Below are 72,089 nucleotides of genomic sequence, written 5' to 3'. Positions count from 1 at the left end.
AGTTGTTCTAAATTTAATATCAAATGGAGGCTTAAAATGGAAATTAATGCACTTACTCCCACAAGATGAAGAAATTAAAAAAAATATCATAATTTCAATCAAAATAGTGGTAAGTTACAGAAGTATTTTAGTTATTTCTGACTAAGAAACAGCTAAGTTTAACACGTATATTAGAACTATTCCTTAATCAGGAATCTGAAAAGATAACATATGTTTGATTAAAAAAAAAAAAAACCCATTTAAACACTTCTATAACACTGTTAGAAAAATACACATAAAATAGTGCTATTTGATTGTTTTGGAAATCTAATCAGCCTTCATGTAATACTGAACTAATGGGAAAACATTTTATTTTCTAAAAAGTAGAACTTAGAGCAAATTACTGCATATGGCCCATTTTTAAGTTCAGTGCTATACCTATCAGAGAATAGAGGTATCTTATAAGTCCACAGAAATGATTTACTCAGGATCTTAAAAACTTCCCTATCCTGCATAATTCCTTAGGTCACCAATCCCATACTTCCCTGTCCACCTACAGGCACACCAGTCACAACACAAAACACAAGAGCTTGGACTTTTGTTTTGTTCACTGTTTTAGTTCTACATCACTCTCTCAACCCCCTTTTTATTTCGCAGCTGATTTCATACTGCCTCCCACACTCTGTCTACTAAAGTTGCTGCCCATTATCATCCTTACCTTACTTGCTACATCTGTCACTTACCACCACTTTCCTAGCTTCAACCTTGGTTTTTCTCAACAACACAGTTCTCTTTATATGATTCCTCTGGCCACCTTGAATGAGCATCCTTGAGAAGTCCACTTGACCCCAAGACCTTCTGCTCCAGTGTACTCCACAGACAGGACCACCATGAACTCTGCCCAATCCATCAGAGGAAAACAAGACCAATATTTTTGTCCCCCCCAAGTGAATTATCCCAAGGAGTGAAAGTTGCTCAGTCATGTTTGACTCTTTGTGACCCCGTGGACCATACAGTCCATGGAATTCTCCAGGCCAGGATACTGGAGTGGGTAATATTTCCCTTCTCCAGGGAATCTTCTCAACCCAGGGATTGAATCCAGGTCTCCCACATTGCAGGCGGATTCTTTACCAGCTGAGCCACAAGGGAAGCCCAAGAATACTGGAGCAGTAGCCTATCCTTTCTCCAGCAGACCTTCCCGACCCAGGAATTGAACCGGGGTCTCCTGTATTGCAGGCGAATTCTTTACCAACTGAGCTATCAGGGAAGCCCTGATAAAAATTCTATAAAATTCTTGATAGGTGACTGAGCATATAGAAATAAGAGTGTCATCATTTGGCAGAATGAGAAATGACTACTCACTTGATCAATTAATAATATCAAGCACCTGTGACATATGAAACATCATGCCAGGGGGTAAAGTCCACCATATTCCATGACCATGGATACTTTAAAATCTAATGGGTATAAACTTTTGACAGGTAATTATATGAGAGATGAAAGTAATAAAGTAGCGATGCAAATATACCGAAGTGTATTTAAAAAAAAAAAAATAGGAGGACTATGTTATTGAGATATCAAAGAAATCTGGGTGGAAGTCAGAGAAAGGTCCTTATAACATATTCCATCCAAACACTCAACTTACAAATAAAGGCATTTTGAACTGGAAAGACAAAGTGACCAGTTTGCCCCATGAATGAAAGAGTAAAAGGGTAGTGGCTAACTTTATACACTTAGCTCTCTATCTCCTCACCTACTCTCTAAACAGCTTTCCAAAACAAGAAACAGGTTAAAAATACTGCACTACACAGAGAGATGAGCAGTAGGCAAGCAATTAAAATTGGCATTGTAAATGAATTGTGTGTGTATGTGTGTGTGTATGTGTGTGTGTGTGCACGTGTGCACGCGCGCGTGCGCTCGGGCTTCCCTGGTGGCTCAAATGGTAAAGAATCTGCCTTTAATGTGTGAAACCTTGGTTCAACCCCTGGGTTGGGAAGATCCCCTGGAGGAGGGCATGGCAAGTTGCTCAGTCATGTCCGACTCTGAAAACCCATAGACCGCAGCCCTCCAGGTTCCTCTGTCCATGGGATTCTCCAGGCAAGAATACTGGGGTGGGTTGTCACACCCTACTCCAAGGGATCGTCCCAACCCAGGGATCAAACCTGCATCTCTTATGTCTCCTGCATTGATTGACAGGCAGGTTCTTTACCACTAGCGCCACCTGGATTAAAAAAAAAAAGAAGTGTCTTGTCAATGTTTTCACATGGCCTGAGGCTAGAGAGAGAATGAGATTGCATCAGCTCTGGTGTTTCTTCCTCTTCTTACAAGGAAACCAGTCCTATCAGATTAGAGTCCCAATTTTATGACTTCATCCAATTTTAATTACCCCTTTAGAAGCTTTATCTCCAAATATAGTCATGTGGAGAGTGGTTCAGTTCAGTTCAGTTCAATCACTCAGTCGTGTCCGAACTTTTGTGACCTCATGAACCGCAGCACACGAGGCCTGCCTGTCCATCAGCAACTCCTGGAGTTTACCCAAACCCATGTCCATCAAGTCGGTGATGCCATTCACCCATCTCATCCTCTGTCATCCTCTTCTCCTCATGCCCTCTATCTTTCCCAGCATCAGGGTCTTCTCAAATGAGTCAGTTCTTTACATCAGGTGGCCAAAGGATTGGAGTTTCAGCTTCAACATCAGTCCCACCAGTGAACACCCAGGACTGATCTCCTTTAGGATGGACTGGTTGGATCTCCTTGCAGTCCAAGGGACTCTGAACAGTCTTCTCCAACACCACAGCTCAAAAGCATCAATTCTTCGGTGCTCAGCTTTCTTTATAGTCCAACTCTCACATCCATACATGACTACTGGACTAGCCTTGACTAGACAGAACTTTGTTGGCAAAGTAATGTCTCTGCTTTTTAATATGCTGTCTAAGTTGGTCATAACTTCCCTTCCAAGGAGTAAGCGTCTTTTAATTTCATGGCTGCAATCACCATCTGCAGTGATTCTGGAGACCAGAAAAATAAAGTCAGCTACTGTTTCCACTGTTTCCCCATCTATTTGCCAAGAAGTGATGGGACCAGATGCCAAGATCTTAGTTTTCTGAATGTTGAGCTTCAAGTCAACTTTTTCACTCTCCTCTTTCACTTTCATCAAGAGGCTCTTTAGTTCTTCTTCACTTTCTGCCATAAGGGTGGTGTCATCTGCATATCTGAGGTTATTGATATTTCTCCTGGCAATCTTGATTCCAGCTTGTGCTTCCTCCAGCCCCGCGTTTCTCATGATGTACTCTGCATATAAGTTAAATAAGCAGGGTGACAATATACAGCCTTGATATACTCTTTTTCCTATTTGGAACCAGTCTGTTGCTCCATGTCCAGTTCTAACTGTTGCTTCCTGACCTGCATGCAGGTTTCTTAAGAGACAGGTCAGGTGGTCTGGTATTCCCCTATCTTTCAGAATTTTCCACAGTTTATTGTAATCCACACAGTCAAAGGCTTTGGCATAGTCAAGAAAGCAGAAATAGATGTTTTTCTGGAACTCTCTTACTTTTTCGATGATCCAGCAGATGTTGGCAATTTGATCTCTGGTTCCTCTGCTTTTTCTAAAACCAGCTTGAACACCTGGAAGTTCACAGTTCACATACTGCTGAAGCCTGGCTTGGAGAATTTTGAGCATTAATTTACTAGCGTGTGAGAGGAGTACAATTGTGTGGTATTTTGAGCATTCTTTGCCATTGCCTTTCTTTGGGATTGGAATGAAAACTGTCCTTTTTTAGTCCTGTGGCCACTGCTGAGTTTTTCAAATTTGCTGGCATATTGAGTGCAGCACTTTCATAGCGCAATCTTTCAAGATTTGAAATAGCTCAACTGGTATTCCATCACCTCCACCAGCTTTCTTCTTAGTGATGCTTCCTGGGTGTGGTTAGGGCTTCAATATATTAATTTTGGGACAACACAATTCAATCCATAACAAATAGGTAATTACAGCAGATAGCAGAGGTATGAATGGGTGACAGTGGAAAAAGAGGAAAGAGGACAAAGCCCAGAAAAAACTATGAAGGAATAATCACTATGACCTGTAGCTTACTTGGATACTGAGAAGGACAGAACAATCCAAACTGAAGCCAAGTTTTAAGGAATGTAATTGACAAAAAAAAACCACAACAACAAAAGCCTGATGTTTGAATGGCATCATCAACTCAATGAACATGAGTTTGAGCAAGGTCTGGGAGATGGTGAGGGACAGGGATGCCTGGTGTGCTGCAGTCCATGGGGTCGCAAAGACTCAGATATGACTGAGTGACTGAACAACAACAAATTGACAAAAAAGAAATCATCCTTCCTTAGAAGACCACTGTCTTTTTGTTTTGGAGAGAAGCATCAGGAAAGGAGGGATGGAAATAATGCAAGGAATTTGGTTGCAATTAAGGAATTAGCAAGTCATACAAACGGTTGTGTCTACTAGACAACAAGAAATAGAGGCTAAAAAAGTAAATAAGAGGTTCACATTTTAGCCAAAAGAATCATTGAGATGTAAACAGTTAAAGAATTGTTACAATTAAGATTGAAATTAGTAAAAAATTATGGATTTTTTCTGTTTTTTAAACATGAGTATATTTTTATTTCCTAATAATCAATCCATATTATTTTATTTGATAAAACTGAGTGTGGAAAATGATCAAATGTAACTCTATTGTAACTTAAAATATTTCATGCAGCACTTCTAAAGCAAGTTTATCAGATACAAATCTCATGAGACAATCTGTGATTACAGATTTTGCGGAAGTAAAAATGGGTATAAATTCTTAAGTCTCTACTAGAGATCTGTAACCTTCAATGAATGACTCCAATATCAATAAGGATAGTCTAGAACAGTGGCTCCCAGCTTTGCACAGCAGTATCACCAAAGAGGTATTTATGAAAATGAAGGTTAACAGGGTTCACCCTAGGCTTCCTGAGTCAGATCTTAGAACTGGGCCTGGATAATTCTAAATTTAAATCGTCCTCAGACAAATCTGATGCATGACTAGAATCTTGATCTACAATAGAATAGGAAGATACTTCTCATGGTAACATGGTGCTTTATCTTTCTGTCATCATGAGCCATTAATATTTCCAATGTGCCCTTTCCATGAGATTAGGCTTCCTTCCAGTGTCTGAGAAATCTAACATTTCATTCAGAAATTTCTGAATGTATTCAATGAATATTTTCTTAGTATCAGCATACTCAAATATTTTTATGCCCTACATAAAAAGATGAGACAGCACAGCAACCCTAGCAAACTAATACAGTGAAATAGAGGCTGAAGGAGGGGCCACCACTTGCTAGTAGGATGGCATACTAAATCAGACAGCTTCCAAGACCACAAGGGTGAGGGAAGAATGGGTCATCCTGAGAGTCAAGAGTCTGCAGAATGCTGTGCCCTGAGGCGTCCTCTCTGGAGAACTGGGTCAGTTCCCTGTGAGCAGCTCCCAGAGTCAGCTCCTTGTCCTCTGTCTTGCACTTTTTTGTCTTGCATTCCAATCTGTTGCAAATTCCTTGTAACCATCCCTCCTGCTGCCTTTTCAGATCTCATTCTTGGTTGGAGTAACCGCTGACTACAGGCGGTGGCTGTTTTCTGACTGTGCCACCTACGGATCTCTTCTCTGTAAATTCATGCTTAATCACCTGCTACTCAGTGAAATGTTGAATTGTTCAAATAAACACTGCAGGGAGAGCTAAGATCAACAATTTAGGCCTGTGTGTTAGCAGTCACCTCTAAAAGGATGTGGGGAAGTCCAGGCTTCTGTCCCGAGCCCTACGATTACCATACCTGACAATCCACTGCTTTCCCACATCTGATACCCTCATGGATTAGGTACTTCCTGTTTAGAAATTCATTTTCTCACAGTTCTGGAAGCTGATGGTCCAAGGTCAAGGTGTTGGCAGTTTTGGCTCCTTCTGAGGTTTCTCTCCTTGGTTTGTAGGTGATCATCTTCTCCCTTTGCCCTCACACTGTTTTCCGTCTGTGTCTGTCTATGTTCTAATCTCTGGTCCTTGTAAAGACACCAGTCATGCTGAGTTAGGGCCCAGCCATACAATGTTGTTTTACATTAATTTGAGCCTCCTTCGTGGCTCAGATGGTAAAGAATCTGCTGTAATGAGGGAGACCCAGGTTTGATCCCCGGATCGGGAAGATCTACTGGAGAAGGAAATGGCAACCCACTCCAGTATTCTTGTCTGGGAAATCCCATGGACAGAGGAGCCTGGCAGGCTACAGTCCATGGGGTCACAAAGAGCTGGACATGACTCAGCGACTAACATTTTACATTAATTATCTCTTTAAAGGCCCTATCTCCAGATACAGGCCCTATTTCACATTCTGAGGTGCTGGAGGTTAGGACTTGAACTTATGAATGGAGCAGAGAATATAATTTAGCTTAGCACCCCTTGATATGAGCACTTTTCTTCTGTTAGACTATGTTTTTCTGTTCACGAGGAACCTCAAAATTATAAGTGGGGAGGATAATCTCCCTGAGGCATGTTTTCATCCTTTTGGGAGAGGTAAATGCCCTCTCAGATAACTAATAGGGCATAGAAGGACAGGCTCTGAAGCAGGCAGAGATAAACTGATGACGCTTTTAAAGCTTACATATCGGGGCCTGCTCTTATGAGTTCTAGAAGCCACAGAGTGTTCTGGAAGGAAAGGAAAGTAAGGCTACAACCAGGAAGGATTTCTAGATAGCAAGCACTTCTGATAAACTGGCAAAGAGATTTCAAAAACAGAAATCTGAATCACCAAACTACCAGTAATTTGTTGTGATTTTCTTTCATTGTCTTAATAAAGTTTTATTTTGACACCTAATATTATATTAAAACTTCTGTATTTTTTTTTTCTCTTAAGCTTCAGACTCTCCCAAAACCGAGAGCTGCCCAATGGAAGATTTGAAACACATGAAATTCTTTCTCACAGATCAGATATTAAAATGTCTAGAAATCTAGGACAAAGCTCCGAAGTTGAGGTGTTAAATCATCGACTAAAGAAAAGCAGAAGAGATTTGGGAAGTGAACAAGTGAAATGTATTCTGTCTCTGGAGTTCCACAAGATTGAGACAGAGCTGACAGAACCTGCACATGGCTGCTGTTCACTCTTCATGAAACCTAGCTACCTTTTAATATTCAGTCCTGGACTATTACCCGTGCTAAAAAATGCTAAGGTACAGAGAAGGGAAAAAATATATTTCACTGGAAAATAGTTTAAAAGTCTATATTCTAATTGCAAAAATCATCTTTAACAGGAACTGAGAGGTTCCTTTTCTCAGCAACCTAATTTCCAGTCTCACCCAAAGCCCTGTCTTTATAATCAGATCACGGTGACACATTGAGGACCATGCAGCTCATGTTTACCAGTTTTGATGACCCATGAGAACTAATAAGCCCAGCCACAGAGCTACAACATGTAGCATACTAACTGCCAGGCTTGAAGGCCCCAAACAGTAAGAAAAATGCAAAAAAAAAAAAAAAAAAAAAAAAAAGCTGTAACACCCCATGCCAGTGCTTAGTGGTATGCAAAACCTTATCCCTCTCTGTTATCTTCAGCTCTGAATTCTAGCCCCTCTAATTATGGCTCAATTATTTTTGGTCAAGGAGCTTATATTTGGAGTTTTGTGATACTAACACCTTTCTCCACAGTTTGAGTTTGAGACTAGTTGAGAATCAGACATGGCTGTCAGAGACACCGAACATCAGATGTATTACTTAAAATAACTAGAAAAAATAAATAAATAAATAAAATAACTAGATGAGAGGATATGAATTAAATGAAATGTCACAGTGAACTTTCTAAAATTTCTTCCAAACTTTACCCAAAAGTGGAGTGGACAACTGGAGGCCTGTCCAGCCGGCCAGCGTTCCCTGGTAATATGTCCTCATGGCAAAGAGGAGACCCAGAGGTACCCTCTATGAGAGCAGCCACATCTGAAAGAAATTGAATTTAGGAGCTAAACCAAACCATCTGCTTCCAAACCCACCCATTAGATGAGTCATGCCTATCCCTGTGGAAAGGAGTATGGAGAGGCAGGAAGGCACAAAAACTCCAGGAGTTGCTTCTCCCGCCAGAACACTGAAACATAAAGCACAGAGAGTGTGGGTCTCCACCTAACAGCACCAACAACACACAGCTCAAGTCTTACAAATGTTTTGAACTAAAGATCAGAGTAAAGGTATTTCCATAAATATATCCAAAGAAAATAATCAGCGATACTAATAAGCAGTGATGTACCAGTATCTTCATTTTAACATTAGAGCAGGAAAAGAAATCAAAACAATAAGGAAAAAGAATTTATGTCTCTCTTAAAATACTTTCTAAATGCTTTTAATGAAATAAAAAGACATTCATGATGTAATGGTGAATTTTAAAAAAGGCAAAAAATTGTATTACAACAAAATCATAAGAATATATATGAAACATTACAGGCATATTTTTATTATGTATTTTATAAACATTCTACAAGGAACATATATAAATAAAATCAGAATAAGATCCTCTGTTTATATCTTCCCAGCATATCCAATCCATGATTCACTATGTATACTAATTTTATATTTAGGCATCATCTTCATGAGTTAAACAAAAAGAAACTCAAACCTGTATAGCATATTATCATATTGAGGACAAATGAAAATTCATATTTGTGGGGGTATTCCCATTATTTCCACAACATAAAGCAGAAAACATGTATTTTATCCTATTGCTGTAATTTGCCTAAATAATGGGGAAATATATCTAATATATCCATTGATTTTAGTGAAATTATCCTTGATCAAATAAATTATTTCTGTGAACAACACCAATATTATCTTTAATTATCCATGACTAGGGTTGCCAGATAAAATTCAGTGCTCAGTCACCCAGTCATGTCCATCAGACTGTAGCCAGCCAGACTCCTCTGTCTATGGGATTCTCCAGGCAAGAATACTGGAGTGCATTGCCAATGTCTTCCTCCAGGGGATCTTCCTGACCCAGGGATTGAACCCATGTCTCTGGTGTCTCCTGCATTGGCAGGCAGATTCTTTACCACTAGTGCCACCTGGGAAGCCCCTAAAATACAGTATGCTCAATCAAATTTGAATTTATAATAAACAGCTTTTTATTCTAAGTATGTTCTATGCAATATTTGAGAAGTTTCATGAAATATTTTCAGACTTCCCTGGTGACCCAGACAGTAAAGAATTTGCCTGCAATGCAAGACACCTGAGTTTGATCCCTAGATTGGGAAGATCCCCTAGAGGACAGCATGGCAACCCACTCCAGTATTCTTGCCTGGAGAGTTCCCATGGACAGAGGAGCCTGGCAGACTAGAGTTCCTGGGGTCACAAAGAGTCAGGCACGAATGAGTGACTAAGGACATGCAATATTTGGAACATACTTACAGTAAGAAATCATTTATTGTTTATCTGAAATACCAGTTGGATTGGCCACCCTGAATTTTTATTTGTTCAATCTGGCAATCACATTTATGATATCATTTCAGAAAGCCACAGTCTCTACTCTGCATATTCATTATTCTAGCTCCAGCAGGGGCTAAACAATTGAATTAACTGGAAAACAGTTTATCAAGGTAAAACTAGAGCTTTCTAATTCAGAGGAGCACACTCCCAGGGAGCGTGCAGAGATCCCAAGCTTGTACACCTCTCTGCGGATGCACCACTATCACTGCCTTTGCAGACCCCTCTCTCCCCACCCCTGTAGAACAGCCCCAGATAAAACAAGAGCAGCAGAGAATCCAAGTGTTCCCAAATTAATTCTAAATGAAATATGTGGGAGCCCAGCCATCCTTCCCTATCTCTAAAGGCCACCCAGCCACACCGTTGCACCCCATGACAGCTGTAGGAGGACGGGGTTGCATCAACTGTGCATCATTCCCTGAAACACAGAAAGCAGGAAGCCGGAGTCACCCCTGGAATACCTGTCACCATTGGAAGAAACCAGGAAGAATCTGTCTGACTTCTTTCTTCTTATCCCAAAGATGCCTATCTCACACTGTGACCGCAGTAAGATAGGGCTGGGCGCGGACAAGGGGGTCACACGGCAACTGACGTTTTATTGGCCTGCGGCTGTCATTCCATTGATGTATGAACAATAAAGGTATAGAGCAAAAGAGGCAGGGTTCAAACACCCTGCCTCACGTTTAGGCGAGACTTCATCCTCCAGAAGATTTTGGTAGCCAGGTGGCTCTCTGGATCCTTCATTAAGTACTGACCTGAAACTTCAAAAGATATCCCTCGTTGTTTGATACTGTTGTTTAAAAGAAAGATCAGCAATATGAAGTCTGACAACCAGATCAGCAGGGAAAGGAAAGAATCCAGTAGAGGACCTTAAAGGGGACATGGTCACTGTCTGACCTTATAACCAGATGACCCACCACGCCAAAACGGATTCACAATGGCAGGTCCAGGTTCCTCCTTGAATAACCTCCCCTCCCCCCAATTCACTAAAATGCTCCATTTCAGCAAAAAAGTTTTATAATCTAGTAGAGAAAGTGACAAGTAAGACAGCATCATGGTTAACTCCTGTTACTCAATCACATAAATGGCCCTGAGACCCCAGCTGATGAATGATACGTTCATCACCCTGCAACTGTACCCTTCACCTGTCATGGTCCCAAACACACAGACTGAGGATAAGCACCATCGTCCAACAGTTTGAAATCTATACTCTTAGCCCAACATTGATTGGATGCAAACCAAGAAACAAAAATGACAGCTTCTGTATTCTAGTTTTTGCAACTTAAATATCATTTGCTTTCAAAATTATTCCAGTATTTTGTTTTGCATTTTGCTAAAAAGCCAATGCTTCCCTGGTGTGCAGTTAGCATATTTTCTTTTAGCCCTGTCCTTTGTAACACTATACACTTTAGTTACAGATTATTTGCCTTAACAGCTTATAGAACCCTGCTTCTAGTCCTCTTCAACCAGTTTAGCTTTTCAGTTGAGTTTTTCTTAACTATCTCAGCTGATTGTCTCCACATGTCCTATGACTGGAAGCTTCCATTCAGCCAGCCCTAGAGTATACACAAAGAAGTAGAAAACTGAAAGAAAAGACTCCTAGCCATTAGGAATAAAGCTCTAGTCCCATTCTTCCAATCTTTATTTTAAGCTGATTCTGGCAATGAAAGGCATCTGAAAATCTTCCAAAAATTAAAATATATTGTCTCTATCAATAAAATACTTCTGATAACTGTTTGCAAAGCAAGCCCGCTGTTAGAGAACCTAAAGGTCTGAGCTCTTTGACACAGGGGTCCACAGGTTTGCTCGTTTCTCACTGAGTTCACAGGAGGGTGAGGTGGGAAAGAATTATTAACTCATCTTGGCTACCACTCAGTCTAGTGAGAGGACAGCATATAAACTAAGATGACGGTACCAGACTACTTTCCCCTCACAGAAACAAAAGCTGGGTTTACCCCCTAGGTATCTTCATCAGAATGGTAAATCTCTACTGCTGTTCATCAAAAAAGACCATCTCCCCATTCTGATGCAGGGTTGAGATGGGGAGTAGTCAAAAAGCAGAAAGTCTGGTTGAGTCTCAAGGCTTCTACTTGCTAGAAGTGCTATAATGAAAGTGCATAAGACCTGGTGTGAGCACCAGCTTTCTCATTTGTAACATAGGAATGAAACCCTGCCTCCTAGGCCAATATAGGCAATGAATGAGAAAATTTGAGCAAAAATATTCTACAACATGGATGGATACAGAGATTGTCATACTTTGTAAAGTAAGTCAGAGAGAAAGATAAATACCATATGGCATCACTTATAGTGAAAGTCGCTCAGTTGTATCCAACTCTTTGCAACTCCTTGGAATACTCCAGCCTAGAATACTGGAGTGGGTAGCCTATCCCTTCTCCAAGAGATCTTCCCAACCCAGGGACTGAACTCAGGTCTCCCACACTGCAGGCAGATTCTTTACTAGCTGAGCCACACAGGGAAGCCCAAGAATACTGGAGTGGGTAGCCTATCCTTTCTGACCCAGGAATTGAACCGGGTCTCCTGCATTGCAGGCAGATTCTTTACTAGCTGAGCTGCCAGGGAAGCAATCCCACAGACTGGAGCCCACCAGGCCTCTCTGTCCATGGGGATTCTCCAGGCAAGAATACTGGAGTGGATAGACATTCTCTTCTCTGGAGGATCTTCTTGATCCAGGGATCAAACCCAGGTCTCCCGCATTGCAGGCAGATTCTTTACGGTCTGAATGACCCTGATAAAAGTAAGTTCACAGCATGTGAGTTGTAGCTACAGAGAAGAATGTCTCTAGAGGATTCCTCTCAAATCACAGGCAGAGATCCTTATTTGAAAATAATGCTTTCATTTTAATATATTAATGTTAAGCAATGTTTATCTGCACCAAACAGATATGTAACTTTGGGAAAACTTAGCAGGCTGGTACTTTCAGTTTGTTTATTTTAGACCACTTATACAATATCAGTTTCTCTCTCTATAAAAGCCTTTCCTGATCAATAATGTGTTTAGCTTCAGCTTTAAGAAGGTATTTAAATTAGCACATGATTTTCAAGTTCTTTCTTCCCAAAGCAGTTCTACAGTGTAACTTTCTAAATATTGCTTTTGTCTGGGCCAAATCAACTGGCAATGCCAGAAATACATTACTGCAAAGTTGCATTATAAGACAGTGCCATCATAACAAAATGGTGAAAACCAGAGCAGTTTTTATTAATAACAGCAGAACCTAATTTCATGGGCTTTAATTTACCATTTTTATATTTTACTATGACATTATCCAGATATAAATTGTTATGATGAGAAGCTATTCACTAGGGATAAAAAAAGTTAGAACTCTGCTTTTAAAATAAGACTTTGCCTATATCAGTGAAGGACACACTAATAAAGATTGGTCTGGAACATTTCTCCTTATGACGATTGACTTATCAGCAATAGTTACTGAAGCAGAGTTGGAAATTACATAATTGCCAGAAACTGTAGATATTTGACTTGGCAAGAACCTTAGGTTTATCTGATTTATTTTTGTAAGAATTGGGCCCCATGGATGTTTAGAAATGTTTAATGAAAGAACAGTAGAATATAAATGAAACAAGCAAAAATCCTCTTTTCAAAGGCGGCATTTAACTCCGTCGTCACTGTTGTGATAACACAAATAAACCAAGGACAAACCTTTGGTGATGGTGCTGGGGAAAGTACTGCTACTCCAAATTAAAACATCATGAGCTACTAACATCTGGACATTTTCCCCTCTTCATAATCATGCTCATCCATTCTTGGCCTACTCTTTTTATCAGTGGGCACTGCATAATGTGACACTGAGGCTCAGAACACATGCTCAGTAAAGAGAGCACAAAACACGAAGGACATGTTCACGTTACAGGCACGTTCTGACCTCTGTCTGCACTCAGGGAGGGGGCCATCCATTGTCAAGAACAGAGAGACAGAGAGAAATAGAGACGAGTGTTTTACTAACCCGATTCCATTCTCCTGCCTTTGGACTTCAAATGCCTAATATAATGCGTGTTACAAAGCTGATTCTCAATGCGAGTTTTGTTACTGAATTGAAGCAAATGAGAAAGATGGACTATGAGAAAATAAAATAAAGCACCTAGATAGTAGGAAGATAAGTAAGTAAGATAGTAAGAAGAGACAGACTGCAAAGCCCTGGTTTCTCTTCCTGGTTCCATCATCAATCTGCTTTGTGACCTTAGGTTAAGCCCGTTCCTCTTTCTAGACTGTGGTTTCCTCATTTGTAAAATAAGTCTATTTTTCTTGATGGTATCTGAAATATCATCTACTCCATTAACCCATACCTTATAAAAACCTACTGTCCCACCAAAAGTGTCACACTTCCTCCTCAATACAACCAGCTGCTTGTACTAGTCAGTGTATTTACTTGATAAGTTCATTTATTTTGGTGATGCTCTTCAACATAATTTCATACCTTACTTAACTTTTTCATTGTGCTTCCTCTTGATGTTCCTACTTGGCATAGCTCTGATATCATCCAAACTTTGGTGGGCAGTCACACAGCAAAAACATTGTTTTGAAGTCAGATAAACAGAGTTTAGTTTGGTTCCTTCATTTCCCCAGAAATTTACTCAGCTCCCACGAAACTTATCTACAAAGTGAGATTCCTATTTCCTTCATCACTGAGTTGCTGTAAGACTGAAAACAAATACATAGAGTAGTCATCTGGCATCCAGCAGTTTCTCAATATATGTGTTTGCTTACAATCCATCTATGGCCTTGCAGATCCTATTGTGGAAATACAGGTATGCTCCTCCTTTCCTGTATCAGTTTCATGTTGTAAGATCAAGCTTGGAAATGAATGGGTTAAAGAGATCTTAGAGAAAGAGAAGTCCACTCATTTCGAAAGGTAGTCAGCCAGCCTTCATTCCTTCAGAAATATTTACTGAGACCTGTGATGAAGCAGGACAATTTATGCACTAGAGTACAAAGTATAATCAAGGTGATGCAGAAGAGACAGACGTACAAATGACAATCAAAGTGCCCTGTAATATGTTTGATAATAGAGGGTGTATATAACATTAGAGGAGCATCATGGAGCATGTAAATCTGATAAGATTTGCCACTAATTTAGTAGTTTCAAAATTCTCTTGCTTGCATTAGCTTTTTTTTTTTAATTGGAGGAAAACTACTTTACAATGTTGCATTGGCTTTTGCCATACAACAATGTGGAGCAGTCATAATTACATATAAATATATCTCCTCCCTGATAAGTCTCCCTCCTCTGCCCCATCCCACCCTTCTAGGTCATCACAGAGGGCCAGGCTGGCTTCCCTATATTATAGAGCAGCTTTCCACTATCCATTTTGCACATGATAGAGGATATATGTCAATGCCACTTTCTCAACTTGCCTCACTCCCAACTTTCTCTGCTTTGTCCACAAGTCCATTCTCTATGTCTGTGTCTCCAATCCTTTCCTGCAAAAAGTCCATCAGTACCATTTTTCTAGACTCCATATATGTGCATGAATATACAATATTTGCTTTTCTCTTTCTGACTGAATTCGCTCTGTATAACAGGCTCTAAGTTCATCACATCCAATCCCAAAGAAAGGCAATGCCAAACAATGCTCAAACCACCGCACAATTGCACTCAACTCACCGCTAGTAAAATAATGCTCAAAATTCTCCAAGCCAGGATTAAGCAATACATGAACCGTGAACTTCCAGATGTTCAAGCTGATTTTAGAAAAGGCAGAAGAACCAGAGATCAAATTGCCAACATCTGCTGGATCATCGAAAAAGCAAGAGAGTTCCAGAAAGACATCTATTTCTGTTTTCTTGACTATGCCAAAGCCTTCGACTGTGTGGATCACAACAAACTGTAGAAAATTCTGAAAGAGATGGAATACCAGACCACCTGACCTGCCTCTTAAGAAATCTGTATGCAGGTCAGGAAGCAACAGTTAGAACTGGACATGGAACAACAGGCTGGTTCCAAATAGGAAAAGGAGTATATCAATCCTGTATATTGTCACTCTGCTTATTTAATTTATATGCAGAGTACATCATGAGAAACGCTGGGCTGGAGGAAGCACAAGCTGGAATCAAGATTGCCAGGAGAAATATCAATAACCTCAGATATGCAGATGACACCACCCTTATGGCAGAAAGTGAAGAAGAACTAAAGAGCCTCTTGATGAAAGTGAAAGAGGAGAGTGAAAAAGTTGACTTAAAGCTCAACATTCAGGAAACTAACATCATGGCATCCAGTCCCATCACTTCATGGCAAATAGATGGGGAAACAGTGGAAACAGTGGCTGACTTTACTTTTCTGGACTCCAAAATCACTGCAGATGGTTACTGCAGTCATGAAATTAAAAGACACTTACTCCTTGGAAGGAAAGTTGTGACCATCCTACACAGCACATTGAAAAGAAGAGACATTACTTTGTCAACAAAGGTTCATCTAGTCAAGGCTATGATTTCTCCAGTAGTCATGCATGGATGTGAGAGTTGGACTATAAAGAAAGCTGAGTGCCAAAGAATGGATGCTTTTGAACTGTGGTGTTGGAGAAGACTCTTGGGAGTCCCTTAGACTGCAAGGAGATCCAACCAGTCCATCCTAAAGGAGATCTGTCCTGGGTGTTCACTGGTGGGACTGATGTTGAAGCTGAAACTCCAATCATTTGGCCACCTAATGCAAAGAACTGACTCATTTGAGAAGACCCTGACGCTGGGAAAGATTGAGGTAAGGAGGAGAAGGGGACGATGACGACGGAGGATGAGATGGTTGGATGGCATCATCGACTCAATGGATATGGGTTTGGGTGAACTCCAGGAGTTGGTGATGGACAGGGAGGCCTTGCATGCTGTGGTTCATGGGGTCACAAAGAGTCGGACACGACTGAGCAACTGAACTGAACTGATAACAGGCTCTAAGTTCATCACATCACTACAATGGACTCATATCTGTTCTTTTTTTATGGGTGAGTAATATTCCATTGTATACAGTTACCACATCCTTAGTTTTTAAGAGGAATATAGTGCTTGGGGAAATACCCAGCTCTCATGTTTGAGTCTATTTTTTAAAGCATGGTAAAGATTTAATAGATAATCGACTTCTTCCACAGAAAAATAAGTAATGGAGTTTTAGTTTAATAATTATTTCAAATATACCAATGACTGGACTTTCCCGGTGGTCCAGTGGTTTTAAGACTTCATCTTCCAATGCAGGGTGTGTGGGTTTATTGCTTGGTAATGTCACGCAGCCAGAAGAAAATAGAACATAAATAACAGAAGAAATACTATAACAAATACAATAAAGACTTCTAAAAAGTATGTAAGTTGCTTTTTTTAAGTTGCTCAGTTCAGTTCAGTTCAGTCGCTCAGTCGTGTCCGACTCTATGCAACCCCATGAATCGCAGCACGCCAGGCCTACCTGTCCATCACCAACTCCCGGAGTCTACTCAAACTCATGTCCATCGATTCGGTGATGACATCCAGCCTCAGTCATGTCAAATTCTTTGTGACTCCATGGACTGTAGCCTGCCAGCCTCCTCTGTCCATGGAGTTCTCCATGGAGGAATACTTGAATGTGTTGCTATTCCCTTCTCCAGGGGATCATCCTGACCCAGGGATCAAACCTGGGTCTTCTGCATCGCAGGCAGACTCTTTATCAACACATATTACAAATGAGTCTATTTGTACTTTGAAACATATCATGCTTATGTTTTTTTCTCATCACTATGAATATGTCCATGCACACAAATAACTCAAATGTTCACAATGTCTTTATATAGTCAAAGTCAATATGGGTAGCTAAGAAGTTTCTCACATTAGAATATTACTCAGATTTAATAGTGAATAGCTGCTAGATAGGACCAGTATCTTCAATGACCTGGATGCTAAATAACTTAACCAAATTAGGACTCTAACCTAATTCTTTTCATAAACATGGTACTTACTCTGATTTCCAATATTTTTCTCAAAATGACCTAGGTTCTTTTTGAATCTTTTGCATTTTATCTTTCATTTTCTCTTGAGTATAGAGGAATGTTTCTAGTGTTTAAAATGTTTAATGTTTAAAATTTGATCTGATAGCTATGTGTATGTGAGAAATTGGGGCAAGAAACATTGGAGGCAGGACAAAAAGGAAGAAGGCTCTTAATTTATTTAAAAAACTACTACAGTGTTATGGGTTAGCAATTCCAAAACTATTTTATCTTTACACTAGAACTAAGGGAAAAAATATGTTAATGGAGGCACAAATAAGGGAATTACAAATACAGAAAAAGAGATTAAAGTGAATCATATAGAGCTAGATTGCAACTGGGGATACCAGAATAAATTCATGAGTTTTAATACTATAGACATGTAGGTAGATAAACTGATATGGAAATAAACATAGATGTGTGCGTGTGTGTGTGTGTGTTTGTGTGTGTGTCTATTACAAAGCTCCACCCACTGAAGAAACTAGAAACTGTGATATACTAGAAGCAACAAGCCACTTAATGCCTATATATGGGGTTCTAAATAACTAAAACAAAATAGCGCTCTTGAGAAATATTAATAGCCAATTCCAGAAGTGGAAGAGAGAAAGTATAAGATAAGTCCAGAGAGCTCTGTTATTCCAGAAAGTAGCAAAGAACTGAAATATAGGGGTAAATCAAAGACATGTAAGAGGTTACTTAGAAGTGCTCCTACTGGCCAATCCTGGGAAAAATTTGTGCCTCTAAGTATATGATGACATTAGTGAGTTTTTACCCATTGAATAAAACAGAAATCTATGGAATGTATAAAATAATAATCTTATAGAAATGCATAAATGCTTGAGGAAACATACATTATTAACACATCTTCTTAGTTTGATGTTTATTTTTGCCTTTGCAGCCCTTGCTTTTAGAGTTAGATCCACAAAAACATTGCTAAGACCAATGTCAATGAAATCACTGCCCATATTTTCTTCTAGGAATTTTATGGTTTCAGATCTTACATTTAAGTCTTTAGTTGATTTTGAGTTCATTTCTGTGTATGGTATAAAATAGTGGTTTAGTTTCATTCTTTTGTTTCTTTCTGTTCAGTTTTCTCAGCAGCACTTATTGAAGATTTATTATTCTTTCTCCATTGTATGTTCTTTATTTCTTTTGTCATAAATTTACTGTCCATATATGTGTGGATTTATTCCTGAGTTATCAATGATGTTCCATTGATATGTGTCCGATTTTGTGCCAGAAATATATTGCCTTGATTACTAGAGTTTTATGGTAGCTTGAAATCAAGGTGCATAAGTCCTCCAGCTTTGCTGTTTTGGCTATTCAGCATCATTTGTAGTTCCATAAGAATTTTGTAATTCTTTGTTCTAGTTCTGGAAATGTCATTGTGATTTTGATAGGGATTGCATTGAATCTGTAGGTTGCCTTGGGTAATATTGTTAGGGGAAGCACACTGATTGAAACCGCCCACCCTGGTCAGGCACCATAGTAACCATTTGCATGAGTTGTTTTATGACAGGAAATCCTGATAAGGAATACGGAACTAATAAGCCACCACCAGCCGGAAGAGTTCGGGAAAGGTCGAGAGGAGACTCTGCCTGTCTGTCCACTTCCCAGAATCCCTCTTGCTAGCACCCATCTTGGCTGAGCGATGCGTGCGCCACCAGGAAAGACTCTGAATTAGAATGATTGGCGAAAGACTACCCGGAAACGAATCCCATCACCATAAAACCCAAGACTGGGAGCCACGTGGCAGAGCAGTTCTCCTGGGTTCCCTTACCCTCCTGCTCTCCACCTGGGTGCCTTCCCAATAAAATCTCTTGCTTTGTCAGCACGTGTGTCTCCTTGGACAATTCATTTCCGAGTGTTAGACAAGAGCCCAGTTTCGGGCCCTGGAAGGGGTCCCCCTTCCTGCAACAATATGGCCGTTTTAACAACATCATTTCTTCCAATCTTTGAACATGAAATATCTTTCAATTTATTTGTATCTTCTTTGATTTCTTTCATTTGTGCCTTATAGTTTTCAGTGTGCAGATCTTTCTCCTTAGTTAAATTTATTCCTAGGTATTTTATTCATTTTGATGCAATTGTAAATTATTATCTTCATTTCTCTGACAGCTTATTATTAATATATAGAAACTGCACAGATTTCTGTATACTTGTACTGTATCCTATGATTTTACCCAATTCATTTATTAATAACAGCTTTTTAGTGGAGTCTTTAGGGTTTGCCATATATTGCATCATGTCATCTGTAAATGGCAACAATTTTACTTTTTCCTTTCCAATTCAGGTGCATTTTATTTCTTTTTCTTGCCCAATTTCTGTGGCTAGGACTTCCAATTCTATCCTGAAATGGTAATAGGGGCATCCTTGTCCTGTCCCTAATCTTAAAGGAAAATCTTTCAGCTTTTCAATATTATGTATGATATTATTCATGAGTTTATCGTATATGGCCTTTATTATGTTGAGGGACAGTACCTCTATACCCACTTAGTTGAGAGTTTTATCATAAATGGATGGTGAATTTTGTCAAAAGTGCTTTATGCATCTATTGAGAAGATCATATGGTTTTCATTCTTCATTTTGTTAATATAATGTATCGCAACAACTGATTTGCGGATGTTGAAGCATCCTTATGTTCCTAGAATAAATCCCACTTGACTGTGGTGTATGATCCTTTTAATATATTTTTGGATTTGGTTTTCTAATATTTTATTGAGGATTTTTGCATCTATGCTCATCAAGGATATTGGCCTACAGTTTTCTTTCTTTGTGGTGTCTTTGTCTGATTTTGGTATCAGGGTAATGCTGATATTCATATTCATCAAGTATGTTTGGAAGGCTTCCCTTCTTGATTTTTGGGGAGAGTCTCAGGGTAGGTATTAAATCTTTGCAGGTTTTTAGAATTTGGAAGTCAAGTTGTCTGGTCCTGGTGTGTTGTTTATTGGAAGAATTTTCATTAATGTTTCAAATCCCTTACTAATCCATTCAGATTTTATGTTTTCTTCTCATTGGTCTTGGAAAATTGTATGTTTTAGGATTTTATTCTTATCTTCTAGGTCACCCAATTTGTTGATATACAATCGTATGGGCTTCCATGGTGGCTCAGTGTTAAAGAATATGCCTGTAATGCAGGAAATGTGTCTGTAATACAAGAGACATGAGTTAAATTCCTGGGTCAGGAAGACCCCTGGAGAAGGAAATGGCAACCCACTCCAGTATTCTTGCCTGGGGGAATCCCATGGACAGAGGAGCCTATGGTCCATGTGGTTGCAAAAGAGTCTGACACAAGTTAGCAACTAAGCACCAATCGTCTGTAGTAGTCTCTCATGATCTTTTTGTGCTTCTGTAGTACCATTCACAACTTCTCCTTTTTAATTTATGATTTTAATTATTTGAGCCCTCTTTTTTCTTGGGTAGTCTAAGGGTTGTTCTTTCTAGAGACCTACAAGAAAGAAACAGAGAAAAACTACAAAACAAACAAACAAACAAACAAATCCAGAAAACAACTAACAAAATGGCAATAAGTACATGTCTATTAACAGTTAATTTAAATGTAAATGGACTAAATTTGCCAATCAAAAAACAAAGAATGAGTGAATTGATTTAAAAAGAGAGAGTGAGAGACCCATCTATAGGCTGCTTATTAGAGACTACTTTCTGCAGAAAGGAAACACAGTAAAAGGATGTGTGAATGGGAGGACACCGCTGATCTTGAAGAATATTAATGATCATAAGCCTAAAGATGCTAATGAGCAATAGGATGTGATAGGAAAGAAGACACAGGGGTCTAGGATAAGTCCAGGATTTTACCTGAACTACTGGGAGGATGGTAACGCCATCCACAAAATAGGAACACAGGAGTAGAAGTAAACTTGGTGATTTTATTGGAGAGGAGAAAGTGGGCAGCCAAGGAGACTAGCCAGAAAAGAAAAAAGGTTATCAATCTTGAAGTCAAATTTCAAAAGACTAAAAATTGTTATGAAAGTCCATTTGGCCCATATGCATCCCCAGGAATACAGAATCCAAGGTAGACTAGACTTGGGATTCTACTTTGAGCTGTGCTGAGCTAAGAGATATTCATCGCTGACCTACATTTTACAACCATGTTGGCGGGGAGGAACCTCTAGAAACAAGCTGCTTGCTCCTCAAATAGCAAACACGCATATTTTCTCACCACCAACGGGGCTGTTGCCAGGAAATCACACAGACCCCAAATAAAAAACAGGCCAAAGTAAAACAAAGAGAAAAGACTCCTAGTCTCCTGTTCATGGGGCACTAAAGTTCAGGGCAAGGCCCTCCCTAGGTGGTCACAGGGTCCAGATAAAATCCTCCCCAGAGTCCCTGAAATTTGTTTTTGCAGGTGAATCAGGAGGCAGGGGACCTGGGACAATGATGGTTACTGAGTGCCTGTTCTGTGCCAGGCACTGCGCTTCGCCTTTCACATTTCTTGTTTCCTTTCTCTCTGTGAGGTCAGTATTATTATCATTCCTATCTTACAAATGAGGAAACAGGCTGTGAGCTTAAGAAACTTGCAGAGACCCATAGGAAGTGGCAGCATTAATGCTCAAAGCCAAATCTGCAGACCACAAACCCATTACTTTTCTCCACAACATACCGCCTGGCCAAGGAGGCAGATGTGCTGCCTGGGAGCTCCTGAAGCCCAGAAGTGAAGCTCCTACCTCTGTCACATCCACGTAGGAAATAACTTGGTGACAATGCAGGAGCAGTGTGATGAACATGCATACATGTAGACATCGCAACCTTCTCTTTTTTCCTTTTTTTAAAAGCTCTAAGTCCTCAGAGCTCCTCTCAGATCATGGGTTATCCGAGCAAGCTGATAGCGGCCTCCAGGTCTCAGGCTAGAAAGTATTCCCCTGCTTTGTTCTGCTCAAGACTTGGCTCTGGAAAGTGGAAGCACCATAGCTTCATACAGAACCAGACAGTTTAAAGGCGGCCTCTGTGAAATCCAGGACACGTCCTCCTTAACACACCGTAGTCCCAGTTGCAGCTGTGTATGTGCCGTGAACATGAGGGTACATACTGAAGTCCTGCTTAGCACTTGCTCATCTGGCCAGCATGCAATAGGAAACTGAATAATTTTTTTTTTCTTTTTTCCTTTGGATGAGGCATAGCAAGCTGATTAATGATGTGAGGGAGAGTGGGCTAAAGAGGTGAGTTCTGCAAATGTTTCTTTTAGGAGAGTCATAGCAGGCATGGGAAAAGAAAGGTGTGCATTGTAATGGGTGGAAGGCCGTGTTTGGCTAATTAGAGTTTGGTTAATGTTGGTGAGTGTCGAACATTCCTGCTAATGGCTGTTACTAATGGGAGAAATGGGATCATTTGTTAACTTTACTTATGAAAGTAAGTGTTGAAGGCAGGATGGAGGAAAAAAAGGTGAACATGGGCCATTTTGGCTAAGCCAAATGAGAAGTGGAAAAAATTCCTCATGATTTTTTTAAAAAGATCAAGACCCTGATTTTACACTGGCAGCAAGTTCTCTCGCCTTTATGAGAAAGTGGTCACCAATTTCTACTTAGCCTGCCCAATTTTTAAGCCCTTTGGCCATCTTCCAATTGACCTTTTCTCCCTGTTCAAACATGCAGATATAGATATATATATATATATATATATATATATATATATATATATATACACATATATATATATGTATATATATATACACATACATATATTTTAATGGAAGTTGTCTTGGAGGTATGTGTTATTAAGAACTCACTGTGAACTGTGCTACATGGTTTTACTTGCATGATTTCATTCAAGTTTTATGACAAAATTGTGAGACACATATAAACACTTAATTCCTATTTTACAGATGGGAAGATTGAAGCTCAGAATGCTAATCTACATAGCAATTAAGTAACACTTCTATTTTTGAAGGACTTATACATTAAAAGATCATCTTTAACTTTATGATTCCCCTCTGGATAACTTTAAAAAAACATATTTTCTAGGGACTTCCGTAGTGGTCCAATGGTTAGGGCTTTGGCTTCCAATGCAAGGGTCACAGGTTCAATCCCTGGTCAGTGAAATAAGATACCACATACCTTGAGGCCAAAGAACCAAAACATAAAACAGAAACAATACTGTAACAAATTCAATAAAGACTTTAAAAATGGTCCACATTTTTAAAAAATCTAAAAAAATAAATTTCTACTGTACAAGTGTTTTACATCTTTTAATTCTTTCCCAATCCATCAATCACACCACATTACTCTGTGCCACAGACAGAGTTCTCTAGCTACTTAAATTCACAGTTTCTCCTGAGTCATATGGATATTCAAGATGGACACACTCAAGAAATATGAACTTCAAAAACAACGGATTCTTCACTGGTGAATGCTGAGCGGCATACTCTCTTCTCTGGATAACCGTCCCAGAACTTGTACTTTTCAGACTTGACCCATGGAAACAGAACACTCACATAACTGCAATCTGGGCAGGGCCTGGTATATGCATGCTGCCCTTCAATCAATATTCTGGACAAGGAATTTCCACTTATCAGCTCATAACAAGAGTACTATTCACACACACCATCAGCAGGATTGATATGAGAAGCTTCTCCTTAATCATGCTCTGTGACATATAGAGACATGGTCTGATTGGATAAGGCTCATATTTAGAAACTTGCAAGGCTTGTCTGATCTAATTATTTAAACTATTCAATTAACTGCATAGGGTTTCCAACTGACCTACTGTTAAGCTGGGGATAGAAGAATGGGCCAGTGGAGAAGCTGCCAGATGAAGAAGTGTGATTAAACAAAAAAACGATCATTGTTAAGTTTCAGAGGCAGATAGGATAGAGTTAGAAACTTGATTCTATCTGCTGCCGATTTTGTGACTTTGGACAAGTTGCCTCATCAAAATCATGAGCTCTCATGGTACATATTTTTTCATTCATAAAGAAATACCATGTCTGGGCATACACACTGAGGAATCCAGATCTGAAAGAGACACGTGCACCCCAATGTTCATCGCAGCACTGTTTATAATAGCCAGAACATGGAAGCAACCTAGATGCCCATCAGCAGATGAATGGATAAGGAAGCTGTGGTACATACACACTATGGAATATTACTCAGTCGTTAAAAAGAATTCATTTGAATCAGCTCTAATGAGATGGATGAAACTGGAGCCCATTATACAGAGTGAAGTAAGCCAGAAAGATAAAGAACATTACAGTATACTAACACATATATATGGAATTTAGAAAGATGGTAATGATGGCCCTATATGCAGGGCAGAAGAAGAGACGCAGAAGTACAGAACAGACTTTTGAACTCTGAGGGAGAAGGTGAGGGTGGGATGTTTCAAAAGAACAGCATGTATGCTATCTAGGGTGAAACAGACCACCAGCCCAGGTGGGATGCATGAGACAAGTGCTCGGGCCTGGTGGGCTGGGAAGATCCAGAGGAATCGGGTGGAGAGGGAGGTGGGATGGGGGACCGGGATGGGGAATACATGTAACTCTATAACTGATTCATATCAATGTATGACAAAACCCACTGAAAAATTTAAAAAAAAAAAGATTTCAGACCCCTCCCTAGGCATTTCAGAAGGGAAAAAGGAGCTATTGCAAGCATTTGAGGGCCCAGGTTCTAGACCTCACATGATGCTACTTCCCAGCACCACCGTAGATAAAGCAAGTCACAAGCAGGCCTGATTCAAGGGGTGGGAAATCCCCGCTTCCTGATGAGAGGGGCTGCAAAATACTGTGTGTGACCCAGTTGGTCACAAAACCAGGAATTCTGGGCCAAACATATTAAAAGCATTACACGTATCTTGCTCCCTAAGAGATCCTCAAACTAGGTATCATAATACCCATCTTATAGAGATAAAATCAAGGTTCAGAGATATTGAGGGATTTACTGAAGTGTTGAGAGGTTTACCAAACAATTAGCAGAAGGGCTGGCTTTTAAATGCAGGTTTATATGACTTGAAAACCCACATTATACCTCAGGTATACATTTTGAAGGCCAGTTATGAGTGATGAGCTAAATAGGATAAATCACTTTATCCTCACATTTATTTTTCAGTTCAGTTCAGTTGCTCAGTCGTGTCGACTCTTTGCGACCCCATGAACTGCAGCACGCAAGGCCTCCCTGTCCATCACCAACTCCCAGAGTTTACCCAAACTCATGTCCATGGAGTTGGTGATACCATCCAACCATTTCATCCTCCGTCATCCCCTTCTCCTCCTGCCCTCAATCTTTCCCAGCATCAGGGTCTTCTCAAATGAGTCAGCTATTTGCAAAAGGTGGCCAAAGGATTGGAGTTTTAGCTTCAACATCAGTGCTTCCAATGAACACCCAGGACTGATCTCTTTTAGGATGGACTGGTTGGATCTCCTTGCAGTCCAAGGGACTCTCAGGAGTCTTCTCCAACACCACAGTTGAAAAACATCAATTCTTCAGCACTCAGCTTTCTTTTTAGTCCAACTCTCACATCCATACATGACCACTGGAAGAAACTGACTAGACAGACCTTTGTTGGCAAAGTAATGTCTCTGCTTTTTAATATGCTGTCTAGGTTGGTCATAACCTTCCTTCCAAGGAGTAAGCGTCTTTTAATTTCATGACTGCAGTCACCATCTGCAGTGATTTTGGAGCCCAAAAAAATAAAGTCAGCCATTGTTTCCACTGTTTCCCCATCTATTTGCCATGAAGTGATGGGACTGGATGCCATGATCTTAGTTTTCTGAATGTTGAGCTTTAAGTCAACTTTTTCACTCTCCTCTTTCATTTTCATCAAGAGGCTCTTTAGTTCTTCTTCACTTTCTGCCATAAGGGTGGTGTCATCTGCATATCTGAGGTTGTTGATACTTCTCCTGGCAATCTTGATTCCAGCTTGTGCTTCTTCCAGCCCAGCGTTTCTCATGATGTACTCTGCATATAGTTAAATAAGCAGGGTGACAATATACAGCCTTGATACACTTCTTTTCCTATTTGGAACCAGTCTGCTGTTCCATGTCCTGTTCTAACTGTTGCTTCCTGACCTGCATGTAGGTTTCTCAAGAGACAGGTCAGGTGGTCTGATATTCCCATCTCTTTCAGAATTTTCCACAGTTTATTGTGATTCACACAGTTGAAGGCTTTGGCATAGTCAAGAAAGCAGAAATAGATGTTTTTCTGGAACTCTCTTGCTTTTTCGATGATCCAGCAGATGTTGGCAATTTGATCTCTGGTTCCTCCTCCTTTTCTAAAACTAGCTTGAACATCTGGAAGTTCACAGTCCACATACTGCTGAAGCCTGGCTTGGAGAATTTTGAGCATTACCTTACTAGCATGTGAGATGAGTGCAATTGTGCGGTAGTTTGAGCACTCTTTGGCAATGCCTTTCTTTTGGATTGGAATGAAAACTGACCTTTTCCAGTCCTGTGGCCACTGCTGAGTTTATTTTTAGGGAAAAAAAAAAAAAAGATCATTGGACTTCCCTAGTGGTTCAGTGGTAAAGAAGCCACCTCCCAATGCAGGAGATGCAGGTTCAGTCCTTGGGTTCGGAAGATTCCCTGAGGGAGGAAATCGCAACCCACGGTATTCTTTCTTGCTTGGGAAACCCTATGGACAGAGGAGCCTGGTGGGCTACAGTCTATAGGGTCGCAAAGAGTAGGACATGACTGAGCAACTAAACAACAAACACTCAATAGGTGTCAAGGTGCTCCCAGGTCTGTTCCATGACTGCTTCAACAGTCACAGACTGTCAGAGGACTAAAGGGATACGTTCATCACTCCTCCAAAATATCCAAACACTTGAATCCGAGAGACTTAAGAATAAGCGCAGACACCTCTCCATTTATTAACTTTCCCAGCCCATACTTTCAAAAAATAGAAAATGTATTTAAATCAAGTGCCTAAAGAAGTCCTATTTAGCCTATATTCCTTGAGGTAGAAGATGGTGGTCAATAATTTGCAAGCCTGGGTTTTACTCTTTTAGCTCCTGTTTGAAAGGCCACTAAGGTAAGGTAAGTCAAATGAATGTGGTGGACACAATTCTAAGATGATGGCCCCACCAAAGACCCTTATCCTTAAATAATTCCTTCGGGATGTCACCTCCATGATATGTTCTACAAGGAGATTTTGTAGCTATTATTTAGCTTACTCATCAGCTGACTTGGTTACATTAAAAGGAGATTTTTCCAAGTGGGCATAACCTAATAATTTGATTTCTTTAAGAACAAAGCATTGTCTCTCTCTCTTAACAGAAGAAAAAGGCAGAGAGATTCAAGACAAGAGAGGAATTCAACATGAGGGAGGTTCCCCCTTAATGAGAGGGAGGGCTTGGGGCAAGGACCTGAGAATGGCCTCTAGGAGCTGAGAGTAAACCCTGGCCAACACCCAGCAACTTGGGCTTCAGTCCTACAGTTGCAGGAATCTGGATTCTCCAAACATGAACTGACTTGGAAGCAGATTCTTCCTCAGAGCTTCCAACCCATCCTAGCGTACACCTTGGTTTCAGCCTTAGGTGATCCTGAGCAGAGAACTCAGTTAAGCCCACTTAGACTTCTAGCTTAAGAAACTATGAGATAATAAACAGACTTGTTTAAGCTGATAAATACATGGTGATTTGTTACACAGCAGGAGAAAATGGATGCAGCAAACCAATTCAAGTGGAAGATGGAGACACAGGAAAACCAAACTTTTCTTTCCTTCCATAAGCCATTCTGTTGTCTCAGGAAAGGTGCAGCTCTGTTGACTAATATGAAGCCCAACCTGCCCCCAGGCTATCCATTTTGTGACATGGACAGTGTCCACTGCTAATGCATGAATGCCACTGTCTTCAAAACTTTATAATATTTCAACTATCACAACTGCCATTTGGTGCTGATACCATCATTATCTTCATTTTCTAAATGAGGACATTGAGATTTAGGCCAATTAAACAACTTGTCAGAGATCACAGTGAGATATGGGGGCTGGGAGGGGACTGGATTTAAGGATGCAAAACCAGGCAGTCTAACCTGGAGTGTACATAACCAACTATCTCGAAGACCTCTGGAGAACTTTGATTAAAGCTGTCAAAACTTCTCCTGTCTCAGTCCATGATGGCTTGACAAAATCAGATTGGCATGGTACATGTCTCTGACCTAAAAACAGATCCATAAGTGAAGAACATTATTGGACCTTATACACCAGAGTCAGGGACTGGACTTTACAAAATGTTCTCTGTGTGTACACAAGAGGGACAGATGTGTGTTTAGATATTTCGGGATGGGGCAAACACCAGGCAAAACAGTGCAAGTGTCATTCTGCTGCACTATGTCTATCCACATTAAGTACTTCAACTTAATGAATGGACGTCGCCTTGCCATTGTGAAAGATACACCAAACACTGAAGCTACACTCAAGCCTAGAACAGGTCTCAGCTGTTAAAAATAGTCTCCAGATTTTCAGAAAGTTCTCCAAAGTCTATCAGGATAAACAATAAGAAATAATCAAGCCCACAAATGAGTCTGCTATTGATTTTGGCAGTATCAGAAAATGTACAGCCACAAATGGGATTGATAGGATGAGTATCTTAGAAATATTAGACAGATTTAAAAAGAAGGAACCAGTAATGCTGATTATGCTACATATTAAACATTTGAACATTGCTTAGACATTGATTTACAAAAACCCAGACAACGGTTATGAATGGATGCACTCAAATAAATACTATTTCCTTTTTTAAAAAGTCACATATTCGCAGAGTCAGCTGGTTACTATGGAATCACATGTGATGTCATAAATTTGACATTCTAAATGCAAACCTAAACTGAGCAACAGAAACAACAGGAAATGGAGCTGGGGAGAAGAAAACCTAAGTAACAACAAAAGAATATCAGTAATTAGAGAAATGAGTCAAACATCTCTGAAACAGAAAAAGAAGGTCAGTGAATTGAATGTCCTAGAATCTTGCCAAAGAACTGAGGAAACGTAGATATCAGCCCATCATTTGCTCTGGGGCAATGCTTTGCAGCAATCAAATTTCAGAGGATGACCACACATAGAGACAAAAGGAGAGGTAAAGAACATGGAGAGTGGAGGAAAAGGAGATGAAAGCATGTGGTATAAGTCCATCCAATAATCAGCATTCATTGAGCAAACGCTCATATGCTAGTTGTAAGAGGTGAAACACAGTTGCTATCTTTGAAGAATGCACAGCCTAGTAGGAAAGAGAATACATAAACAAAGTACAATTTGGTGCTCAGTAAAAGTATGTACAAAAGACACAGGCAACACAGAGGAATGTTTAACACTGGGAACTTCTCCCAGGTCATGCTGAGCTTGGCTTTGAGGAACACTGAAGGGAAAAGTAGGTTTTAAGAAAATAAGGGTGGTATACAGGCAAATATAAGTCATTTGGCATAAATAGAACAGAGATAAAAATGTAGAGTGGAAGGTATACAAGTTAGAGGTAGACAGGATACAGTATGAGTCCCTTGTCTCTCTAATCAAGCGAACGAAGAGTGCACCTGAAAATAAAGCATCAGTAGATTTATATTTTACAAATATCATAAATAAATTGAGTAGATAGACCTAGAAGTTGAGAGGATGTGAGGCCATAAAATCTGGTTAAAAGTTGTATTTTTAAGATTACATATCCATAATGATCTAAAAGCCTAGAACAAGGCAATGGTAAAAGGAATGGAGAAGAGGGACTGGGTTAAAATATCTTTTGGAGTTAGAAGTGACAGGATTTAATGGTGGTGGTGGTGGTGGTGGTGGTGGTATGTGTGTGTGTTTGGGGGCATGGTGACAAAAAGATTTTAGGATTAGTTCTAGGACTGCACAGCTATGCCATTCTCTTCAGACACAGACTCTATCACCCAGTTTGAGATTTTTCGTGGGTGCAAGACACAGAGCATAAGGAGTCTAACAGACTGCCCTTGAACACCTCAATTATGCTGGAAGCTGAGATCCTTAAACAGATAAATCATATTAACCTTGACTGCATTATAGTTACTGAATTGGCAGGAAGCAATAGAAATACTGGTCCAGTAAAATAGTATTTCCTGCAATTGAAAAGGAAAAAAAAATTGAATAGATGTCCATGAAATAAGTTATCTTCTTGTGTTTCCCTGCATGGACTTCCCTATTAGTTTATTGATAAGAAACCTCTTTTCATTCTTGATGCTATGGATAGTTAGATGATATGGATAGAATACATGCCTGTTGATTGATTTCTACAGGATTAAGGTCTTTGATTTTAAAAATCTATTATTGATGAGGCTCAAATCTACAGAAAATTGGTTTATGAAAAAAAAAAAAAGAAGAAGAAGTTTCAATTCTATCTGGCAAAGGAAAAAGTTCCATAAAGCAGCAACCTTCTGAATAATGGGGGACAAAATGTTCTGTGTGAGCAACTCCACATTTAATTCCAAGTGCTACTGACCTCTGGGAAATTCTCCCAAAACATTTCCCCTGTTATCACTTCTCAATGATAAACACCTCATGTGTCAAAATCTATTGGGCTTTCTTGGTGGCTCAGTCGATAAAGAATCCATCTGAAATGCAGGAGAATGCCTGTAAAGCAGGAGACCCAGGTTCAATCTCTGGGTCAAGAAGATCTCCTGGAGAAGGAAATGGCAACCCACTCCAGTATTCTTGCCTGGGAAATCCCATGGACAGAGGAGCCTGGTGGGCTACAGTCCATGGGGACACAAGAGTCAGACACGACTTAGCAACTAAACTACCACCACCTCAAATCTATACATCAACAAATTTCTATATTAAAAATTTGTTTGTATAGTTCTCTCATATGTATTATTTTTACTCACGCTTGTTAGAACAGGGGAAAAAATAATATCTAAAATTTATTTTTTTGATAATGGCAAAGAGACAAATTCTAATTCTTATTTATCCTTTCATTCCCCATACCCAAGGTTTCTAATGTCCCTGAGGTAAAAAATTAATAAACATTGTTTGTTTCCATATTAAGAATGAGACTGGATCGAGGTACTCAAAAGACAGCCTAGAAGGAGACAAATCTAGAAAGGATTCTGAGAAATCAGTTCGTCTGACCACTCAGGTGAGCTGACCTCTTTAGAGTTGGTGAGAGGATTAAAGAGTAGACAGCATAACAAAAAATATTAGGGGGCAGTGGAGCTTGGGGAGAAAAGACCAAGCTATCAAGATGTGTATTAAGGGATACCTAATGCCCTTGCGGAGAGGTCAAGAAAAACCGAGGAGAATCTAGCTGGTCCCTGCCTCCCAATCCAGTCCACATCCCAGTGCTCATGCAGAACAAGTGGTATCGAAACCTCTGCTCAGCCCAGGGGAGGAGACTGGTCTATGTTCAAATCAGGGAGGGAAGGGGAGTCTGGCCATCACATTGACCATTTTCTGCACAATCTTTCAGATGAGGCGTGCAGTCATACCGAATCACTCGCTGAGATGTTGCTCCATGCGGGGTCACCCGTCGTGTAGACGCTGCCTTTGTGCAGCTGAGGGAAAAGTACTTCTTAGCCCCTGCCGCACAATACGTATTTATATTCACATGTGCCTGTTGTGGGAGCAGGGCCGGCAGATGACGATGATCAGGGTGAGCAGAGATCAAACTATTGATTTTGGAGGGGAGCCACAGGCAATCTGGGTGAGGGGAAGGATATGGGAGTAGAAGTGTCCACTTGCCTCTCCATGGTCTCCTCCATCCTGTTCCTCCCAAAGGGAGTGCTAGAGGGCGCTATTCCTTCTCCTGCAGCTGCCTGGAGACCTGCTGCAGCCTTGACCAGATGCCAGCTGCTTTCATCTTTGCAGTCTGGTCAAAAATGCTGGAGATGTCTTTTCAGCATTTGCTAACAGGCTTATCCTTAAGGAAAGAAGTGGGGAAAAGGGAGGAAGAATGCTCAACGCTACTAAGCTTCGCATAAGAGGAATCACAGGTGAAAAAACATGAGATATCAGACTTGGTTCTTGGTTTTGGATGCCCTTCCAGGTAGATTCCCACTTCATGGATCCTCACAGAAGTGAGGATTCAATCAGAGCTAGAAAAATACACAAGGGCCAAGGCTGAATTACAGGTTATAAAGGGCAGGGACCTTCTCACTGAGCACTGCCATATTTAGCTTGACATGGCTATTTTCATCAGCACGTGTGGAAGGACAGGGGGTGGGGGATGGGGTATTACACTCCTGGGTCTCTTCTCTCCAAAAGGGATCACAAGAATTAACTTTGCCGAAGTCAGACTCTCGAGGGTACGTAGTGCAAAATCAGTGGTCTCGAACATCACGGAGTCCATCCACCAGACCTCCATCAGCAGAGGAGTCCAGAAATAAGAACACCAGTCTTAAGGTAGAGATGGGCATGGAAGGGAAGAGCACATTGCAGAATAATAGTAATAATAACAACAATGTGCAGTGATACTTTCTATGTGCCAGGCCTTGTTCTGTGTATTTTATATCTTTCAGCAGATTAGTGTCACAAACTACCACCCCCACTAATCCCCAGTGTAAGAAAACTGAAACACAGAGTCACCTAACATTTCTCCTTAGTAATGCCCACAGAACTAGATCAAAACCTAGAGTCTCTAGGTCTCTAAACGGCTCACTGAACGATTAAATTCCATGGTTTCTCCTTCCTTACTTCACACATTTAAAAACTATTCATTGAGTACTCAAGACTCAGAAGAGAGGGTGAAAAGGTCAACAAAGGAGATAAATTGTTGAAGAATACTAGGTTGTGTGACACTGTGAGCCCTTAACTAGGCCTAGCCACACAAAAGAAAAAGTCTGTCATTAGATTAAGTTTTTGAATGCAGAGGATGAACCGGTCCCAGGCACTGGGAGAAACAATCTGTCTGTCTCTGTGAGGACTGGCTTAATAACTTAACCAAGAACATGCCTTTTGAAATGTCTGAAACCGTAACAAAAGCTGGAATGATATATGGATGCTTAATAATCTCTCGTACACCTTAGTGAAAGAGTCCTTTCTCTAGAAAGAGTGCTTCCAGTTTAGGAAGATGAATCTCTCCAGTTGAACTTCCCTGGCACGAGAAACTCTGAAGGGGAGACTCTTGGTTCTCCAGCCTGCCGACCTTCCCAGCATTCGCTGCTTTAACCACAGGGGGCAAAGGTGGAGACACATGCCCCGAGATGCTTTGTAATGCCTTCAGTGGTGGGGACTTCCGGTCCAGCCACTCACTGAGTTTATTGGAGGTGGCAGGTGGAGACAGCGGCAAGCCAGGTCCCTCACTCAAGCCCCCTGTCCTACCCGGAGGTCTCTGGCTAAGCAGGTGTATGTGGACAAAGTGACAGAACTTTGCAAACTGTGTGCCAACTATGTGGGAGCAAGGAAAAGGACCTCTACCCTGTCTATCACAAAAGGAAATGAACAAAGAAAGTGAGAGGCGCTGACAGGGCAGCTGGGGAAAATGAGAGCTGTCTGTGTTCACATAACAGAAATGTCTAATATTTGGAGCCCCTTAAGCACTATTTAGGGCTTCCCTGGTGGCTCAGAGGTTAAAGCGTCTGCCTGGAATGCGGGAGACCCGGTTCGATCCCTGAGTTGGGAAGATCCCCTGGAGAAGGAAATGGCAACCCACTCCAGTACTCTTGCCTGGAGAATCCCATGGAGGGAGGAGCCTGGTAGGCTACAGTCCATGAGGTCGCAAAGAGTCAGACAGGACTGAGCCACTTCACTTTCACTTTCACTTAAGCCCTATTTAAGGGCTTCCCTCATAGCTCAGTTGGTAAAGAATCTGCCTGCAATGCAGGAGACTGGGGTTCGATTTCTGGGTCGGGAAGATCCCCTGGAGAAGGAAATGGCAGCCCACTCCAGTATTCTTGCCTGGAGAATCCCTAGAGGAGCCTGGCAGGCTACAGCTCATAGGGTCGCAAGAGTCATACATGACTTAGCAACTAAAATTACTACTACTAGTACTACTAAGCCCTATTTAAAAGGAGCCGAGATGAGCCGGCATCCATGTAAGAGCTAGGAATGGAACAGAGAGAAGGGACAGCTCCTTGACGCCAGCTGGGCAGAGAGGAGTATAGGGGCCCTAAGCAAGCCTGGAACCCAGAGGCCTACTTTCTTGTTCCAGCCCCCCAATAGCTCCACGACCTCCCGGACTTCATCCACCTCCCCTAGCCAGCGAGAGTCGCCGAAGCCGCTGTCAGCGCAGCCCTCGCCACCCACGCAAAACATGCCACTCGACTCACGGTCTTCCATGTCCCCGGAGACCCAGCTGCAGACCACGTCCCGGCGCACAACCAAGTCTGAGAATCCTGACACCTGGTCTCACAGCACGGGGCGGGAGATCCGAGAGAGCCGGGATAAGAGAGAGTCCCGGGACACGCGAGACATGTCCCGCTCCCGGGACTCGCACGATTCCAGGGACACGCACCAGCGGGAATACTCGCGCACGCCTCCGTCCGAATGGAAATCCTATACTCAGCGCAGGATGCTCTACCCCTCTCAGATGGACCACGACTGTGTGTCCGACCTGGCCAGGAAACGAGAGGAAGAGGAGGACGAGGACGAGGCCTACTGGGCGTCGGTGAGAACACTGTACGAGAAGACACCAAACTGCTCGCGCCCCAGGCCGGTGAGCAGGGCCCGCCTCCCCTGTGTACCCGGGCTTCACCCCCACGCAGCCCAGCCCGGAGGCCTGGCTCCTCCCCACGGTGTAGGGAAGCTCACTCAGGCCACTGCCTCTCCTCCCTAAACCTCCCCCTCTGCACTGTACACTCCAGGATCCCATTCTTGGCTGTCTCCAGCATCCCAGTTCTCCAAGCCAGGACCACCTATTTGCTTCCCACCCTACCCTGGCATGAGCTCTATTGCTAACCCCTGTGTATCTGCATGACTGTCCTCCTGTTGGTGCTCCTCTCTGCAGCCCAAACCCAAGCATGCCATCACCGTGGCTGTGTCATCCGGGGCACTCTTCAACATGATGGACAGCAGGAAAATCTATGATGAAGAGGGTCTGGAGAAATACATGGAGTATCAGCTTACCAATGAGAATGTCGTCTTGACCCCAGGGCCGGCCTTCCGCTTTGTCAAGGTACTCCGCAAAGCTGTCTCTGGCCCTCCAGGACTCTAAAGGGCAGGGAAGGGCTCATGCAAGCCCCTAGGATCTCATTCAGTTTTCCTTATCATTCCTAGTTCACCCTTGTCATTCTTGCCCTTTGTGAGTTGACCCTAGGTCACTTTGTATTTTCAAAGAAACTTCAACACTGTTGAGGGAGAACCTGCAGCCCAAGATGTGGAACTCTGAGTCCATATCCTGAGACTTGTAACAGAAACGATCATTCCCTCCATAGAAGGAGCAATAACCAGAAGCGATAATGAGTTCCCAATTCCAAGTAGTAGAACTGAAACACCCCACTCAAATAAGATGAAATCCACATTAGCTTCTCCTGCCCCAAACACAGCACATTAAAAAAGTCAAGATGCTCTTGGCACTTAAGGGCATGATTTTAATAGAGAAAGTAATCTTGGAACTTACACTGAAATGTATAGCACTTCTAGCTCTGATCCCCTATACAGCTTATACAAATATGATGCAATAACATCATAACCAGGCAGAAACAAATGACACCTCCACTAGTTGTAGAAAGTAGTTATGGGGCATAGTGGAAGCATTGGAGGAAACCACAAAGCTATTCTAAAGACTCATGTTTAAAAAATAGACAAAATGCTCACTTTGGCCGCACTTGTGCTAAAATTGGAACAATACAGAGACCATTAGCATGGCCTCTGTGCAAGGATAACATGAGAATTCTTGAAACAGCCTATATGTTTCACAATAAAAAATAATCATCAGATGATCAAAAAAGGCAGGTTTTATGAATCAAAAACAAAAATAGACAAACCCTGAAAGGGTTAGCCTGATCCTATGTCTACCTCACAGAAATAATTCTAGTAAACCAAAACATCACCCATCTTTCAATAAACATTCGCTGAGGTCCTTTGTATGAGAGGCTGAAAATACTGAAATGAATGGGATAACCCTGCCTTAAAGGAGCCACAATCTCTCAGGGAAGAGTCTTGGGAGCTTGAACTGCACACCTAAGGGATCCGTTCCCTCCGGGCCCCCGATGCCCACCTTGCCTGGCCCTCCTCACACACATTCGTGTTTGTAACCTGCAGGCGCTGCAGTATGTCAACTGCAGACTCCGCGAGCTGTATCCTGACGAACAGGACTTATTTGATATTGTACTGATGACTAATAACCATGCCCAAGTGGGAGTGCGACTTATAAACAGCGTCAATCACTACGGTAAGTAAAATAAATACCGTGTGGAGGAACAGCTTGCTGCTCCGGGAGAGAGAAGCCATGTTATTTTGCTCGCCATGGCCTAACTAATGCAGCCCCTTTGATACTGACACCCCCTTCTGCGTGAGAATGTTTATTTGCCTATGTCAGGACAAGAGAGCCATGTTCATTTTTAACTTCAGCCCAGAGTCGGGCCCAAAGCTCTGGACTTAACTTGTCAAGTGTGAATTTCAAAGTCTTAATCCCAGGCCCTGCAATATATTTCTCTGTTTTATGTTTTTCACTTCTGAACTTGACTTCAAGGAGCCGTCAACCAGGGCTTTCTCTGTGTGATCAGGCTTCTTGCTCACCACAGATGCATGTTAAAGGTTTTAAGGTTGTTACCTTTCCTTTCCACTCTTAACATCTGACTCTCCCCGGCTGCTTGCCCCATACATCAAATTCATACCCATGCCAGCAAAACTGTCTTTATTCCTTTACAGGGAAAATTTGTTTGACACTAGTCTCTTCATGACATCTCCATCAGTGTGTTAGAGAGTTTCAAGGGAGGTCCCCATTTTTCCTCTTATGAATTTACCTGACTTTTGTGGAGACCTTTAGCATATTTGCTAAGTGATATATCCAGTCTTATGGGTACGTCCAAGTAAAAATAAGATTTAAATTTGGTAAAATGGTTATCCTTCAATTAAAAGTAAATAAATTTAATTTAAAAATGTTTTTATCGCTAAATATAAAATTACTTTCTAGACAGTCTGTACCAATTCATACTTTCATCCACAGTGTATGTAAGTGCCAATTTTATAGACTTCTCACCACCATCTAAAGTTTTTTAAAAAACTGTTGTTGATTCAGAAGGCATTTAATGGTCTATTAATTTTTAGTCTGATAATGACCTCATTTAAAATTTCAAGTCAAGAGAAACAATTTCAGACCTTTTGTTCTTCAGTTGTAGGGAAATAGTTTAAATCCTACCACTACTTGCTATTTTATTGTATTGTAAAGGTGCACTGTTCTAGCCTAGACAAGAGTCAATGTTATCTAGTGGGCTTAAACAAGTATTTATGTCTCAGCCTCCTTTTCTATAATGAGGATGATAATGCCTGCCATAACAGCCGTTGTGAGAGTAAACTGGCATGGCCTATCTGGATATACTTCATAAATAATCATGCACCAGACATATCTACTATTATATAAAATAGCTGAGACATTTTTCAATACTGGTACTATGAAGGTAATTCTACAATTTCTTTAGGCACTCGGTTATTCTGAAGGCAGCTTTCATTTGCATTTCCAGTAAGCATGCTGTCTTTAGTCTCTGCCATAACAAAGTCTTTCTTGCCTGATAATAGGATTACTAATTGACCGCTTCTGTCTGACTGGAGGAAAAAGCCCCATTGGCTATTTGAAGGCATATCTTACCAACTTGTATGTTTCTGCGGATTCTGAAAAAGTACTGGAAGCAATACAAGAAGGTATTCCTTGGTTTTTTTCTTTCTCATTAATAAAGCAGTCTCACTAGTGTTTCATTGGGCTTCAATGATTATGTTGTTTATGTCATTGTCATTGGATTTTCTGCTAAGATGTCTCCACAAGTGGCAGCCCTTAAGTTTGTCTTTTAGAGCTTTGACCTTCCTTGAGGTGGACATCTTCAGTGATTGTCCTACACCCATTTTGCACTCTCCCATCCCTTATAGAAACAGAGGCAGTTCAAAAACATCTTGTTTGAGATGTGTGGTTGTGAAGAGGAGTTGAGCTGTCAGGTCATAGCCAGAGAGGAAATTCAAGGTCTGGGAGGACTGTTTTTTGTTTTTGTTTCTCTTTTTTTCAATAGTAGATACTAAAACTCATGGTCCTAAGAAGACTATTTATTAATTCCAATGGTCTGCCAGGGATCGCCTCTGCAACAATGTATGATGGCACCAAGGACACGGCTTACTGTGACACACAGCTCCGTGTGGTCTTTGATGGGGACGCCGTCCTCTTTTCTGAGGAGCCTGAACATGGTACCAAGGATCACGGGCTGGACAAATGCTTCCAACATGAAGCCCTAGCAGACAATAAGCCTCTTGGCCAGGTAGGTTCAGTGAAAGCTACTTAATTTTGATCCACTTATTTTCCAACATATAGAAATAATTACTTCTTCACTGTGATGACTTTTAAATTTTTTTAGGCACTTCTCACTTCCTATCCTTTGTAGCTTTCTCTCTTTCTTTCATGAACTCCTCATTTTAAAGCATCTGCTGCCAACTTTTTTTTTAATTTTAGTGTTCTTTTATCTATCCTTTTGGAAATGTTTCTATCCTCTCCTCATGATAAAGAGTTCATCTCCTCCAAATTATAAATAAATAGAGGTAATACAGCTTACCAATTGGCCAATTCTACATAATAAGTTCTCAAAATAGTAAGATCATTTCCAGGCAGTCAGTAAACTTGTTGAACCTCTCATCCATGACCTCAAACTCCATGAAGGCATCACATGATTGAGAAAAATCTGCAAAACTGAGAGTTTGAATCAAGTCAAATAATGAGCCTCAAACAAGTGCAAACTATGAACAATAAATCAAACTGAAATTAAAATTTTAGATTTGAGGAAATCAATCCTTGAACTGAAGTGTTAAAATTGTGGTATGAAATAAACAAAACCTACAACTTCTGAACCAAAGGAGATCTGGATATCAAAATTTTCTTCAAACTGAACCGGAAACAATAGATTATGCAGGTTTAATCTGTGAATCTTACCAAGACCTGCTTTTAATTGGCTTTTTTTTTTTTTCTCAGCTCTTCTTGAACTTAAAATGTACTTAAATATTATTAATTTTATTACATTTATAAAACTATGAAGAGACTAGTTGAAAGCTGAATGTTTTACTAACTTACCGCACAGTACAGCAAGTGATATTTAAATTCTGTGTGTTCGTGTGTGTGTTTAACTTCATAGTCCCTTCCTAAACACCTTGTTTAGAAGTCTTGAGCCCATGTCAAGAAGTTGTTCAGTGTTAGCAAAGTTTACTAATAAGAGAAATACCCTTTGTTACAGTTGACATGCCTGCTTTGCTGAAATTTAGAGTCAATTGTATATTAGCCTTTAAATATTATTAAAATGTACAAGGTCTCTAAAAACTAGCATTTAAAAATTCTGAAAATAATTATTTCAAGATAATCTTAAAACACCATTTTTCCTCATCTCAGGGAAATGAGATTCTGTACTTATCTGTACAGAAACATTTAGACTCTGTACTTATCAGTTCCTTTTTTCCATATTTTAAATCATTTTTCCCATTAAACAATTGTGAAGCTCAACACTAATTACTGCAGAAACACCCAATGAATTTTATTATTATTAAGCATACTTGTTTCCATAATGTGGTCCTTCTGACAGTGGAAAAATATGCTACTTTTCACATAGAAAGGGTAGTTCTTCTATAAAGACCAGACTTTGCCAGATGTTTCCAGTGATGGGAAAGTTATGAGGTATGATTCCTAACTATGACTTTTGGCCATGAGGCTTGTGGTTTGGTCATAACAATGTCCAATTGTCTCAAATGGAGGAGATCTGAGGGCCACCAGCAAATGGGACAGCTGGACAGGATTAATTTATCCACTCTCGTTGTCTCCCAATTTGATCTGTCTCATTTCACCATTCTAGAATAGTGATCTCCATGTAGGTGTGTGTGTATGCGTGTGTGTGTGTGAGTGTGTGTGTGTCTGTGTGTGTTTTAATCAGAATTGTTGAGGTGTACTTCATATATAGTATAGTTTATCATTTTTAGTGCATGGTTCTGAGAGTTTTGACACACATACGTGTACAGACATGAAACCATGATCAAACTCAAAATACTAACAAAATTCACTTGTGTTTCTTTGTAGTCACTGTACTCCCTCTCTCTAGGATCTGTTATCCACTAATCTGATTTCTGTCCCTAAGGTTTTGCCTCTTTAGGTGTCATATAAATGGAACCCCAAAGGATGCAGTCTTTTGAATTTGACTTACTTTACTTCAAATGATGCATTTGAGATTCATTCGTGTCATTCACGTATCAGTAGTGCATTCCTTTTTATGCTGAGTTGTAGCCTGTTCTAATGAGAAGACAATGGCACCCCACTCCAGCACTCTTGCCTGGAAAATCCCATGGACAGAGAAGCCTGGTGGGCTGCAGTCCATGGGGTCGCTAAGAGTCGGACACGACTGTGCGACTTCGCTTTCACTTTTCACTTTCCTGCACTGGAGAAGGAAATGGCAACCCACTCCAGTGTTCTTGCCTGGAGAATCCCCCCAGTCTATGGGGTTACACAGAGTCTGATACAACCGAAGTGACTTAGCAGCAGCTAAGTGTACTTGTGGATGTACCACAAGTTTTTAGCAGTTTACCTACTGGAGAATATTTAGGTCATTTCCAGTTTGGGACATTTATAAATAAAGCTACTTTAAGCATTTTCACACAGGATTCTGTGTAACATAAAATCTCATTTCTCATAGGTAAATACCTTGGAGTAAGATTTCTAGGTCACAGGATAAATATATGTTTAACTTTAAGGAATCTATTTTCCAAAGTGGTCATGCCACTTTGCATTTCCATGAGGGATCTTTTACTCTGCATCCTTGCCAGTATTTGGTGATGTCAGTTGCTTTTCATCTGTTTGTTTTAGGCTGTTCGGGGTTACATAATAGTACCTCATGGTGATTTTAGTTTGTATTATCCTAATGACAAATGATATTGAACATTTTATTAAGTGCCTATTTGCCATTATATGTATTCTTTGGCAATCTCTTGCTCATGTGAATTGGGCTGCTTTTCATTTTATTATCGAGATCTGAGAGTTCTTTATATATTCTGGGTACAAGTCCTTTATCATATATTTCTTTGCACATATTTTCTCTCAGTCTGTGCTTGTTTTTAATTCTTTAAATATTGTTTAGTGTCCTTCAATTAGCAGAAACTTATTTGTTGCTGTTGTTAAGTCGCTCAGTTGTGTCCAACTCTGAGACCCCATGGACTGTAGCCTGCCAGTCTCTCTGTTCATGAGATTACCCAAGCAAGAATACTGGAGTGGGTTACCATTTCCTTCTTCGGGGGGATCTTCCTGATTCAGGGATCAAACCTGGGTCTCCTGCACTGTAGGTGAATTCTTTACCATCTGAGCCACCAGAGAGGCCTCGGACTAAAATCTACCATCTTCTTATTTTTTTGATTTGTTTCATCTTTGGTTAACTTTAGTTTCTTTTCCTTTTATTATTTTTGCTTTTTAACTTATTGTACATGGGGACTTCCCAGGTGGCACCAGTGGTAAAGAATCTGCCTGCCAATGCAGGATATATAAGAGACACAGGTTCAATCCCTGGGTTGGGACAATCCCCTGGAGGAGGAAATGGCAACCCACGCCAGTATTCTTGCGTGGAGAATCCCATGGACAGAGTAGCCTGGAGGGCTGTGGTCCATGGGGTCACAAAGAGTCAGACACGACTGAAGTGACTTAGCACTTGTTGTATATATTGTGTTTTTAGGGTTCCTAAAATTTCATCACCATTAGTGATTTATTACTCATTTTAGATTTTATAGTGGTTACCACTAGATATATAATATACAACCTTAATTAATCACAGTCTACGTTCAAATAATATTATGCCACATCATGTATAATGGAAGAATCTTACATTAGTTTACTCTTAATTCCTCCCTCCCATGTTTTGTGATACTGTCATACATTTTAATTTCACCTATACTATAAACTCAAGTTTTGTTTTAAAAATTAAGACTTTCTGATTGTATCACATAGCAAAATCCAATTCTCTGTCCTGTGCTAGAGGTACAGCTAAAAGTAAGTGTTCAGAAAGGCTGAAGATAAAAGTGTGAAGTATGGTATATATAAAGTACAGTAAATATATACAAGATTGGATTCAAACCCTGAAGAAATTGAACAAGATAGAAAAGTACACTTTATATAAATATTAAAATGTACAATTCAACAAAAACAAATTTAAAAAGTAGTGCTTTTGGCTCAGTTCTAAGGTAAACTTTAGAGTAACCCCATTTTCCCATGGATAGTTTATGTCTGTTGCCCTGATTCAACTTTTATAGAAGCTTCTTTCACTCTTAAAATATGTATGTTCAAATGATAAATGATATGGCCATCCTATTTTGTATTCTAAGAATGCAAGGATGGTCCCACAGAAGAAAATATAATCACAGTAAATGAAGGAGTTTCAACATTGTATTACTGGTCATATTACAAGTTTCTTATAAACATCTGCTTTTGTAGCATTCACTTCCTTTTGCTCCCTGGATGACAGCTGTGACATATGTTCCTTTTGCAGGGTCCCTTGAAAGGCTTTATGGAAGATTTAGGCAGACTGCAAAAGAAGTTTTATGCCAAAGATGAACGGTTATGTTGTCCTATCCGGACCTACCTGGTCACAGCCAGAAGTGCAGCCAGTTCAGGTGCCCGCGTGCTGAAAACCCTTCGCCGCTGGGGTCTAGAGATAGATGAAGCTCTTTTCCTTGCTGGAGCCCCCAAAGGTCCCATTTTGGCGAAGATAAGGCCCCATCTCTTCTTTGATGATCACATGTTCCACGTCGAAGGGGCGCAGAAATTCGGCACCACCACAGCTCACATACCTTATGGAATTAGTCAGAAGTGAACAATTAGGTTCTCTTAGGGATGGGGAGGAGAAATAAAGCATCAAGTCTGGTGTTACGGAATCACCTGTGGATCCCTAGGGTAATTAGGTATTTGAGTAGACTAGACCTCACACCTTTGTTCATTTGGAAAGGTTTTCTCTTGAGTTTTTAAAAACATTTTGAACTCGCAAGTCACCTTCAAGCTACTTGAGTTCGAGCTGTCAATGCTGGTGATAACATGGCAACTACCTTTGTGTGTAAGTCATAGTGATGACTCTTTAGAGTAAGTTTAGAACTTGCAAAAGGGCTATGTCAGAAGCCTACTTAGTTTTACAAAGCATTGCTCATTTTTGGATGTTGGTAACTAGAATGAATCATTATCCATCATTGTGATAGAACAGTGGGTCTTCACAAGTGGAAAGAGGGGTTAAGTACACTCTTGAAAACTAGAGCTTTTTAGTCTGTTGTCCTTGCCTTTCTATCAGTGCAAAAATGAAAATACTGCTCTACCTGCCGGAGTATACCAATTTTGATATTGCTCATTCAGAAATAAAGAAGCTAGTTACGCATACAAGTTACTCTCATCTAAGATGAGTTCCATACAGAGCATCCTAGAAGAGTTCTTTGAAGTTTATTTGGTGGGTTCATTGCCTCTGGACTACATGGCTTCATATTTGAAGTCTCTGGCTTTGGTTCTGGCAGATAGGTCCAATGTTTGTATAAGGAAAGAAGTCTTGGCTACCACTTCAAAATGTGACAGTAAGTGTAGTTTCCTAGCTTCATTGTTGTCATTCTGTTGTGATTTTCATTTAGCCAAAAAAAAAAAAAAAAAAGCATTGATTGGTTAGTAATCATAATCTACTACAATGTTAGAAACAATGAGCTGGTTATTTTCAATGGTTACCTTATTTTTCATCAAAGCAAACTTCATGACATTATTACCTTCCTTTTTTTTTTAATCAGTGAAGAACCTAACACTCAAAAAGATTAAATAGTTTGACCAGGGATGTGCAGGTAATAAATGGTAGGACTAAGATTCAAATTCAGATCTCATTTCAAAAGCCATATGCTATTTCTCTTCCTCATATCCTCTCTTGCTCCTTCTACTCCATTTCTTCTCTACCCCACCCACATATTCCATTCCTAGTTCTAGTAAACCAGACCGCTGCTGACACACACTTTTTGATCTTCCTAACTGGATGTAAGCCAGTCTAAAATAATATCAGTCTTTATGCTTTCTGAGTCCCTACTGTTTTCTATGCATTCCCTAAGAATAAGGCCACAAGACAGACTCAGATATTATCCCATCCCATCCTATTTAACAATCCCTTAGAAGAAATCAAATATACAAGTTCAAATACCCAACACCGGAGGGTTAATAATCTTCAGTGCCAACTGAGGATCACACATGAGGTTGAAGCAGAGATCTGTATGGGCTGGAAGTTGTCAGGAAATGAAGGTGGGCTTTGAAGGATGGAAAGATGTGGGAAGAGAGAAAGGAAGAGAGAGAGGAAACATGTGCTTCTTCTCTCACCCTCCTCTTGCGATGGGAGTTGGAGAGGCAGCTTCAAGTTACAGGTAGGGTGGAATAAAGGCCACCGTTTCAAGACTTTTGTTCCCAGTGCTCGTCCCATCTCTGAGCTCCATTCTCAGCATTCATAAGAAACTACCTTCCGGCATCCTACCGTTTGCTCTTTGTATTAATATTATGCCTTTGGTTGCATGTTATATCCTTCCCAGTATAAGGAAGTGGAGGAGGGATTATCAAAATCATCTGTGGAGTTTAGTTCAAATTATAAGTTGCATGTCTCTTCTCTTGTCCTGAAGATTCTAGAATGGGGGCAGGCAGGGAGGTCTCTGTACCAGACAGTAGACACCCTGAGGGCAGAAATAGTACCCTATTTCCTTGTGACTCTCGCAGGGCACTGGGCCTGGCACACACTAGACGGGTGAGTAGCTAAATGTATTCCAGCTTAAGAGTAACTCGGCCTAAAGTTTGAAGTTTGCAGCTTAAAGATGTATCTCTGTGGCAATAGCCACCCCCACCTCCCTCATTTCTGAAGCATTTGACAATGCAAAAAACACTTTCACTTCCTTGTTACATTTACTATCCTCTGCAAACAGGAAAGAAGACACTTGTGAATGAGCCTGTTTGTAAGTCTATATGTACAGTAAGTCCAAGCTTTCCACAGTGTATCTCTGTCAGTGTACCATAAGACCATCTGAGGATGACTTTTTATACAGTGGTCAATGCTACCGTCTTCCGTTCCCAGATCGTGGTCCCCAGATCAGCCGCATCAGAAGCACCTGGGAACCTGTTAGAAAGGCAGTCTCAGGTTCCATCTTAGCTTATAATAATTCGAAAAGCTAGTGCCTGGACCCTGAAATTTCTGTTTTTACATGTCCTGCGGGTGATTCCGATGCAACGCCGAAGTCTGAGAACCGCAGATCTGTTTCTAACTGATTCACGCTGCTTAAGTTCTTAGAATCAGCTATGGGGGCGGGGGAGGGTGGGGGGAACGTTTCCTCAGACTTCAGTTCCACAGGGACCATCCTCCAGAGAATGAAGGTAAACTGAACTGAGGGGTAACAAGTCCCAGGTGTCCTAAACGGAAAAGACAGTAAACTAGCCCCGAATTGTGGGATTTGTAAAGCAGCCTATAAAGAGATTCGTAACTTCAAAGTAGTCATGAGGCATTCCCACAGGCAAGGCCACTACCACTCTGGGATTTCCGTGGGCTGTGACCGCAGGAGCCTGAAAATCTAAGGACCTGCGGTCACCCTCCTCTTGCGATGGGAGCCCATTCCACCGAGGCACCACAAACGCCGGACTCTCTCAACCAATCAGGTGCCCTCGGAAAGGAGACTACAAATCCCAGCATGCCCCACGTCGCCGTCAGGAGACGACAGGCCGCGTGCCCCAGTGTCCTTTGCGTACAGGTGGCCGGCTTTGGACCAGGCACACCGCGACCCCGGAAGTCCCGCGCAAGGGCCGGTGGGCCCTCTGCCCCGGCGGCTATGGCAGTGGCTACCGCGGCAGCGATACTGGCCGCACTAGGTGGGGTCCTGTGGCTAGCCGCCCGGCGGTTTGTGGGGTCCAACGTCCAGCGACTGCACCAAGGCGGGGACTCCGGCCTCATGCGCGGGAAGACCGTGCTGATCACGGGAGCGAACAGTGGCCTGGGTCGCGCCACCGCGGCCGAGCTGCTGCGCCTGGGGGCTCGAGTGATCATGGGCTGCCGGGACCGCGAGCGCGCCGAGGAGGCGGCGGGTCAGCTCCGCCGCGAGGTCTGCCCGGCTGGAGGCCCCGACTCGGGGCCCAACTCCGGCGGGGCTGGCGAGCTCGTCGTCAAGGAGCTGGACCTCGCCTCGCTGAGCTCCGTGCGCTCCTTCTGTCAAGAGATGCTCCAGGTGTGGGGCTCGGGGCACCTGCTGGAGATCCGCGACCGGCTATAGTGGGGGGGTGGTCTCGGCGGGCGGGGCGGGGCCTGCAGGGCCGTGGGCAGAACGAGGAAAGAACCGCCCTCAGTCAGGGTGTGTGACCTTGGGAATGACCGAGGCCAGGAGTAGAAAAGGTCGAGTGATGGAGGCGGCTGGGGAATTGAAGGCTGGAAAAATTGGTAGGGCAGTCTTCTGTCTTCCAAAAATGTTGAGGGAAAACAAGTGGACCCAAGAGGAAAATAAGCAAATTTCTGAACATTTCCTCTTGCCATGTGAGGACAGCTCAGGAGGAGACCCGCCAGTTCTCTGAATTGTTTTTTTCCTGTGCCCCAAGTGACTCTTCTGCACCAAGCCATCTCTCAAAGAACCTGAGAGCAGATAGGGGAAGTTGCTCGCCAGGGACCTTGGAGCAAGTCTTTTTTTTTTTTTCTTTTTTTCTTTTAATTTTTACCACGCTGGAGTAGGAAGTTGCTCTCTGCCACCAGTGAATTCTTGAGTAGTATCCTTAGTCGGGACTTTGGCCTAATTTCCAAATAGACTGGAACTTGGAACGCCAGTGGTCATGTGCTCCAAATAGGGACAGAAATAAAAATATCATACCTAGTATTTATTGAAAATTCCTGTGTGCCAGGAGCTGTTCCAAGCATTTCAGATATATATATATATATACTTCTAACTTTTAATGAAATTAAAGGGACTTTGGCTGCTATTGTCATCCAGTCCTCACTGTAACCCTGTCAAGTATGCATTACTATCCCCATTTTGCATCGTAAGGGTACTAAGGCACAGGTAGACTAAGCAATTGGCCCAGGATCTCTCTAAAGCCCTTGCTTTTAACCCCTGTACTTCTGCTGTGTGCCAGTGAGGTAGAGGATTTCTTTGTTTAGATAGTAAATATTACACCGAGATGGATGTCCTCTACTGAATTTGTGGTAGAAGGGTTTCCTGCAGAGGTGACTTGCCAGAGGTCTTCAGAAGAGTGATGTCTAAAATTAGCTGGCATAAAAAAAGAACCCATATGAAAAGAAGTCTCCTGGGTCTAGAACAGAAGCTCCATACTTTCTAATTTTTTCATGATGCCCTTGGGTCAAAACAAATACCTAGTTTATTCATTAAGTAGCTAGGTCCGAACAACCTATTTATTTCTGTAACAGTAGCTGTTTGGAAAAAAAAAATACACATAGCTGAAAGAAAAGATTTTTATTTCCTTTTTTTATAACCATAAGTATACTATTGGGAAATATGCATCTGTTGTTCACTGTACAAGCTTGTCAGAATCAGATTGGACTTTGCCACCCTCATTTCTGTTCTCTGGTGATTTTTAACATCGTACTTGTATTTATTACAACTGCTAAACACTCACCTTTGCAAAGAGAGGACATCATCAAAAGGAATATAGAATATATTATATTGAATATATTCAATATAAAATGTTGAAACTGTGCGCTGCTTGGAGACTGTAATTTTTGAGATGTTGAGCAACATATTGTTTGCCTTGAAATTTTAAAACACTCCAGATCCTCCTAGAGTTCCTTGTGATTCTTAGGGTTCTTTGATGCACAGTTGGGGAGCTGTTACAGATCTAAAGAGGTTTGTTTCGTTTTGTTTTTAGGACTAGTATTTCATTATCAGGTAAAACAGGTTTAGAAAATAAGAAGTAATAGTTTATAAGAGATGTTGGAAGGATCAAAAGTGGACCTTCCTATTCATTAAAGATGTAGATGGGGCAGCAGTGTATACTTATTCCTTGACACTATGTTTTCTTATTACTTTGAAAAGTAAAGGCACTTGACAGAACCAATTAAAAGTTAAGGAGATAAACAGATAACAGCATTGTCCTTCCTGCTAAGTATGTATTTAGTTCCTTCCTAGCTCTGAAGTTGAGTAGTTCAGTGACTGTAATCAGAATTCAAAAAAAGGAAGTGTAAATTTCCCACAAGTTGGTATTCTTGGTATTTATCTCATTTATCTTCTAGAACTTAAAAAACAGTAAATGATAAAGTCTTAAAATACACAAGCCCAGCAAAGAATGATGGCTCAGAAATGATTAATACAGGAAACTCTTCCAAAGGATTACTGAAAAGAACACTCCTTTCTTTCCCCCACGGGTGAACTTTTGCCTTCTTTTTGAAGTCGACTATTGGAAAAGCAAAAGGTGCTGAGACAGACAGAATGAGAAATAGTTAATCCTCTGACAGGTAGGCTCTGATAACAGTTGTGAAATTTAACACATTTTTCTTTTCACTTATGTTTGGCAAAAGGACCAGTAATATTTGAAATTTGACCTCAGATTTATATAATTGTGGGTCATCACTGTGTCTTTACACCTGGAACATGTTGTACGTTTCTTTTTTTTCTTTTTTCCTTTGCCTATCAAAAGAGACAGAGGAACCAGGAAAGGATGAGGGAAAGCCACCTTACATTAAGTAAGGAATGAAAAGACTTTCCTTTTAGGACAGTCTAAATTTTAGGACTTTAATATAGAGGATGCAGAAGGATATGATCAAACTGCAGAACTCTTAACTGTATAGATCACCTAAGTTGGGGGACCTTTGACCTTGAAAGGTTTTCATATAGGAAAAAAAGAACTGTGAATTCTAAAATCGTAATAGAGGTCAAAGGTGCTTGTTGGGCCTACCTCCTGTTAGTCTCCTTTGCTGTTATTGTGAGACTTGGTATATCTGATTCATGGTGGTGTTTCTGATATTTGTATACTTGTGTAACTAATTTTTCTCTTAATGTTTCTTTGATTTATTCATGATGTTCTCTCCAGTCTTAATTTGTATCCCTGATGCTCCCTATTGCTTGGCCCAGTTGTAAGGAAACGACTTGAAGTTGCTCCATCTGCATGGTGCCTTTTACCTTTAGAAAACTACAGAGTAAAGCAATCCTGACTTACCCCAGGTGTTGATACGAGGAGCCCTGGGAGTGAACAGTACTGACCTGTCTTCTGCTGTAGTTCCACTCTCGAGCTCACACTGGTTGTCTCGCTTTGGTTTAAAAATCTCAATTAGAAAAGCAGTCTTGCTTACCAGTTAAGAATAGGCTCATCGGTGTCAATCTCATCTTCAGATTTTTATTTGCCACTGAGGAACCCTGTGATACTGGACAGATCACCTAACTTTAGTGCTTCAGTTTGCTTATAGAGTTGTTAAGAGTAGATGGCGATAACATGAAAAGCACAGGTCAGGCGTCTCGTAAGCATTCAAGTTGTCATCATCTTCTTTTTTTCTCTGAGTCGTTGAAAACTCATAGAGGCATTTTTTAGAATTTTAGTAGTTTGTGGGAATTTTTTTTTTTTTAATTTCATTTTAGGCACATTTAAGGCCTGTGTTCCTAATTCTCCCATTCTCTTTTTACCATTTGAAGGAAGAGCCTAGACTGGATGTTTTGATCAATAATGCCGGGGTCTTCCAGTGCCCTTATATGAAGACTGAAGATGGATTTGAGATGCAGTTTGGCGTGAACCATCTGGGACACTTCCTACTCACCAACCTTCTCCTTGGACTCCTCAAAAGTTCAGCTCCCAGCCGAATTGTGGTTGTTTCCTCTAAATTTTACAAATACGGAGACATCAACTTTGAAGACTTGAACAGTGAACAGAGCTATAATAAAAGCTTCTGTTACAGTCGCAGCAAACTGGCTAACATTCTTTTTACCAGAGAACTAGCCCGCCGCTTGGAAGGCACCAGCGTGACGGCGAATGTGTTACACCCTGGCATAGTGCGGACTAACCTCGGGAGGCACGTCCACATCCCGCTGTTGGTCAGGCCGCTCTTCAATTTAGTGTCATGGGCTTTCTTCAAAACTCCAGAAGAGGGGGCCCAGACTTCTATTTATTTAGCCTCTTCACCTGAGGTAGAAGGTGTTTCAGGGAGGTTCTTTGGGAACTGTAAAGAGGAAGAACTGTTGCCCAAAGCTATGGATGAATCTGTTGCAAGAAAACTTTGGGATATCAGTGAAGTAATGGTTGGCATATTAAAATAGGGACAAGGAATGGACGAGAGCTATTTGTAAAACTGGATGTCAGCTCTGTCTTTAATCAGGAGTGGTGTGTCTTAGATCCTTGCTACTTGAAAATACAATTTTGGTTTACAATAGTACTGCTAAGAGGTTCATAGAGGTATTTTTAAGCTACTAAGAAGTTATTATTTAGAGAGCATAAAATTTCCCAAAAGCTGTTTAAAATATATATAGTAAGCGTATCAATAATTATGAGTGATATGTTTATGCATGGATTACAAATATTAAAGAATTTAATGACTTGAAATAGATACCTTGAGAGGTTTTTCACATACCTGTGAGTTTTATGGTTTATTTAGTGTTAAATATTTTAATGATGATACTGGCTTTTGTGGGGAAATAATATGCCTGGTGTGAATGCACAATTCTTACTTGGAATAAATTTATTGATACAGATGCTTAATTGTGTGTTTCTTTAGAAGCTTCACTGAAGATAGTCCTTTATCATATCATTAGCCTCTACCAATGGTATGCCTAGTGTATGTTCTCCCCACAGCATTTTGTGCATTGCTTTAAGAAGTACTCTTTATAAAATGTTAAAATTTGAAGTATTTCTAAAATGTGAAGTATTATTCAAATATAGAAGCTGCATGGGTAAACCAGATTATAGCAGTACTTTGAGAGTGGAGTTCTCAAAGGCTTTTCCTGAAAGAAATTTGTGGAATTCAGTAGTTTATAAACAATTTCCAGTTAAACTTTTTAATATACTTTTGAGACTCTCCCTGAACTGGCCACAGGCTTGCCTTGTACTCTTCACTCAGGGCTGTCCAGTAGAATTTTCTGCAGTGACGGCAATAATTCTGTCTACACTGTCCAGTATGACAGACTCTAGACACATGAGCTTACTGAGTACTTGAAATTTAACTAGCAATTTAGTATACTAATTATTTGTTCACAACTCCAATTAGGCAGTTGGGATAGGAATTATCCAAGGAAAATATATTCTTACTAGATTTATTTCCTCAAGAACCAAGTATTGTACTTGATACACAGTGCATATTGAATAATGAATATTATTCAATATGAGTATTAAAAATTAAGTAGGAATATTATAGGCATCAAAAATAATTTTAACTATTTGTTTAACCATCTCATAATATTGGAAAAGTGAATTATGACAGTGAAGAATAGATTGAACTACACCGAATTTAATGACCATTTTGACCAGGAGCAGTCCTGTCTGTAATATCTGGTTACCAGTATCAATTCTTTTTAAGAAAGGCAGTATCTTGGCAAATGGTATAGAAGGTCTGTTTCCTCTTAGGGCGCTGGGTTGTGAATATGAGAAGCACTGAATGTTTGTATCATCACAGGTGTGTCTTTGCAGGTATAGTCATTATAGCTGCATCATGTTCTTTGAAATGTATTTTTTAAAGATAATCCTACAAAAATACCTGCTGAATTTAGAAATACAGGCAGGAAATACATCAGAATGCAACCTGGAAAAATGGAAGTTAATAAATCTGTCCTACACCTTGACTTCATTAAAAAGGAGCCTTTTTTCTTTTTTTTTTTTTTTCATTTAATACCATCTTTTCTGGCTGTATTTTAATACCTGATGCTTTTCAGGGGATTTGGGCCTTTTGTAAGACTTGAGCCTTTCAGAGCTCTTGTTTGTGGCACCATAATAAAATTGGATATATTAACATCATGGAAAACTAGAAACTTGTCTGGAAACACCAACTCTTCAGGTCAAATGAGCTGCCATTTGGAAGATATCCTTCCCACGGTACTCAGTGGACTCGAGGACTAATCACTATAGTAGAACTAGTTAGACTTTGAGGATAAATAATCTTATAAATAAACAAATAAAACCTTTTGCTTTCCTTTCCCCTTTCTGCTGACTGACTTCTATTTCACTGGACAAGGAAATAAGAAAAAGGCAGTTTTGTTACTGTGATACTCTCACCCTTAAACTATTGTTGAGATAAGCATGAAACATGCCATACAATGGAATAATTGATTTGGAAATCCATTGTTATTGACTTAATCTTTTGAAATGTTGATGTCTATTTCAAGCAGGTTATTCTGAAAAGGTGAGACTTCTGGGTCTTCTGCCTCAACCTTGCACAGAGTAACTATTTTATATAGTGGAATTCTAAGTAGTATTTAATTAGGACAGTGACTCCACTACTTAAATATACCACCACATTGGGTTTAATGAACAACTCTGTGACCTTTCCAAGTTACTTAACCTCTCTGAGCTTCTGTTTTCTTGGCTCTGTCATTGAGATATGAATGCCTATTTTGAAGGATTGTTCAGTGAAGAAACCAACAGAGTAAAGAGTTGAACAAAATGCGTGCCACATGTTCATTTCCTCTTCCCAACGTACCTATCACTGTACTGTTGATCAGTTCAGTTCAGTCGCTCAGTTGGGTCTGACTCTTTGCGACCCCATGGACTGCAGTACTCCAGGCTTCCCTGTCCATCACCAACTCCTGGAACTTATTCAAACTCATGTCCACCAAGTCAGTGATGCCATCGAACCATCTCATCCTCTGTCGTCCTCATACTGTTAACAGTTGAGTACACATAATGGGAAAAAAAAACTCTAAATCAAGAGTCAGCAAACTTTTTTTTAAAAAGGCTAGGTTGGGTACTTCCCTGGTGGTCCAATGAATAAGATTCCGCACTCCCAATGCAGGGGCCCCGGGTTTGATCCTTGGTTGGGGAATTAAGAGCCCACATACTGCAACTCAGCCCACACACAGCAACTAGAGGAGACCAAGCTGCAACTAAGATTAAGCACAGTCAACATAAATAATTTTAAAACATAATTTAAAACAATTTCTTAAATAAAAAAGGTGAGATTATAAATACTTATGGCTATTAAACCATAGATATATATTCTTTTTCTGCTATATATTCTTTTTTTGACAATCCTTAAAAAATATAAAAACATTCTTGGATCACACAGGCCACATTATTGTACTTAGGCAGCATCTGAATATATTCTATTTGTTTTTAAGACATGGTATAAGGCAGCAGCTCTTAAGTACACTGTTACTCCTATTTCTTAGAAGGCTCATGTTGTTTCTCTTAATCATTCTCATCTCATTTGACTGTTTGCTTGCAGACCCAGGAAGTGGAGAGAGTATATTTTTCAAATCTCTCTGCAGCTCCAGATTCTGGTGTGAAGAATAGCAGTTATCTGCCTTCAGCTCCCTCTCTGACAAACCTGCTGGGCCTGGCCTGAGATCTAAGAGAACCTGTATTTAAATATTTAATTGATTCCAAATGTGCTAAGGAACACTGCAGTGAAGACATGTTCCTAATCACTCTTCAGGAGCTTGGCCTCACAGAAGGAGCTTCACATGTTTCCCAAACCTTCTCTGGACAGCAGGGAGTTAAGTTAGTTACAGGTTAACATGGAGGAATAGAGAATATTCCTAGAGGAGAGTTAGAGGGAGCCCTCGGTGTTATACAAAGAGAGGGTTTTTGCTATGCTAGATTTTTAATCAAAGTACAGTAGAAGCACTCCTAGCCAGCCGTCATCTCTAACAGACTGGCTATAGTAACCAGTTCTCTGTTCTTTTCGTAAAACATGGTGACCGATGCCCACAGCATGGGGATGCACTAGGCTGGCAGGCTCCCTCTAGCATATCACTGGCACTTCTGCCCTCACCTGTTCTGTGATACATTTAGGAAGGGTATGCTTTGTACCATTCATTTACTTGTTTAATAAATGTTTATTGAATACCTAGATTGTGTCAGGCATTATTCTAAGGCTCAGGGGACCTAGGAGGCAATGAAGGAAACCAAAGCAAACCTCACATGTGTGTTAACTATGCCTCTTATTAATCACACTAGAAGTTATTAATCATAATGCAAACTGACAAAATATAAATACAAAGAGAAAATGAACTGGTTATGAATGTATCTGTATCACATTTTCCCAAAGCCTTCTAGTCTAAATTTGGGAATATCTTTTTTTTTAAATGTCCCAATATATTTATTTGATATATTTGGTCCTAAATGGTTTTTGTAGCCTCAGTCCTGGGTGTTCATTGGTAGGACTGATTTTGAAGTTGAAACTCCAATACTTTGGCCACCTGATGCAAAGAGCTGATTCATTTGAAAAGACCTTGATGCTGGGAAAGATTGAGGGCAGGAGGAGAAGGGGACGACAGAGGATGAGATGGTTGGATGGCATCACCGACTCAATGGATGTGGGTTTGGGTGGACTCCGGTAGTTGGTGATGGACAGGGAGGCCTGGTGTGCTGCGGTTCATGGGATCGTAAAGTGTCGGACACGACCGAGCGACTGAACTGAACTGAACTGAAGACTTACTTTCAGCATCAACTGTTTGCTTCTCTCTCTCATTTAGAGCTCCTACAGATTGCATTAAATCAATAAATTCTTGAACACTTTTAATAGAATTATTTTTCAGAATGTCATTGTATTTTCAGAAGTTGCCACGTCACACATGATGTATCACAGCTTGATCTGTCTTAAGTTGCAGGTCTTAAAATCTGTTTTCAAGCTTCCTTTGTAAATGTTAACTTGAAAAAATACTTGTACTTTTGTTTTTCTTCCCGTTTTTGTTTTTTGTATAGCCCATAGATTGAATAGTTATCCAGTCATTAGCCGAAAGACTAAATCCTAATGGCATCTTTTTTTGCTACTAAGGGAGCAGTAATGAGTGAGTAAATAGAAGTTTCAGTTGTAAATATATTCAAAACAGTTTTATCTGTGCAGCCCTCCACACAGTGTTGGCATTTTAGGTATATCTAGGAGTTGTACACATGCTTTGAGGAAATGCTGAACAGGGATATATGTGCGTATATATACACACACAATCATTATTAGTTCAGTGAAAAAAGCCAAGTGAGTTTCTGCCACCAGCCCATGAAAGCACAGGAAATGGCTTCGTGTAGTAGGTGTTCGAGTCTAAGCATTCTGTTGACAGAAGCAGGTTCTACCCAGGGATTTTGTGTTAATGTAATCAAACACTTCAGAGCTGCAGCCTAGCAAGCTCAAGTCCACCCACCTCAGAGTTTATCTTTAGCTCATCTGGAAGAGTTTATTTTAAACAGGGAACATTGTTTGCTGCTGTTGAAATGAAAGTGAGAGAGTTACAAGCTTTCTTCCACTGCCATCTGGCAGATTTACTGATGGATCGGGTTCTTTAATCCATGTAGCCCCGTGTGTGGGAGCTATTGTCTCCGTGCTGATCACTGCAGCTGGCTTGGCTGAACTTTCAAAAGCTCACACAAAGCTATCACGAGCCATCCTATAGACAAATGAAGCTGAGGGTGTTGCAAAAGTCACTGTGTATTTTTCATTTTTCTCTGAGCACACATTTTTTGCTCTATAATTCCCTGTGAACTGGAAAAGAAGATAACTATATTTTGAAAAAATAATGGAAGCTATAAAAAAAGGCGACTATACTTAAATTAGAAAATTATGGCAAAGTAAAAAGGAAAAGAGCAGCAGAGTTGGGGATCTGCATCTCATTATATTGAAGGGAAAGATTGAAGACAGAAGGAGAAGAGGGCAACAGAGGATGAGATGGTTGGATGGCATCACTGATTCAACGGATGTGAACTTGGGCAAACTCCAGGAGATGGTGACGGACACAGAAGCCTGGCGTGCTGCAGTCCATGGGGTCACAAAGAGTTGGACATGACTTGGCAACTGAACAACAACAACATCTCATTAAAGTAAATGTTGCAAAAAATCAAATGAGAGTATTCTTTCCAATGAGAATTTACCTATTTTTCCACTTTATGTGTGCTATGGAGACATTGGATGATACACACATTACATAGTTAATCATTAGTTGTAGCCTCCATTGGAATGAAACTATATAGGATCTCACATAGGACATCACAAGAAGTATAACTTGCAACTAACTCCAGTGGACAATTTCAATCATACCCACAAATGCATACACATGCATCAAGCAATCGCCTGTGAGCAGTAGGTTATGTGCAAGATAGGCTACTTGCAATATAACATATTAAATTTATAGAAACATATGATGAATAGAACCAAAAATATTCTGGATGTGGCCAATTGCAATTCAGTTTTCTTTGCCACCTACATCTGAAGCATGCTTTTTAGCTTGCATAGATTGAAGAGTTGTAACACAGTAAACAAAAAAACATACATTGTCTATGTTCTGGATGAAAATCTGTTGCCAGCAAGAAGATACCCTTAGAGTGACATTTTGAAGAGAGAATTAAAAAGAAAGACTTCTTCCTGGTGTTTTTGGCTATTTTCTGCTGGCAAGAAAGGCTGTGGGTACAGAGTAACTTCTTTTTGTCTAGTTTGGTAGGGGGTTTTGGTTGTTTTTCTAAATTTTATTTTATTTTTTTGATAGCAAGAGGCAATTGGGATAGACCTCATAATTCTGTCCATTCACTTCTTAATGGTTATTGAGATGGAGCTACAGTCGTGGTGGGCTCCTGATCCCAGATTCTTGATCCCAACTATTAGCTGTGGTGCTGCCAGTTGTGACTCAGTATTTCCATGGGCACCCCCCAGATTCCCACTTGCACGTCAGTTCTGTTGTGTTTCTGGAGTCATTCCTGGGACTATAACCTATCCTACTTTTCCAGCCCTTCCCATTATTCTCTAGGCACCTAGTTTACTGTAATCTATCTCTTCCTCCTTAAAATATTTGGGATAGAAATTTTGTTTTCTATAGAGAAAACAGGCCACTGGAATTACTGACTAGAGAGAAGAAACAAATTTCTAAATAAAAATCACCTTGAAAAACAAGCAAGTGAAAACATGAAGAAATTGAATATTACAGCTTGAAAAAGAGGGGGCTAATGATGAGAGGCAGCCAACATGGCACATCTTTGGGAATATCAGTATACAATATTTGGGTCTTAGCTTATCAGCTGCAGATGTTTGAATTTGTCCAAACGTCCATTGATAACAAAAAACCACAAAAGGAGAGGGAAATCTCTTTCCTTACGGGAGCATTTTGTACCCAAGTAAAGAAATTCACTTGGGGAATGAAATCAGAATCTTGATTTCTTATTATAGAATCAGAGGAGAGGAAGTTAATTCTGAGGTGGCATGTTTGATGACATTAGCAATGATACCTGCATAAGTAGGGGGGGTTGATGCTCTGGATGGATCTGGATCTTAAGGTGGACCTTATAATCCTGCATTCTGTTGTGGCTGACTATGCTGCCTTCCGAGTGATTCTTTTTTTTTTTTCTTTTTCCTTTTCTTAAATATCTGTTTATCACCTAAATATTGTTAGTCTGGCTCAGGAGACATTTTGCCTCTAGTATACCTCACATAGATGTAGAAAAGGGGCCAAGTGAATTAGCCATGCTCAAAGACACAGGGGTGTAGGAATATATTATTCATAGTTGGAAAGACTGGCAGTTAAGAAAATATCTGAGAATCATTTCTAATATGAGATTTCTGGTGAGTGAATTAATTTATCACAGCTGTTTTCCATTTAAGAAAAAATGTAATAAATATCAGGCTTCCTTTAGCAGGCAATTTGATTAAGATTGTAGAAAGACTTGTAATGGATAATCCTACATAAGTGTTTGGGGTAGCATGAACAGATTAAAAAGACATTCATAACTGAAACCTGGGCTACCCTAGGACTAAATATTTCTATTTATCTGCTGCAAATCAAATCAGAGAAGTAAAGATGAGAGGAGATTTGAAGTCTAGATGTGAGTTTTCAAGAACCAGAAAGTAGGGGCGTGTTTGAACATTCTTACTTCCTGCTAACATCTGGTACAGAGCTGTAATATATATATTATTCACCAGATATTAGGTTGATTATTTAATTTGTTAATTAATGACCTAAAACTAAGCAGTCTACCACCCTGCTGATGGCCAGGGTAGATGGAGCTGACTTAACTGGCTTGGAAGATGGTGTCTTTGTTTTCCTTAGAGAGTGACTTCAGCCTTCACAGGGAAAAGAAGGCCTTTCTGACTTGTGAAAGTAATGCTGGATTTTCCTACATAATCTTATGCAAAACTCATGACAAGCATGAAAACTCTAGTAAGTGCGTCACCTCTTTGACTACTGTAGTCAGTAGTAATTTGAAATTAATAAGAGGGAAGCTAGAATGTCAACAAAGAAGTATCATAGGCTAAAAAGAATTAATCATGCCACAAATTCCCCTGGAAGCTTCTAGAGTTTAAATTATTGACTACCGCTGTCCAGTTTTTTTCTGCAGAGTCCTGTGTATTCTAATAAGCAGCCTGCCTTCAGTTGATTAGACATGATCTTCCAAAGCCAACACTACTAATTTTGCCATAACCAGTATGTATTTACTCTGCCCCATAATTAATTTTCAAATAAGTGCATCTGTATTTAAAAAGAAAGAAATAAAAAAAGAGCTTCTCTGATGGTTCAGCAGTAAAGAATCTGCCTGTCAAGCAGGAGACATGGGTTTGATTCCTGGGTTGGGAAGATCCCCTGGAGAAGGCAATGACAAGCTATTCCAGTATTCTTGCCTGGGAAATCCCAATGACAGAGGAGCCTTGTGGGCTACAGTCCATGGGACTGAAGAGTCAGATATGACTAAACAACAACAATAAAAAAAAATTAAAGAGCTTATTTTCTTTTTAAAATAATGTCACATTTTTGAAAATCCCTAGATTTGCATCATCAATTCATAGGACAAATTAAGAGAAAGTCCTTTTCTAGAATAATAAAAACTGCTATTTATATGAGATATTTTACATATATTATCTCTGATCCTTATAACAACACTGGAAAGTATTTCTATTCCTAAGCTTAGTGACTTGCCTGAAGCCTGATGGGTTCAAAATTTGAATCAAAATTTTTCAGATTTTAGGGCCTCCTTCCACTATTCCAGTGGACACTTTTAGTGAACTAAAATAATGTACACATTTAAAGTTAAAATTTGTCTCTAAAATAAAAATATAGATAATTAATTCTCATATTTATAACCATTATTATTCATAATTTTTCCCTTTAGTGCCTTCATTTTCTAGAGTAGATAATTTTTTAAATAAGATTTTTTCTGCCTGTTAGGTCAAGAATGTGTTGAAAAAATTTTCATTGACTACTATATTTAGTTTCCCTGTCAACACCAGTTAATTGAAAAGGTTTCTGCATAATATCCTCGAGTGTAAATTATTTATTGAGATGGTTAAATAACCCAGTGCCCAATCCAGAGTGTTGGTTTTCTGCCAGAGGGAAATATATCATCTTTCATGGGTTTGGAGAAATTGCACAAACAATAGAGATGTCTGACTTAAATCATAATACAATGATCAAAAGAACCATATTACTGTACTTTATAGTAAATGCATCCATTTCTTTTGAAATACAGCAGTTCTAACTCTCTAACATCTGTTGAGAATTCAGAGAGATTATGCATATCCTATTAGTAAAAAGCCACTAATCAAAGATTCCCAATACTTAGGATAGTTTTTCCATTATGTAACCATTAATACAATAATATTATTTCCTGTAAAATTTTCTAAATAAAATAACAAGTGATGGAGAAAAGATCTTTTGTATGCTTCTTTTTCCAAATAAAAGCAAATATTGGCTAAGCTATTTGGACCAATTCTTGTTTAAGGACATCTAACAATTCTGATGAAAACAGGAAAAAAATAAATTTTCTTAAAAGCATCAAAATGCTGGCAAATTAGTGGAAATTCTTGATCAAAATTGTGCAGACTTAGGACTTCTCTGATGGTCCAGTGGTTGAGACTTCTTCGCCTTCCAATGCAGAAGGTATAGGTTCAATCCCTGCTCAGGAAGCGAAGATCCCACCTGCCTCGTGGTCGAAAAACCAAAACACAAATCAGAAGCAATATTATAAAAAAATTCAGTAAAGACTATCAGTGATCCACATCATCAAAACTGAAGGTAAGAATCCTATAAGTTAAGCAAGAAGACAAATTTACTTTGACACAAAGAGCATTTGTCTCCCTGGAAGAAATGATGAGTGTGAAGCTTTTTTGACTACCTAGAAATGAAGAACCTGAAGGTGGATAGATATGAAAGCTCGAACAAAATCTGGGATTGATGGTCACCCACACACATTCACAATAATCTGAGATTATGATCTACTACACACTCAAAGTAAGGGTGAGTGAGGGTTTACCCTGTATTATACTTCCAACTGTCGGATGGAACACGGGAGTTGTCTTAACACTGAGAAGAAGAAGGAACATATAAAACAAGAGAAAACCTACCCTTCAAGGCTTTCAACGAATTCCTGGCCCCCATGAATGAGTTTAAACTGATTTCACCAAAACAATACAAAAAAAATCTCAAATAATTGGTTTGGTCTAAGTTGTTGTGCATGCATCCTAAGTTAAGGACTAGTAAATACAACATACACACACACACAAAATGCCTCAGATGACCAGCAAGATAAAAGAACTTCAAATCCACTTTAAAAGGAAAGTAGCTTCCTGAAAGGTCTTAGACAACCTCCACAAATAATTTTTATAAGGGCAATGATTAGCACTAAGCTTGCAAGTACAGATACCATGAACTAGCGTCAGCAGCTCCGAGTCCAAGATATCAGATATGGGAATTATCAGACTTAGATGATAAACACCACTATACTTACTGCCTATTAAAGAAATAAAGATGGGTTTGAAAATTTCAGCAGGAAACACAAAAACATAGAAGCAATATAGTCTAGTATGATATGGAACTTTGACTTCTAGAGATGAAAGTTACTATGTGAAAAGTGAAAGTGTTAGTCCATCAGTTGTGTCCAACTCTGTAACTCCATGGATTGTAACCCACCAGGTTCTTCTAGCCATGAAATTTTTCAGGCAAGAATACTGGGGTGGGTAGTTATTCCCTTCTCCAGAGGATCTTCCAGACTCATGGATCAAACCCCAGTCTCCCGAACTTCAGGCAGATTCTTTACCACCTTAGCCACCAGGGATGATATAGCTGAAATTAAAAGCTCAGAGTATAAATCTGGCTGCAGGGTGAACCTGACAGAATAGAGAGATAATGTCAGTAACTAAACATAATTGGGAAACTCATATGCTTAGAAATCAAGAAATATACTTCTAGGTTAATGATGGATCAAATAAGAAATCAAAATAGAAATTTTAAAATATTGTTAGAAAGTGATAATAAAATAATAGCCTTGAGTGAACATGTTAGAAATAGAGAATAATTGGAAATCAATCAGCTACACATTCACATCCAGAAGTTAAAAAGAGTACAGGAAACATTAATTCAAAGAAAGTAAAAAAATTAAACAAATAAGGAATTTATAACAGTAAATTTTAATGAAATAGAAAGCAAACATATAATATAAAGGATCAATGATATCAATTATTTGAGAAGATTTTTAAAACTGGCCTGCTTGTAAAGAAGACACAAATAAACAAATAAACAGTATCATTCACTTGGTTTAAGCTTATTACCTCTGTGTTCAGTTATAAAGTAAAAAAGAAAAGAAAAAGAAACTATTTTAAACAAACAACATACTAAAAATATTATTCCTAAGGTTGCACCAAACCAGTAAGGTCCAATTAAGGACTATGTGGTAGTTGATAATTAGCTGAGACCAGCCTTTTCTTATTATACATCTATAAATTTATAATGCTTGTTCAATTTAAATATATCTCACTTTCACCTACATCTAAGAAGCATATTATATATGAACACAGGACAACAGGCAGGCAGGCAGGCAGGCAGGGGAACAGTCTCAGGCTTCTATGATTTGTCATCCTTCAACGCCCCTAAGCATTTAGGCCTTTCTCTCAGCAGATTGCCACGAATCTCTGTGAACCTGATCTACTAAATTAGGGGTCCCAACCTCTGGACCTCAGACCAGTACCTCCTGTCAGATCAGCGGCAGCATTAGATTAGAAATAAAGTGCACAATAAATGTAATGCACTTGAAACATCCTGAAACCACACCCCTGCCCCTGGTTCGTGGAAAAACTGTCTTCCATGAAACTGGTCCCTGGTGCCCAAAAGGTTGGGGACCACTGCACTAAATCTTGAAGTCAGTTCTACCTCCTACCCAGTTATTTTTATCTTTTTAAAACTCTCGTAGACCCAGTTGAATGATTATCTACTGGTAAAACTTCACAAACTATAAATTAAACTAGAAAGGTGGGTGGCCTCTCGTCAATTTCACCTTTCTGCCCTTGAATCCCAGTTACCAGGGGGCCGAGGGCGGGGGGCTGAATTTTGGAGCCATACGTTTCCAGCCTCTTCTGAATAATGGGAAACCTTTTTCAACAGATCACCATCATCTTAAAGGGTTTCCAGAACTGCACGATACCCCCGGAATTAAATAAATTACACGTGCGGTTATAAGAAAGTTAAGTACTTCTGTATCCACATCATTAGTCATCGAAATTCTTGTCGGGAGTAACAGCCCAGCCCCACAGGTCAGCCACTTCACGTTTCCTTAGCACTTCCACTGTTTTTTAAACACCCGCTTCTTGATTTATGACTGTACTGTGGCCTCAGCCTGGACCTAATAAGGCAGCACGTACCACCCCCCGATCCGAGTGACACACACATTCCCTTGCACCAATTTAAGTCATCCCATATGTGGGCTCTCGCCTTTTCTTCTGCTGTCTGGAAGTTCATGAAAGCAGGTCACCGGTGTTACAAGCCAAGGACCATCACTTCAGCATGAAGACTTTCAGCAAATGATTCTTACTTCTCCACTAATTTCAGCCACTCAATATTCTTGAAGCTTTTTTGGCTGCTTCTAATTTTCCTCAAATTGGGCCACTTACATCTACTGGGAATTCTCCCCCTTGTTTTTACCCTGCGGGCAAGAAATTGCTTTACACTCCATTCCTAAAGTCACTACCCATATGATGAGCCCCAGATCACACTCTACAGGAATCCTTTCCACCCCCACCTGCATTCAAGGCTTTCAGACGCTACCATGAGTCGTGTCTGGATCTAGGTCAGATCCATATTGTGCCTTATACCTGGGACATATTTGGCATCCACAGAAACTCTACTAACTTTTTTTGCATATCTATTATATTCTAGTTGGGATTCCTCGGTGGCTCAGATGGTTAAGAATCTGCCTACAATGCAGGACACCAGGGTTCGATCCCTGGGTCAGGAAGATTCCCTGGAGAAGGGAATGGCAACCCACTCCAGGATTCCTGCCTGGAGAATTTCTGGAACAGAGGAGACTTGTGGGCTACAGTCCATGGATTCGCAAAGAGTTGGATATGACACAGCGACTTTCACTTTCTTATATTCTGGTTACCGTATTAGGAGTTGGGGATACCCTGATTAATAAGACCATCAAGTTACTCCCAGTCTAGCAGATGAAGATAATACATGCATACAAATATCCTTAATACTACATGATGAGTCTATGATGAAGAGCTCAAAGGACAACTCGTGGTGATGTGTAGGAAGGCTTCAACCGAGCATGGTGGCTTGAGTTGGCCTTGAGTTCCTTGGAGAAGAAGGGAGAGAAGAGTGCTATAGGTTCTGCAATGGGAAGAGCCAGGTTAAGGCTCAGGGATGTGAGATGGATGACATGCCAGTCAAGAAGGGTGTGAAGGGCAGGGTAGCAGTGACCTACTCTTTTAGTGAGATTTCTTTGGATGTTTTAGCAGATGAATGGCAAGATTAGCCCTGAATTCCAGACAGACTGCAATCATAAGGCCAGTGTTTCAGTGAATACTTTAACATTAAAGTGGGGACAGTGGTGGCCAAGCAAGCCATTTGGGAAGCTGGTTTTCCAGTCCAAGCAAGAGCTCATTGAGGGACAGCTACTTTGGAAGAATTGACAGCTCTGGGAGATTTATTGAATGTGGGAAGGGAGCAAAAGGAAAACCTTAAGAAATTAAAATAATTAATAATGGATAAATAATCTAATTATTTTAATACCCACTTTAACACAGGCATCCCCTTGGCACACCATCTTCCCTGAAATATGGCCGAAGGAACTCCAGTAACCTCTGGCAGACTTAGGTCAACTCAGCAAGTTCTCCTGAACCCAGCAGAGGAGGAAAAAAGACGTGGTCATTGTGGACAAGTGAGACGTTTGGCTTGACCTGGGGCAGGACAATGTCTTTCATTCCCTCACTCGTTCTATCTTTCCTTCATGATCAGTTCAGTCTAGGAGAGTTAGAGGAGGAAAAACATCCTCAAATGAGATTTTAAAGGATGAGCAGGAGTTTGACAAACAAAAATTGAAGGACATCTCAGACAAAGAATTGCTTCTTTCTGGCGCTTCCATCCATCTGTCCAAACCAGTCCACCTGTCCATTACTGAAATCTTGTTTGTCTCAGCTGATTCTCAGCCAATCCTTATGAACAAAAGAGCATGAGGCCCACTCCTTCTTGAGGCTGCTCACCCAGACATCCCTGGCCCCTCCTAGCTACCCCTCAGACACAACACATTGATCTAATCTTATGGATTGAAACTACTTAGAGCACATACTCATCTGTGCACTCCCAGAGTGCACACTTCTCTCTGTGCAGAGAAGTGGTCTTTCTCTATTGGCCAGGCCAGCTTGAGCACAGTACCACCCCTCTGGTCAGTGTCACCAGAACCACATGAACCAGCTTCCACACAGGAAGGGTGAGCTGTACTATTAGATATATTGGGTTGGGCGAAAAGATAGGTCAGGTTTTTCCATATCATTTTGTAGAGGTCCCCAACCTCTGGGCTGCAGACAGGTGTCTCCTGTCAGATCAGCCACAGCGTTAGATTAGAAAGAAAGTGCCCAAAAAATGTCACGCACTTGAATCATCCTGAAACCATTCCCCCTGACCCCAGTCCCTGGAAAAATTGTCTTCCATGAAGTTGGTTCCTGGTGCCATAAAGATCAGGGACCACTGATAAACAGAAAACCTGAACTAAATTTTTGGCCAATGCAATAGAAGAAACAGCAGGGATTTGAAAGCAGCAGCTGCTCTTTGCAACAGGGGTATTATTCCTATTCAGAGAAAGCCAACTCAGAGAGGTTAAATGCCTTGCAAGCATCATCATTCATTCATCAATTCAATCATCACTTCCTGAACTCTTACTGTATGTTAAGCACTGTGCTAGGTCCTTGAAATCAAATCGTGAAGAATACGAACAAAGACTCCACTCTACTGAAGCTTGAATCCCACTGAGCAAGGACATCAGTGCAGTAACATTAAGAAATCAATTGCATACTAAGATGGTGATAGGAGAAAAAACAGCATATGTGGAATCCCCTTCAAGTACCCCGTGCTGCACAGGGGTGGAGGGAAATACAAAGGCATGGTAATAATGGAAATGGCTGAGATGTTTCAGTGAATTTTAGGTCAGGCATTCTGCTAAAGTTGTGAAGGTCTTAACCTCCGAGGTTTGTATTTCTGTCCTCACTTTACAAATGAGGAAATGGGCACAGAGAGGTTATGTGACTTGTCCAAGATCACATGCATGTGATCTGTCTATTTCCAAGCTCTGTAATATTCCACAACTTGGCTTCAATGGGCTGCAAGTTGATCTGGGGGTGGAAGAAGGGCCAGGAGAAGAAAGAATACAGTTCCAGACCATACTTTGTGTTGGACACTGAAAATAATGAGGGAAGGTTTCCAGAGGAAGGAGAGGGCTTTGTGAGTGGTGTTTGTGTATAAAGCCTTCCTGGAGAAAGTCAGAACTGAGTGGCTGGAGAGTTGACCTGTTATAAGATGTACACACTGCTGTATTCAAAATGAATAACCAACAAGACCTACTGTATAGCACATGGAACTCTACTCAATGTTATGTGCCAGCCTGGATGGGAGGGGGTTTTGCAGGGGAATGGATACATGTGTATGTATGTCTGAGTTCCTTCATTGTTTAACTGAAACTATCTAAACATTGTTAATCAGTTATACCCAGATATAAAATAAAGAGTCTAAAGTTTGGGGGAAAAACAAATGTGAGCCTTGAGATTGTAATTGCAAGGCTGCTCCTTGGGTCTGAACTGTGGTCCAACGGGCTTGAGTGGGGGTTTGTGTGAGACAAGACTTTTTGTCAGCCTTAATATTGGATATTGCAGAAATTGCCTAACCTTGGCAATAAGTAGGATTTACACTCGCAACATTTAAGGAGTCCTTATCAGGTAAAGAGTGCTGCACTGAACACTGGGGTGTATGTGTCTTTTTGAATTGTAATTTCACATACTGATGGCCAAAAGGCACGTGAAAAGATCCTCGACCTCACTAATTATTAGAGAAATGTGGCTCAAAACTGCAATGAGGTATCACTGCCCACTGGTCAGATGGACATCATCAAAAAGTCCACACATAATAAATTCTGGAGAGGGTGTAGAGAAAAAGGGACCCTCCCACTTTTTTGGTGAGATTGTAAATTGATATAGCCATTGTGGAGAACAGTATGGAGTTTCCTTAGAAAACTAAAAATAGTGGTAACATATGACCTGCAATCCCATTCCTGGTCATATATCCAGAGAAAACCACAATTCAAAAAGACACATACACCCCAGTGTTCAGTGCAGCACTCTTAACAATAGCCAGGGCATGGAAGAAACCTAAATGTCCATTGACAGATGAATGGATAAGGAGGATGTGGTACCTATATGCAATGGAATCTTACTCAGCCATAAGAAAGACTGAAGTAAAGCTATTTGCAGCAAAATGGATGGACCTAAGGACTGTCACACTGAGTGAAGTAAACCAGAAAAAGATAAATATCATATGATACACCTTCTATGTATCAGGCAAGGAATGTACAGGCAAGGAATCTACAGAAATAAATAAATTGTTTCTATAATGATGGCTTAAATTCTATTAGGACTTCCCTGGTGGCTCGGATGGTAAAGCATCTACCTACAATGTGGGAGACCCAGGTTCAATCCCTGGTTTGGGAAGGAAACTAATCCTCTGGAGAAGGAAATGGCAACCCACTCCAGTACTGTTGCCTGGAAAATCCCATGGATGGAGGAGTGTGGTAGGCTACAGTCCGTGGATTCGTATGCTCAGCTCTGGATAATGCAAAATTTTTATTTATATACAATTTCAGTCTGTCCTTTGTTATCAGTCCTTCTAATGCAACTTAGCCTTCCTCATTTTTCAGGGCATGAAGCAGTCATGAATTTACATCACAGTGTAATTCAGTGGAAGTCTAATCTTTAAAACAAGCAAGATAAAAAACCCTAATCTCAGAATAAGAAACCTATCACTTTATCCTAGTCATTAGAAGTGAGTCACTAGATCCAGCCTTCATTCTTCAGAAGGAATTACACAAGGACATGGATCCCAAGAGACAGAGATCACAGGGGACATCTGAGAGACCTGCCTAATACTAATGACCCTCATTCCGTATGAGGGGAAAGCGACGCACAGTGTTTAGAGAGCCCCCTCTAAGGTCTCAGCTAAGATGATGGAAGGAGGATATGAACTGGGCAATCTGAATCCAGGATGCTCGTTGTGCTGGTCAGGATGGTGTCCAGGTGGAACAACCTGTGGTCCAGGAAAGATAAACTTCTCTCTTCATCAGTCACTATCACTGCCAGGGGGCATGAACCACACCCATCTTACTGTAACAGAGAGCCATCTGAACTTCTAGTTTGCTATGACCAACCTAGACAGCATATTAAAAAGCAGAGACATTACTTTGCTGACAAAGGTTCATCTAGTCAAAGCTATGGCCTTTCCAGTAGTCATGCATGGATGTGAGAGTTGGACTATAAAGAAAGTTGAGCGCCGGAGAATTGACGCTTTTGAACTGTGGTGTTGGAGAAGACTCTTGAGAGTTCCTTGGCCTGAAAGGACATCTAACCAGTCCATCCTAAAGGAAATCAGTCCTGAATATTCATTGGAATGAATGATGCTGAAGCTGAAGCTTCAATATCTTGGCCACCTCATGCAAAGAACTGACTTACTGGAAAAGACCCTGATGCTGGGAAAGATCAAAGGCAGGAGGAGAAGGCGACGACAGAGGGTGAGATGGTTGGATGGCATCACCGACTCGCTGGACATGAGTATGAGCAAGCTCCGGGAGTTGGTGATGGACAGGAAAGCCTGGCATGCTGCAGTCCATGGGGTCGCGAAGAGTCAGACATGACTAAATGACTGAATTGAACTGTGCTTGCTGCAACATGAACTCAGCTGACCAATACTTGTGGCCCTGTTGGAGCAGAGGGTGATGGCCTTTGGAGGATGGGTGCATAGCAAAGAAAACACTAGATGCCCAGTTGAGGCTGTCTCAGGGCCTGGGACTAATTCTTACCCCAGTGGGTGAACATTCTCCCTCAGCTTTACAGAGTGCTTTCATTTCAACCTGCCTTAGTCTGAGGCTTTCTGTGACCTTTCCATTTTGAAGTAAACTTTCCACACCATCACTCTCCATGTCATTTTCAGATTTTATTTTTATAATATTTCTTCTGACCCAAAATTATTTTATTAGGTTAATATATAAATATTGATTAATTTTGTTGACAATCTGACCCCCCTTCCAGAACATATGACCCATGAAAAGGAAACCCAGTCTGTCTCATTCACCCCCACTTCCCTAGAACTTCACGTTGCTGTTCAGTTGCTCAGTCGTGTCCGACTCTTTGCGACCCCATGGACTGCAGCATATCAGGCTTCCCTGTCCTTTACCATCTCCCAGAACTTGCTCAAACTCATGTCTATCGAGTTGGTGATGGCCTGATGCCATCCAGCTATCTCATCCTCTGTCCTCCCCTTCTCCTCCTGCCTTAAATCTTTCCCAGCATCGGGGTCTTCTCCAATGAGCCGGTTCTTCACATCAGGTGGCCAAAGTATTGAAGCTTCACCTTCAGCATCAGTCCTGCCAGTGAATATTCAGGGTTGATTTCCTTTATGATTGACTGGTTTGATCTCCTTGCAGTCCAAGGGACTCTCAAGAGTCTTCTCCAACACCACAATTCAAAAGCATCAATTCTTCAGCACTCAACCTTCTTTATGGTCCAACTCTCACATCTGTACATGACTACTGAAAAAACTATAGCTTTGTCTGTACAGACCTTTGTTGGCAAAGCGATATCTCAAAGCACTTCATGTAGAAGGAACTTAATAGATGCTTTCAGATATAATTCGCCACATATATAGCAAGCTGAGGATTAACTGGTACCCTAAAAAATACATTCATGCTACACAACATAGTGATTTGATATTTCTATACATTTCAAAATGATCACCGGCATAAGTCTAGTTATGCTCTGTCACCATATGAAGATATTATTGACTCTATTCCCCCAACATTTCAACCCTTGACTCATTTATTTTATGTACCTTCTGTTTCTTTCCTCCCCACTGCTAACACCTATCTGTTCTTTGTAGCTATGACTCTGTTTCTGCTTTGTTGTGTATGTTTATTTGTTTTGCTTTTTAGATTTAACATATGAGTAAAATCATACAGTTTTGTCTTTCTCTGTCTGTCATATTTCACTTAGCATAATACCCTCTAGATCCTTTCATGATGTTGCAAATGGTAAGATTTCATTGGCTGAGTAATATTTCATTGTGTATATACATGCATGTGTGTGTGTGTGTGTGTATATATATATTTGCATGTATGTCACTTCTTTATCCATTCATCATTTGATGGGCACTTAGATTACTTCCATATCTTGGCTATTGTAAATAATGCTGCAATGAATATAGGAGTGTATGTGGCATACGTGTGCTTAGTCACTCAGTCATGTCCCGACTCTGCGACCCTGTGGACGGTAGCCCACCAAGCTCCTCCGTTCATGAGATTCTCCAGGCAAGAATACTGGAGGGGGTAGCCACTCCCTTCTCCAGGGGATCTTCCTGACCCAGAGAGTGAACCTGGGTCTCTTGCATTGCAGGCAGATTCTCTATCACTGAGCCACCAGGGAAACTCATAGGAGGGCATATATCCTTTCTAATTAGTATTTTAAGTTTCTTTGGATAAAAATCAAGGAGAGGGACTGTTAGATTGCATGGTAGTTCTATCTGTATTTTTTTGAGGGACTCTCATACAGTTTTACATAGTGACTATACCCGTTTTAATTTACACCAACGGAGCTTGAGAGTGGTCTGTTCTCCATGTCCTTGTCGGCTTTTGTTATGTGGTTGTCTCTTTGAAAATAGCCATTCTGATGGGTATGAGGTGACATCTTTAGCACAATGTTGGAGTTCAATTATACTTCAAAAACAAATGAACAGACAAACTCAAAAAGGGATCAGATTTATGGTTACTAGAGGGAGAGGGTATGTGGCGGGGAGTAGGATGAATGCAGTCAAAAGATACAGAGTGTCAGTTATAAGTAAGCATTAAGGATGCAGTATACAGCATGACAAATATAATTAACATTGCCGTATGTTATATATGGAAGTTGTTAAGACAGTGAATCCTAAGAGCTGTCATCACAAGGAAAAGTATTTTGTTCTATTTCTTGAGTTGAATATTTATATAAGTTGGTAGATGGTCACTAAAGTTATCATGGCAACCCTTTTCTGATGTATGTAAGTCAAATAACTATGCTGTACACCTTAAACTTGTACAATGCTATATGTCTATTGCATGTCAATAAAACTGGAGGAAAAAAATAGATTTATAAGGAAGAGACAACTCATTTGAAAAATTGACCAGGAATGTGAACAGGAATTTGCAGAAGTAGAACCCTGAAATGGAATGAATTTGAGAGCCCTACTAATAAAATAAGAAGATACAAATCCATTTCTACTTGATGAGTGGAAATTAAATGGTCTCACAATTATCAAAGGTAGTAGGAAACAGAAACAGTTATGCGTTGCTGGGGGAAATGTAGAGGGGGATCTTGTACTGAGGAAAGAAAATTGGCATTAAGGGATGAAATTACAAATGCACATCCTTTCTGGCTCTGCAATTCCACACCCAGATGTATATTCTAGAGGAATTTCGAAAGATACACACAGGAAAACACATCCAAGAATATTCACTGCAGCATTGCTTTCAACAGTGAAAATTGGAAAACACTCAAATATCCATCTATAAATAAATATAGTGTACCGTATATATAAATTATATTCATCTGCTAAGAAGAATGGCCCACATCTATATATACAATCTCCAAAACACATGTTATCTTCCACTTCTGGTTATGCACAGTAGCACTAGCAAACCATTGTTCTAGCTGAGAACAATAAGACAAGTAGATAAAATAAGGCAGTAGAAAACTACTGTAGAAGCCAAGACTTAAGGGGCTAGGTTGTGTGCACAGTTTTTGACTCTGCTTTGATCTGCTGCAATTGCAATTTTGGGGGCAGGAAGACAGTCCGCAAAGTCTGGCAGAGAGTAGCTGCTAAGAGTCTGGGGAGATAAACATTGAAGTTAGAACCGCTAAAGCAGCCAGGACTCAAGGGGCCATGATTCTAGAGAGATTGGAGACATAGGGAAATGACACAGTACTCAATGGGAACTTGACCATAAGGAAACTGACATTATAGTATTGTCAT

General features: G+C 40.4%; 2 protein-coding genes and 1 non-coding gene across 3 annotated transcripts; all 3 read left to right on the top strand.

The window, feature by feature from the left end:
* Positions 1-29,295: 29,295 nt before the first annotated feature.
* On the top strand, positions 29,296-43,294 carry NT5C1B (5'-nucleotidase, cytosolic IB). Its single transcript, XM_065928615.1, has 9 exons — positions 29,296-29,328; positions 31,381-31,470; positions 32,595-32,732; positions 34,480-34,983; positions 35,275-35,442; positions 36,531-36,660; positions 38,007-38,129; positions 38,547-38,731; positions 42,971-43,294. The coding sequence occupies exons 1-9, from the start codon at positions 29,296-29,298 to the stop codon at positions 43,292-43,294; spliced, it is 1,695 nt and encodes a 564-aa protein (XP_065784687.1).
* Positions 36,076-36,182, top strand: LOC136165722 (U6 spliceosomal RNA). The gene has a single exon (XR_010662719.1). It is a non-coding gene; the product is annotated as a U6 spliceosomal RNA (small nuclear RNA).
* A 2,911-nt stretch (positions 43,295-46,205) lies between the features above and the next one.
* On the top strand, positions 46,206-51,135 carry RDH14 (retinol dehydrogenase 14). The gene is made up of 2 exons (XM_065928616.1): positions 46,206-46,685; positions 50,085-51,135. Exons 1-2 carry the CDS (start codon positions 46,293-46,295, stop codon positions 50,700-50,702), a joined length of 1,011 nt encoding a protein of 336 aa, XP_065784688.1. The 5' UTR covers positions 46,206-46,292; the 3' UTR covers positions 50,703-51,135.
* Positions 51,136-72,089: the final 20,954 nt, after the last annotated feature.

This window comes from Muntiacus reevesi, chromosome 3, assembly GCF_963930625.1.
Source record: "Muntiacus reevesi chromosome 3, mMunRee1.1, whole genome shotgun sequence".
Classification (NCBI taxonomy): domain Eukaryota; kingdom Metazoa; phylum Chordata; class Mammalia; order Artiodactyla; family Cervidae; genus Muntiacus; species Muntiacus reevesi.
The sequence above is the reverse complement of the archived record's forward strand: the minus strand, read 5'-3'. Positions and strand labels throughout refer to the sequence as shown.

Coding starts and splice junctions, on each gene's coding strand:
- NT5C1B (XM_065928615.1), top strand. CDS start 29,296: ATGAGTCAAACATCTCTGAAACAGAAAAAGAAG. Junction 29,329..31,380: donor CTCTGAAACAGAAAAAGAAG/GTCAGTGAATTG, acceptor TTCCATATTAAG/AATGAGACTGGATCGAGGTA. Junction 32,733..34,479: donor ATAAGAACACCAGTCTTAAG/GTAGAGATGGGC, acceptor TTCTTGTTCCAG/CCCCCCAATAGCTCCACGAC.
- RDH14 (XM_065928616.1), top strand. CDS start 46,293: ATGGCAGTGGCTACCGCGGCAGCGATACTGGCCGCACTAGGTGGGGTC. Junction 46,686..50,084: donor TCTGTCAAGAGATGCTCCAG/GTGTGGGGCTCG, acceptor TACCATTTGAAG/GAAGAGCCTAGACTGGATGT.